The following is a 72,089-nucleotide window of genomic DNA, read 5'->3' as shown; positions in this document are numbered from 1 at the left end:
CTGTCACTCTCCATTTTATCACTATACAAGGTACATCTCTCCCACAGTGTCAGTTTCCCAACTGCCCCCCACAACTGCAGGACACTGCTGCCCACAGGTGGGACAGAAGGAAAGTCACAAAAAACATGACTCCCACGAAAATTGGGACAGTTGGAAGCTATGGTGAAACGACTACAGCCACTGCCCCCTCCGATTCCCAAATGGTTTCAGACTTTCTGGGGGAAATTTACTAAGATGGGAACAAGACTTCACATGTGATGCTGCTATGGGATCAGATCCTGTCCACTATATTCTAGAGGTTGCTAAATAAATACGAAGTAGATACTTATTGGTTCACATGTGAAGTCCTATTCCCATCTTAGTAAAATTCCCCCTCAATCTCTTGACATTTGCAACTGTAGTACATCGGGCTATGCAGGTTCTGTATGGCACACGAGCAAAGAACCAAACATATCATTGTTCTGATGAAAATATTATCTTACATTGGCGCAGATGTATTAAACCTGGCACAGAGATAAAGTGGAGATACAGTAAAGTGAAAGGATACAATGCACCAGCCAATCAACTGTGTTTGAAAAATTACAGTTGGGAATTGATTACCTGGTGCGTTATCACCTTCCACTTTGGGGGTTATTCTGATTAACTCGGAAATGCAGTTATTATTATTATTATTAATATTATTATTATTATCATTGTTTATTTATATGGTGCCTCAAGGATTCTGCAGCACCTGCCATAGATGAGCAAAGAACCAAAATAGAAAGACTGTGATTTACAGTACAAATACAAATTAGGACAAGTACATGGTAAATAAAAGACAGTTGCAGCAGCGGATACATTATAACAGTGGCAGAGATATATTCTAAGCACAAGAGGAGAGAGGGCCCTGCTCGCTAGAGCTTACATTCTGTGACAAAGCTGGGATAGAAGCAAACATAAACATAGGGTTAGAATAAGAGATGGTTGAATTTAATGAAGAAGTGGGACTTGAGTGCCCGCTTAAAGTTTTGTAGGGAGGTGGCAAGTCTAATAGGGAGGGGTAGAGAATTCCAGGGAATACGGAGCACAACAGCCAAAGTCCTGGAGGCGGGAATGGGAGGAAGTAACCTGTTAGAAGGAGAGGCGGCGTGCATTTGTGGAGCGGAGAGGGCGGGTGGGAGTGTTAAGAGAGAGACAAGGTCAGATATGTAGGAGGGAGAAGAATGGGTGATGGCAGGGTGAGGAGCTTGAATTGTATTCTGAAGGGAAAAGGGAGCCAGTGCAGGGCTTGTAAGAGAGGGGAGGTGGACATAGTACGTTTGAGGAGGAAGATGAGACCTGAAGCAGCATTGAGGATAGATTGGATTGGAGAGAGGTTTCAAAAGGGAGGCCAGAAAGTAGTATATTACAGTAGTCCAATCTGGATATAACTAGTGAGTGGATGAGGGTCTTTGTAGGGTCTGATCCTGGAAATATTTTTGAGGTGGAAACGACAGGACTGTGAGAGATGCTGAATGTGTGGTTTAAAGGAGAGAGAGAAATCAAGAGTGATGCCAAGGCAGCGTACTTGGTGGCTAAATCGTTGTTCCATCAATAGATAGTGAAATTGTGGAAGGTGAGGTAATGTGGAAGGGCGGGAAGATGATCAACTCAGTCTTAGACATGTTTAGTTTAAGAAAGCGCTGGGACATCGAAGAAGAGATAACGGAGAGACAGTCAGAAATACGAGTGAGGAGATCAGGAGAGAGGGCAGGAGAGGAGAGATAGATTTGAGTATCATCAGCATAAAGGTGATATTGGAAGTCGAATGAGTGAATGAGCTCACATAGCGATGACGTATAGAGAGAGAAAAGGAGAGGACCAAAAACAGAGCCTTGGGGGACACCTACTGACAGTGGAAGTGCAGTGGATGTGGAGTCATGACAAAAGACAGAGAAGGAGAGGTAGAAAGATAGCCAAGAGAGAGCATTACCACGCAGACCAAGGGAGTGAAGGATTTGGAGAAGGAGAGGGTGGTCAACAGTGTCAAAAAGCAGCAGAAAGGTCAATAAGAATAAGTAGAGAGTAGTGGCCTTTAGATTTGGCAGCATGAAGATCATTGCAGACTTTAGTCAGAGCAGTTTCAATGGAGTGGAGTGGATGGAACCCAGGCTGGAACGGATCAAGCAGGGAGTGGGAGGAAAGAAAGGCAGTAAGGCGGTTGTAGACAATACGCTCAAGGAGTTTGGAGACAAAAGGGAGGAGAGAAATGTGTCGGTAGTTAGCAAGAGAATAAGGATCAAGGGTAGGTTTTTTAAGGATAAGAGCATGCTTGAAGGCCAAGGGGACAATACCAGATGAAAGGGATAGATTGAAGAGGTGGGCAAGATGGGAACAGGCAGAAGGAGAGAGGAAGGGGAGGAGGCGGGAGGGAATAGGGTCAGATGGGGAGGCGGTGAGGGGAGAGGAACGGATGAGGCCCATGACTTCCTCACCAGATACATGGGAGAAGGATGTCAGAGTTGGTAAGGGGGGGGGGGATAGTGAAGGTGAGGATGTGGTAGGTTGCTGGTGGCCTGGTTGGATGTGATGTCCTGATGTATGGAGTCAATTTTGGATGTAAAGTAAGTGGCACAGTCAAGAGCAGAGAGTGAGGAGGGGACGGGAGGAGGAGGTGGGCAGCAGAGGATGGGTTTGACAGTGGCAAAGAGGCTCCAGGGGTTTTTAGATTGGGAGGAGATGAGGTTCTTGAAGTAAGACTGTTTAGCAAGGGATATCACTCTCTAATGGACAAAACCATGTGCACTGCAGGTGGGGCTGATGTAACATGTGCAGAGAGAGAGAGAGAGAGAGAGAGAGAGAGATAGATTTGGGTGGGGTGTGTACTTCAAACTGATATCTATATTGCAGTGTAAACATAAAGCAGCCAGTATTAACCCTGCACAGAAGCAATAAAACACCCAAATCTAACTCTCTCTGCACGTTACATCAGCCCCACTTGCAGTGAAGCATGGTTTTGTCCATTAGGGTGATTGTGCCTTTCCGAGTGAATCAGAATAACCCCCTTTATCACTGCTTTATCTCTTCACTAGGCTTAATATATCTGCCCCATTATGTTTTCACTAGCATCGGGGAAGGAAGTAAATGTGTGGAGATTTCTGCTGACTTTCCAAGGTCGTTTAACACAATAGTAGTCCCAGCACTCAACACCTTACTTGTGTAGATGTACTGTACTGTGATATATTGAACGGAATAAATTTTATTCCAATTCCTTTATGGTTGCTGCAAATGGTTTACGCTATATCTCTCCTCTCAATAGATCCAAGGATCGAAGTTTCATAAGTTCCATGTTTAAACTGAAGCAAGCAAATACAGTGCTCTAGGGGATGCGAAGTCAACTTGATATACAGTGTGCTTGAATGTACTGGAAATTGACATGGAATTTGCACCAATAAGTGCTGTATAGACGTTACAGCATATAAATTGTTGTATGCAGGACAAATGTTCTCAGTTCCTTACATCCGTTTTCAGTTGTAGTGATAGCAAGCAAATGAGCCCATCACTCAGATAAGTGCAGAACCACAGAGACTGTGTGGCTGAAACCAGCGGCTTAACCCTTTGAGTTCCAAGTGGATTTGTCCTAATAGATGTAAAAATTGGCAAGCAAACATTGTTATTCATCATAGTGACCTGAATTATATACCTTATATAGAAAATATGATCGTTTTTTACACAACATTTTTTATTTGAATTTATATAACAAATGGCATTTTTAGCAGATATTTTGCACATCCCCTCCCAGAAAAGTTTCAGACCCCCCCCCCCTCCCCAATCCCAGCCTTGATGTCAGGCCACAGCTGCCGCTACCACATGTCCTGCTTGTTGTCACAAGGGTTTAGCTCATTAACAGGCCACTGTCTAGTCTGTCGTTAAAAATTGCCATTTTGGGAGGGACAATTTCAAAGGGGCAAGCACAACAAGACTACGGACATGTATCTGCAGGCAGGGAAATTAGAGAGCCTGGTCAGGCCTCTTTATTTCTCTAGGGGCGTGGTCTAATCATGGGAGTCATGGCCATGCACCCTTAACATAAAATACAGAAAAAAATTGTACTTTAAGCACCTCCCTGGCCGCTCTGCACCCCAGCAGGCAGAGGTGAGTGAGGACTAAGACCCCCACTGGGCCCCTCCATCAGACCTGGGCCTGGGTAATTAGTACTCCCTCCCCCACCTCTTGGTGGCTCTGTCTGCAGGTCCTGCAAAACTTTAACCTTTCAGGCACCCCCAGCGCTTACAAGCCCTCCAGCGCCTCCAGTTTTTATAATATTTTTGTCTCCTATTTTAGTGAACCCGGCAAAAAATCTAAAAAGTTCCGGACACTTCCATAAGTTCCATAATTACAAATTGCAGAAAGTGTTCAATCAAAATTGGAGCTAATTAAACTGATACTGAAGTGTCCACAATAATCTTTAACATGCGAGATGTATAATTAGAATAAGTGCCTTAATTAAAATGTAACTCCACTCAAAATTGATATTGCTTAATTAAAGCAATTATGCTGGGTACTACATATATTTCTGGAATAACTCCTAATACTTGATATAGAACTTGGACCTGTAATTGCTCTTTGAAAACCCAGAAAACATTGTTTCAGCTATTTGACAAATGAAGTAATCCCTGTAAACTCTGTTACATGAAAAATAAGGCACCATAATGTATTGAAAGTATCCATTTAAGAGGTTGACTAGTTTTGGGGAACGTTTGTTAATTATAGGAAATTTTCAGCAGCAACGTGAAACACAATTGTAACTAAGATTCCCAAGTTTCTAAAGTATATATAATACAGGTTGTTTGTTTTTGGAAGGGGGGGGGGGGGGGGGGGTCTGTCTATTATATTTATTGTGAGAGCAGAGCTTCTGTGATTGTTATTTACACAGTGATGTTAAAACGCCACTGCAGGCCAAGCTGTGGCAATGGAGATGGAACCGAGGCGCTGGCTCTCTGCAGATGCCATGCAAATGGCATAAAGGGGGGCTGTACTAACATCCGCCACCCCACTTCGTCGGCTACCGCATCGATAATAATTGGATATGCACTAACATGGCGATGTGTCAATGGGTCCCCGGTGGCTCTTCTCCTGTGGCCGCTGTGCCGGATGCTTGCTGCAGGGACTCCACTGGCTCCTCCTCCCTGCTCCAGGAAGGGGAAGTGCAGGGCCAGTGAGGAGGAGGTCATTGGTCCAGGCAGCACAGCAGGAGGCTGCCCAGACACATGTGATGAGCATGTATCCCACTGACAACGAGCAAGAAACCCCCTGGCATCGAGCAAGTAACTCCTGGCAATGAACATGTAATCCCAGGCAACAAGCTAAAAAACCCAGGCAACAAGCAAGTAACTCCTGTCAACGAGCATGTAGGTATCGAAAATTATAATGAATGTAGGGGGAAGGGGGTGTAGTTATGCCACTGTGGTCACATACCACTCAGTCATATTGGAGTGGTGTTTTCTTAGTTGTTTGATACAGATGGGGCAGGCCTCTTCCTTGCTGGCGAATCGCCAGAACGTCACCGCTGGCGATCCGCCAGCAGCCTGGCCTGCCATCTGACTGAGACGCGCGTGCGTCGCACGCGCGTCTCAATCTCCGTCGGCGGGGCGACGGGAACCCTGTCCGTCTCCACCTCAGGGAGACGGACAAGGTTAGGGGGGGTGCGGGCAGGCGGCGGGGACCCCGGGTTACCGCTGACAAGCCGGCGGTGACCCGGGGGAGCGGCTGGAAGCGTCGTCGGAAGGGGACGCGCGTGCCCCCTTCTCACTATAGATATGGCGCTGGCGGGGGATGGTGGCTGGCGTCGCCATCGCCATCCCCTGCCAAGATGTGACCTGCCCCATCTGTAGCTGATATAATTTTTTGGGAAGTGTTATCTTTAAAATCCAGTGCACAGGTGAGCTCCAAACCAGGGAGCATGTCTGTTTAACACTCATAGGAAAGCAATAGCAATGCCTCTATATCTTAACTATAGAGTAGGACTGACCAGATGGAGCAGACTTTAGTGCAGTTTGCCAGCTTAGCAAATCTTGCAACCACTGTAGCTAACCATTCCTGTTTATAAAGCATAGATAATACAGTTTGGGGTGCCTATAAGAACGCAGGAGCGTCGAAGCCTGCACGGGACAGGCACCTGACTACTCAGGCACTCGCCCTGTATTCAGTCAACTCCGAGGCAAATCTCAGTCCAGACTGACTTTTATTTGTGAAGGGGGGAAAAAAAATTTGGTGGTCAGTGACCATCAAATGATTTGATGCCCGTACGCCCACAATGCGAATGGCTGTGTCAGCGTACATCCATTCACCTGTAGGTGCGGACATTCAGTTGGCGGGGGCGTACAAACCCCCAGGCAGTTGCCGTGTACCTGCTCGCTAAGCGGCAAGAAAATCGCTGCTTAGCAAGCGGGTCTGAATCAGGCCCTTTATGTATATGACGTAAACGAAAATCTCTGCTATGGTAATGCATTCGGGGGATCTGATTGGCTACAAGTTGTTGTAGCCCCACCCACTTCAAAACTGCAGACAGAAGAAAAAGCAAGAGTTCTATCGGCAGCGCAGGCATACAGCGCCGCAGCTACGCTGTGTCACAGGGTAACGTTGCACACATACAAATCAATAGGCAAATAGAACAGTTTACTGCCCAAAATAATGGACGTCTTGTTGCTCTGCTGCATGTCATTATAATCACACAGAAAAGCTGACGATCACTTTTCAACATCTGTCTTAAGCTTGGAGATTTTTCAGTCTATTGATTGGCTGATATCACATATTATTCCAATGTCCACAACTGTCACATACAATGGAACCTTGCTATTCCGGAGCCAGTGAAGCCCGAGAAAGGAACAGAGCTTCAGATATTCCGCTGTTATAGACAATGACGGCCGAAGATTTAGACAAACGTACTTTCCACTGTTTGATGCGTCTCAGCTGTATCAAATTGGAAACAGACCAGAATTCCATTCATTTGGAAAGTAGGAAATGCTTCATTTGAAGTGTAGTTCCTTAACTGCCAATTATTATTTAAATACTTTAAGCTTTGCCTTAGCATTGTCAAAGAAACAACACAAAGACACCGCTGTGAACCGACACATATCAGACCGAAGCTTATTGGGCCTGATTCAGGGGTCGGTTTGAGCAGTAGCGGAGCTTTTGGTTGGTAAGCCCAGGTACAAAAATATAATTTGTGTCTACCTTCTCCACCCCAATCCAAGTTCACAATATGCAAGATGGCAATGGGTGACAGAGAGAGGCAGAGGGTGACAGGGGGAGGCAAGGGAGGCAGAGTGTGACAGGGGCAAACAGTGGGTGACAGGGGCAGCAGTTGTAGTTCTGCACCAATTGTAGTTCTGCCTCTGGGTTGGAGGTATCATAGCTGCTTCTTCCTTGGAAGCCGCATTGATGTAAACAGGTGATAATGTAGCAGGCGGCATTTAGACACCTCCTGCATGCATGTGCAGGACGTCTTAATAGCATTGTATGCCCTCTGCAAAATAATGCATTTGGGGCCCCTATACACCCATTAACGGAAAAAATGTAAATAAAATAAATAACAACACGCCCCTCCTGTGGTCCAGTTCCATGTGGTCCAGTTCCATCTCTCCTCTTGCTTCAATACAGTGAATGGCTGTCAGCACTCCGATTGGCTCCAGCCATCCACCAATCATTATCCTGACAACCATTTACTGTCTGTCTGCAGGCTGGTAGGCAGGAAGAGAATGTTGGATTGTGAGTGGTGGTCCATCCACCAGTCAGCATGCTGAAAGGGGTCTGGTATGAGGGCCCAAAAGTCTGGATTGTGATGGTCAGTAAACCGACATCGGAAACCCAACCGCCTGTACTCCGAGAGGGGAGAGAGTGTGAAAAAGCCCTGTGCAGGCTAAATGGCTAGCTGCGCTCGCCACAAATGCTATGCTCCCTCTACAGGGGTCCTGGACCCCCACGAGGTTCAATAGCCTGTTAGTTAGGATCCTGACCGGGATATTATGATCTAGCACTGTGGTTCTAAAACTGTGGGTCCTGACCCCAAAGTGGGTCCCGACCTTCTCAGGATGGGGTCACGACTCCATGTTGCTGACCATCAGGCTGATGACTTTTCTAATCTCAGTCAGTGATTCAAGGAGTCTGAATAGTCTGTTTAATTGTCAGTTATATTAGTCTCCTCCCATCACTCTGTGCCTCCACAATGCTGCCATGTATGTGCTGTCTGCCGACTACACATGTGATGTGATGGGTTATGGTATATTAGTCTCCTCCCATCACTCTGTGCCTCCATTATGCTGCCATGTATGTGCTGTCTGCTGACTACACGTGTGATGTGATGGGTTATGGTATATCAGACTCCTCCCATCACTCTGTGCCTCCACAATGCTGCCATGTATGTGCTGTCTGCTGACTGCACAGGTGATGGGTTATGGTATATTAGACTCCTTCCATCACTCTGTGCCTCCACAATGCTGCCATGTATGTGCTGTCTGATGACTACACATGTGATGGATTATGGTATATTAGACTCCTTCCATCACTCTGTGCCTCCACAATGCTGCCATGTATGTGCTGTCTGCTGACTACACATGTGATGTGATGTGATGGGTTATGGTATATTAGACTCCTCCCATCACTCTGTGCCTCCACAATGCTGCCAGTATGTGCTGTCTGATGACTACACAGGTGATGGGTTATGGTATATTAGACTCCTCCCATCACTCTGTGCCTCCGCAATGCTGCCATGTATGTGCTGTCTGCTGACTACACATGTGATGGGTTATGGTATATTAGACTCCTCCCATCACTCTGTGCCCCACAATGCTGCCATATATGTGATGTCTGCTGACTAAACATGTGATGGGTTATGGTATATTAGACTCCTCCCATCACTCTGTGCCTCCAAAATGCTGCCATGTATGTGCTGCCTGCTGACTACACATGTGATGTGATGGGTTATGGTATATTAGACTCCTCCCATCACTCTGTGCCCCCACAATGCTGCCATGTATGTGCTGCCTGCTGACTACACATGTGATGTGATGGGTTATGGTATATCAGACTTCTCCCATCACTCTGTGCCTCCACAATGCTGCCATGTATGTGCTGCCTGCTGACTACACATGTGACGTGATGGGTTATGGTATATTAGACTCCTCCCATCACTATGTGCCTCCACAATGCTGCCATGTATGTGCTGTCTGCTGACTACACATGTGATGTGATGTGATGGGTTATGGTATATTAGACTCCTCCCATCACTCTGTGCCTCCACAATGCTGCCATGTATGTGCTGTCTGATGACTACACAGGTGATGGGTTATGGTATATTTGACTCCTCCCATCACTCTGTGCCTCCGCAATGCTGCCATGTATGTGCTGTCTGCTGACTACACATGTGATGGGTTATGGTATATTAGACTCCTCCCATCACTCTGTGCCCCACAATGCTGCCATATATGTGATGTCTGCTGACTAAACATGTGATGGGTTATGGTATATTAGACTCCTTTCATCACTCTGTGCCTCCAAAATGCTGCCATGTATGTGCTGCCTGCTGACTACACATGTGATGTGATGGGTTATGGTATATTAGACTCCTCCCATCACTCTGTGCCCCCACAATGCTGCCATGTATGTGCTGCCTGCTGACTACACATGTGATGTGATGGGTTATGGTATATCAGACTTCTCCCATCACTCTGTGCCTCCACAATGCTGCCATGTATGTGCTGCCTGCTGACTACACATGTGACGTGATGGGTTATGGTATATTAGACTCCTCCCATCACTATGTGCCTCCACAATGCTGCCATGTATGTGCTGTCTGCTGACTACACATGTGATGTGATCACCTTCTGCTGTAACTTGCTGTGGTCCTGTAACTATTTTTAATTGTCTGATGGGGTCCCAGAGCAAAATAGTTTGAGGATCCCTTATATAACAGGAGGACACCCAACATAGAGTCCAAATGTTATACTATAAAAATAACCCTAAACTAGTCATTTTTGGAATTTCCTGCACTCCTGATTGCAGTGGGTGCTGTGTTAATTGTGTAAAAAATAGAAATGAACCCCTTCAGTGGTATGCCCAGAAATCTTCTCTGCTGGTGCTGGGTACTCCAGAAGATTTCCGTGCATGCCACTGTTTCCAATACCGCCCCTGATGCTACACCCTGTCGCTTGCCCCAATCAGACCGCCGAAAGGTATGCCAGGCCCCCCGTAAAATTATGGAGGGTGACCTTATCACGGGAGGTGTGGCAACCTCCTGTGATTAGGCCACGCCCAAAATGTTTAGAGGTGGGTGAAAAACACTCTAAAGTCGAGGGGGGGGGGGGTGTTATTGTCCCCCCCTCAGCAGCAGCAGCACACACCTACAGCATGTGCTGTTCTGACACTAGGCTCAGCATGAGCTCTCGCACTGTCAGTGAGTCGCTCATGCTGAGCCTGCTGTCAGCACAGCACATGCTGTAGTTGTGTGCTGCTGCTGCTGCCCAGGAGGGACAGAGGTGGAAGGAGGGGTCAGACCAGGGCCCCCCGCCGGACTCCACCATGAAGCAAATAATCAGTACCTGCTCCCCCCCCTCCTCGAGGCCCTGGCCCCAATGATCGTCCCATCGCTTCCACCCCATGCCAATTGCCCAGGCATCCAAATGGACGAGTGCCTGAACTCGCCTGAGCACTCCTGAGTGTCCAAACGCCCAACAGCAGCAGCAGGGCAGCAAAAGAGAAACAACAGGGGGGCAGTGGCAGCCACACAGTGGTATTTCTGGGGTAAATAAAACCCCCACACCCTGGGTGGTGTGCCATGCCCCAGACAATTGCCACCACTGATGGGGTTAATATTGATTTTTACAGTGGGACTACAGGTAACAGCAAACCTACTCCTGCATGGCAGCAATTGTGGGACAAGTACTAGCACGCTTGGTAATTAATGAAAACTTCAGTCCCACTGAAAAAAAACCATTAAAAGGATGACAGTCCGTGGACATTGGCATCCTCAGCTAGTCAGCACTACTCCCATTCATTCCTATGAGAGAGACAGACATAGGCGAGCGCACATAGAGTGTTAGGGGTGCACAGGCACCCCCTAATGCTGGGCCCACCATTATATACCTTATGCTTTTTAGAACTGGTACTCCATTAAAGCAAGCGCTCATCAATCAAGTATGTGTGTTTTGCATTGTTAATTGTAATAGACCATTGTCATATCACTACATAGCTGCGTCATCCATATATGTTTTTGACTTTATTTGCATGTACTGTTACACAGAGTAATTAGAAGAATAAAACTGAACTAGGCCGGATATAATGGTGTGGCTGAGAGATGTTTTATATTGTAGCGAGTGCGAATAGCTGATGGTAGACACGTCTGATTGGTGGTGTTAGACGCACCCAATGGGCGTGTAAGACACCCCATAATGAAATGTGCACCCCCTAATTAAATGTGCTGCGCACGACTATGGAGACAGAGAATGACCCTCTCTATCTGTTTGAACTCGGGATGTGAATTTTTGATCTTTGAAGACCAATTGACTTGTATGTGGACTGAGGTGGATCAGATCCATGACATTTTCATAAACTGATGAGTTTGGGGATGATTTTATGGTATGGTTTTACTATAATATAGCAATATTTAATATTTATTGTAAAACAATATTGCACTAATTATAGAAGTTAACTAAACAGGAATTTAAGACCTAAACATGAATTTTTCCCTTAAACTATATTCTCTGTAATTTGTTTGCTATACTTAGTATTAACCCCTTCCTGACAGAGCTAGTTTTTGCGTTCCTGACAGAGCCATTTTTTTCAAATCTGACATGTCTCACTTAAGTGGGGATAACTTTTTTTTGCTTTTACTTATCCCAGTGATTTTGAGATTGTTTTTTCGTGACACATTGTACTTCAAATTAGTGGTAAATTTGGGTCGATACAGTCTGTGTTTTTTTGTGAAAAATACCAAAATGTCGTGAAAAAATGGAAAATTTAGCGATTTGCAAAATGTTAAATTTTCTGCTTGTGAGACAAATAATCATACCACTCAAAATAGTTAATAACTAACATAGACCATATGTCTACTTTATGTTTCCATCATTATTTCAACTTCCTTTTAATTTTTTGGGACACTAGGAGGCTTACAATATGAATAGCAAATTCTCAAATTTTCAAGAAAATTTCAAACACTGATTTTTTTAGGGACCAGTTCAGTTCTGATGTGACTTTGAGGGACTTGTATGTGAGACACCCCCATAAATGATGCCATTTCAAAAACTGCACCCCTCACAGTATTCAAAACAGCATTTTGGAAGTTTGTTAACCCTTTAGGTGTTTCACAGGAATTAAAACAAAGTGTAGGTGACATTTCAAAATTTCATTTTTTTTGCAGATTTGCAATTTTAATACATTTTTCTAAGGAACACAGTACATTTTACTAGAGAAATGTGACTAAAAATTGATTCCCCCAATTCTTTTGTTTTCAAAAATATCCTATATGTGGCCCTAGTGTGCACGTTGACCAAACCACAGGCTTCATAATAGAAGGAGCACCTACTTGATTTTGGAGCCTCCTTTTTATGAGATTATTTTTTAGGCACCATGTAGGTTTCTAGGCACCATAAGATGCTAAAATTTAGGAACCCCCCCACAAGTTACCCCATTTTGCAAACTACACCCCTCAGGGAATTCATCTAGGGGTATAGTGTACATTTCAAACCCCCAGGGGTTTCACCAATTGTGGTACAACTGGGCAGTGAAAATGAAAAATTACATTTTTTACACAAAAATGCAGTTCTGGCTCAAAATTTTTCATTTTCACAAGGAATGAAGGAGACAAAGCACCCCAAAATCTGTGCCCCAATTTCTCCCGAGTACCGCAATGCCTCACATGTGACCAAAAAATACCAGTTGGGTGCATGGCAGGACTCAGAAGGGAAGGAGTGATTTTTGGATTTTGCAGCTCAGATTCTGGTGGAATTTTGGTGGGTGCTATGTCGCATTAGCAAGACCCCCCAAGCACCAATACAGTGGAACCCCCCCACAAGTGACCCCATTTTGCAAACTACACCCCTCACGGAATTCATCTAGGGGTATAGTGTACATTTCAAACCCCCAGGGGTTTCACCAATTTTGATACAAGTGGGCAGTGAAAATGAAAAATTACATTTTTTTACACAAAAATGCAGTTCTGGCTCAAAATTTTTCATTTTCAGAAGGTATGAAGGAGAAAAAGCACCCCAAAATCTGTGCCCCAATTTCTCCCGAGTACGGCAATGCCTCACATGTGAACAAAAAATACCAGTTGGGTGCATGGCAGGACTCAGAAGGGAAGGAGTGATTTTTGGATTTTGCAGCACAGATTTTGGTGGAATGAATTGTGGGTGCTATGTTGCACCAATACAGTGGAACCCCCCCCACAAGTCACCCCATTTTGCAAACTACACCCCTCAGGGAATTCATCTAGGGGTATAGTGTACATTTCAAACCCCCAGGGGTTTCACCAATTTTGATACAAGTGGGCAGTGAACATGAAAAATTACATTTTTTTACACAAAAATGCAGTTCTGGCTCAAAATTTTTCATTTTCAGAAGGTATGAAGGAGAAAAAGCACCCCAAAATCTGTGCCCCAATTTCTCCCGAGTACGGCAATGCCTCACATGTGACCAAAAAATACCAGTTGGGTGCATGGCAGGACTCAGAAGGGAAGGAGTGATTTTTGGATTTTGCAGCTCAGATTCTGGTGGAATTTTGGTGGGTGCTATGTCGCATTAGCAAGACCCCCAAAGCACCAATACAGTGGAACCCCCCCACAAGTGACCCCATTTTGCAAACTACACCCCTCAGGGAATTCATCTAGGGGTATAGTGTACATTTCAAACCCCCAGGGGTTTCACCAATTTTGATACAATGGGCAGTGAACATGAAAAATTACATTTTTTTACACAAAAATGCAGTTCTGGCTCAAAATTTTTCATTTTCAGAAGGTATGAAGGAGAAAAAGCACCCCAAAATCTGTGCCCCAATTTCTCCCGAGTACGGCAATGCCTCACATGTGAACAAAAAATACCAGTTGGGTGCATGGCAGGACTCAGAAGGGAAGGAGTGATTTTTGGATTTTGCAGCACAGATTTTGGTGGAATGAATGGTGGGTGCTATGTTGCACCAATACAGTGGAACCCCCCCACAAGTCACCCCATTTTGCAAAGTACACCCCTCAGGGAATTCATCTAGGGGTATAGTGTACATTTCAAACCCCCAGGGGTTTCACCAATTTTGATACAAGTGGGCAGTGAACATGAAAAATTACATTTTTTTACACAAAAATGCAGTTCTGGCTCAAAATTTTTCATTTTCAGAAGGTATGAAGGAGAAAAAGCACCCCAAAATCTGTGCCCCAATTTCTCCCGAGTACGGCAATGCCTCACATGTGACAAAAAAATACCAGTTGGGTGCATGGCAGGACTCAAAAGGGAAGGAGTGATTTTTGGATTTTGCAGCTCAGATTCTGGTGGAATTTTGGTGGGTGCTATGTCGCATTAGCAAGACCCCCCAAGCACCAATACAGTGGAACCCCCCCACAAGTGACCCCATTTTGCAAACTACACCCCTCAGGGAATTCATCTAGGGGTATAGTGTACATTTCAAACCCCCAGGGGTTTCACCAATTTTGATACAAGTGGGCAGTGAACATGAAAAATTACATTTTTTTACACAAAAATGCAGTTCTGGCTCAAAATTTTTCATTTTCAGAAGGTATGAAGGAGAAAAAGCACCCCAAAATCTGTGCCCCAATTTCTCCCGAGTACGGCAATGCCTCACATGTGACCAAAAAATACCAGTTGGGTGCATGGCAGGACTCAGAAGGGAAGGAGTGATTTTTGGATTTTGCAGCTCAGATTCTGGTGGAATTTTGGTGGGTGCTATGTCGCATTAGCAAGACCCCCAAAGCACCAATACAGTGGAACCCCCCCACAAGTGACCCCATTTTGCAAACTACACCCCTCAGGGAATTCATCTAGGGGTATAGTGTACATTTCAAACCCCCAGGGGTTTCACCAATTTTGATACAAGTGGGCAGTGAACATGAAAAATTACATTTTTTTACACAAAAATGCAGTTCTGGCTCAAAATTTTTCATTTTCAGAAGGTATGAAGGAGAAAAAGCACCCCAAAATCTGTGCCCCAATTTCTCCCGAGTACGGCAATGCCTCACATGTGAACAAAAAATACCAGTTGGGTGCATGGCAGGACTCAGAAGGGAAGGAGTGATTTTTGGATTTTGCAGCACAGATTTTGGTGGAATGAATGGTGGGTGCTATGTTGCACCAATACAGTGGAACCCCCCCACAAGTCACCCCATTTTGCGAAGTACACCCCTCAGGGAATTCATCTAGGGGTATAGTGTACATTTCAAACCCCCAGGGGTTTCACCAATTTTGATACAAGTGGGCAGTGAAAATGAAAAATTACATTTTTTTACACAAAAATGCAGTTCTGGCTCAAAATTTTTCATTTTCAGAAGGAATGAAGGAGACAAAGCACCCCAAAATCTGTGCCCCAATTTCTCCCGAGTACGGCAATGCCTCACATGTGACAAAAAAATACCAGTTGGGTGCATGGCAGGACTCAGAAGGGAAGGAGTGATTTTTGGATTTTGCAGCTCAGATTCTGGTGGAATTTTGGTGGGTGCTATGTCGCATTAGCAAGACCCCCAAAGCACCAATACAGTGGAACCCCCCCACAAGTGACCCCATTTTGCAAACTACACCCCTCAGGGAATTCATCTAGGGGTATAGTGTACATTTCAAACCCCCAGGGGTTTCACCAATTTTGATACAAGTGGGCAGTGAACATGAAAAATTACATTTTTTTACACAAAAATGCAGTTCTGGCTCAAAATTTTTCATTTTCAGAAGGTATGAAGGAGAAAAAGCACCCCAAAATCTGTGCCACAATTTCTCCCGAGTACGGCAATGCCTCACATGTGACCAAAAAATACCAGTTGGGTGCATGGCAGGACTCAGAAGGGAAGGAGTGATTTTTGGATTTTGCAGCACAGATTTTGGTGGAATGAATGGTGGGTGCTATGTTGCACCAATACAGTGGAACCCCCCCCACAAGTCACCCCATTTTGCGAAGTACACCCCTCAGGGAATTCATCTAGGGGTATAGTGTACATTTCAAACCCCCAGGGGTTTCACCAATTTTGATACAAGTGGGCAGTGAAAATGAAAAATTACATTTTTTTACACAAAAATGCAGTTCTGGCTCAAAATTTTTCATTTTCAGAAGGAATGAAGGAGACAAAGCACCCCAAAATCTGTGCCCCAATTTCTCCCGAGTACGGCAATGCCTCATGTGTGACCAAAAAGTGGCAGGACTCAGAAGGGAAGGAGTGATATTTGGAGTTTGCAGCACAAATTCTGGTGGAATGATGGTGGGTGCTATGTCGCATTAGCAAGACCCCCAAAGCACCAATACAGTGGAACCCCCCCACAAGTGACCCCATTTTGCAAACTACACCCCTCAGGGAATTCATCTAGGGGTATAGTGTACATTTCAAACCCCCAGGGGTTTCACCAATTTTGATAAAACTGGGCAGTGAACATGAAAAATTACATTTTTTTACACAAAAATGCAGTTCTGGCTCAAAATTTTTCATTTTCACAAGGAATGAAGGAGAAAAAGCACCCCAAAATCTGTGCCCCAATATCTCCCAAGTACGGCAATGCCTCACATGTGACCAAAAAATACCAGTTGGGTGCATGGCAGGACTCAGAAGGGAAGGAGTGATTTTTGTATTTTGCGGCTCAGATTCTGGTGGAATGAATGGTGGGTGCTATGTGGCATTAGCAAGACCCCCGAAGCACGGTGAAATTATGAACCTAATATTCCATAGATATGTGGTATATTTTAAAACACTCCTTTATACATAGGCCGGGTTTGTCGGGGCAAGTGTCACACTGGAAAATAGTTTGCTTTTTTATTCCCTTTTTATAGCAAACTTTGCACCTTTTTTGTGTCCTGCCCTTTTTTCCAGTGGAGGGGATTTCATCAGGAAAATGCTGCCCTGGTACAATACGGGGGCCAGTACTAGAAGTACTGGGGCCCTCTGCCTGCTGGTTCCCAAATATTAGGCCCTTTATGACTTCCTCTTGAAAGTGCATAAATGTCCCCCTCTGGCCGGTAGAACGGAATAGCACGTAAGCGTTATACAGTGCCATCTGGATGATATACACGGCCACCTTCTTGTACCAGATTTTTGTTTTCCGCAGGGCACTGTACGGCTTCAGTACCTGATCTGAAAGATCCACTCCGCCCATGTACCTATTGTAATCCAGGATACAATTAGGTTTTGAGGTGTGGGTACTGGTACCTCGTACAGGGACGGAGGTGGTACTGTCTCCGTGAATTGTTGTCAGTATAAGGACATCCCTCTTGTCCTTATATTTGACCAACAACATATTTTCGTTGCATATTCCCCTGCTTTCACCCCTTCTCATTACTTGGGCAATGTGCGTTTTTGGGAGGCCTCTTTGGTTCTTGCGCACAGTACCGCAAGCTGCTGTACCTCTTGAACCAAGGGCCTTAAACAGGGGGATGCTAGTGTAAAAGTTATCCACATAGAGGTGATAACCTTTATCCAGGAAGGGGTGCACTAAATCCCAGACAATTTTCCCACTAACACCTACGAGGGAGGGGGGGCATTCTGGCGGTTCAATTCTTGAATCCTTCCCTTCATAAACCCTAAACCTGTGGGTGTACCCTGAGGTGCTTTCACACAGTTTATACATTTTTATGCCATACCTTACTGGGAAGGTACTGGCGGAATTTAACCCTTCCTTTAAAATGTATAAGGGACTCGTCGATACAAATAAATTTTTCAGGGATGTACACCTCTTCAAATTTGGCACTGAAATGATCAATGACCGGCCTGACTTTGAATAGCCGGTCAAAGGTGGGATCATCTCTGGGTGGGCACTGTGCATTATCGGTGTAATGTATAAATTTAAGAATTGTCTCAAATCGAGTCCGGGTCATGGCCATACGGTAAAATGGAGTACTGTACAGAACATCTGTACTCCAATATTGCCTAATTTCTGGCTTTTTTACTATGCCCATATGAAACACCAGACCCCAAAACGTCATCATCTCTACTGCATCTACAGGGGTCCACCTAGCAAATGATGACGTGGGGTTTTGAGCAATAAACTGCTGGGCATATAAATTAGTTTGGTCCACCATTAAATTTACAAAATCATCAGAGAAAAATAATTTGAAAAAGTCAATTTCTCTGAGACCTGTGGAATCAAATTGGATTCCTGGCATGGCCAAAAACTCAGGAACCTGGGGCTCAAAATTGTCTGGTGGTGGGGTCCATACGAGATCAATTGTTGGGGGGGGGGTCTCAGCTGCTCTACGGGGGCGTCTTTGAGGGGGTCCCTCATCATCAGAGGAGGAAGAGGAGCTTAAGGCGAATCCTTCAAATTCCCCGCTTGCATCACTGGCTGTGTCAGAGTCAGAAGCAAGCAGGGCATATGCCTCCTCCGCTGAATACATTCTTCTGGATGACTGGGATGACATTTGGGAGGACATTTGGGAGGACATTTGGGATGCCATTTTTATTTTTGTGTTACTGGTAGTGAAATGTTTCAACACGTGTATAGTGTAGGGGGGGGGTACAAACTTTATTTCAACCCGGGGGGTATGTAGTGTGTATGTAGTGCAGAAAAAAAAAAAATACTTTATACCAATAAAAAAAAAAAAAAATGAAGGGGTTAAAAATAAAAAATTGAAGGGGTTAAAAAAAAAAAAAAAAAAAAGGTCCTGCGCCAAAAATTGAGCACAGATGTTGGTCAGTAACGTCTGTCACTGAACAGCGCTCAAAGGCAACAGGAATTTGATCAAAAAAAATAAATAAAATAGATCAACCCTGTGCCGAAAAAGCTGATCAGTGATGTACGTCACTGATCAGCGCACAGTGGCCACAGGACACCCACAAAATCACAGTGTGTGTAAAAAAAAAATTAAAAAAAGACCCCACAGCACTCACAAAAAAAAAAAAAGGTGATCAGTGATGCGACACTGATTACCAGTGAGGTGCAGCAGGTGCACAACCTTTGGTGCAACTGACAGTGCAACTGACAGGTATATATAAAAAAAAAAAAACCTCTGCACCCCCAAAAAAGTTGCTGATCACCTCAGATATAGTGATCAGCACAAAAGGCGGGGGCAGCAGACACAAAATTTAGCACTCTCTGTCACTCTCTATCACTCTCTGTCACTCTCTGTCACTATCTCTCACTATCTCTCACTATCTCTCACTATCTCTCACTATCTCTCACTATCTATCACTCTAGGACACTAAAAAACCTGCACCCCCAAAAAGGGGGGGTAGCAGACACAAAATATACACTCTCTATCACTCTCTGTCACTATCTCTCTCTATCTCTCACTATCTATCACTATCTATCACTATCTATCACTCTATGACACTACAGCAGCAGCACTGACAGGTATATCTATATATAAAAAAAAACCTGCGCCCCCAAAAAGTTGCTGATCAGTTAATTTATACTGATCAGCACAAAAGGAGGGGGCAGCAGTCAGTTATATAAAAATATATAGCACAATCTGTCACTATCTCTCTCTATCTCTCTCTCTCTATCTCTCTCTATCTCTCTATAACTATCACACTGCAGCAGCACAAAATATAGCACTCTGTCACTAGGCCTCTCTATCTATCTCTCTCTCTCTATCTCTCTCTATCTCTCTATCTCTCTATCTCTCTCTCTCTATCTATAACTATATCACACTGCAGCAGCACAAAATATAGCACTCTCTGACACTATCTCTCTCTCTATCTCTCTCTATCTCTCTATCTCTCTCTATCTCTCTCTATCTATCTCTCTATCTAGCTATTACACTGCAGCAGCACAATTTCACAGCACAGGAAGGCACAGGATCCAGGAAGCATCCAGCACACTACAAGCACAGATCAAGCAGTGATCAAGCAGTGATGAAGCAGTGATCAGGTAAGTATGGAGCAAGGTTCTGGTCAGTATATGGCGGCAGGTGGGCACGGTGACCGCACTGCACGCTATTCCAGACCGGAATGGCGTCTGCAGTGCAGTCACCGTTAGTTTAAACCCCCCTCCATGGCTGTGATTGGTCCGTCGGTCCGACGGACCAATCACGGCCTTTGGGGGCGGGCGGGGTGAGGTGGGGTGACACCAGTGTCACCCTTACACCCCGCGGTGATTGGTGCTGTACTTTACAGCACCAATTACCTCCGATCCCGTGTCACCGGCGAACGTTATTCGCCGGTGACACAGGAAAACGCTGTAATTGGCTGTTCACACTGAACAGCCAATCACAGCGATCGCCGACGGGGGGGGCGGCATCGCAGCCCCCCCTGGGCATGCACGGACATGTCTGCTGTCAGGGACAGCAGACATGTTGAAACTGTCACCGCGTCTATAGACGCGGTGACAGTTTAAATCCATGACGTACATTTACGCCATGTGTCGGGAAGTGCTTCCCGACCATGACGTAAATGTACGTCAAATGTCGGGAAGGGGTTAACTTACGTACAATTATTACTGGAATCTACCAAGATAATTCATTTTTTAATACCTACCCGGGAATCCTCACTTACTGGGGTAATTTGCGAAGAATAATAAAGTCATGGTGCATTTTAAGAAAAATAGTATTAAATAAATAGATTTAACCACATGCACCAAATCCTATATTATTGGATGCAAATTAGTGTTGGTGATGTCATCATCATCAACTTTTACAGGTATCAGATCTCTTTCTACAACCAAAGAAACCACTGATCCCAGGTCAACAATTCTGTGTGTGTATCACATAGCCCAGCAAGAGGTTTTACAATCACTTAACCTTATGTCTCAAACTCCTGTTTCCCTAAAGCAGGGTATTGCCCAGTCTCGTTTCTCTACAGTTTTATTCCCCAATTTTAAAGTTCAGTGGAATATGCTGGAACATTTATGTACATAAATGTTAATAATCAATATAACAATCCACTAGTGCATGCACTGAGATGGACAAGCACAGTGGACCCCTCCTCACCTATGGCTCTCAATGAGGCAATGTAGACCAATTGCCTCATGCAGCACCCAGCTGCACATCATGTAAGAATTGTGGGGTGTGGCTGAGCTGACCCTGCATATGTTGTTGTTATATTACAAGTAATAAATAATAATCATTACGTTGACAATGAAATACAAAGCAAGCCATGTTTGAAATATATATATATTTTTAAATATTAGACTGTTCAACAGACACACACACGCACACACACGCACACACACAATACTGTATATATATATTTTTTGGTTTGTTTAAAAAAAAAAAAAGATATTTAAACAAATCATATTAAAATGAATTTAATCAACCTTAAAATTGAAAAAATACAAATTTACAAATGATTAAAAAAGTAAGATATTTCTGTTGATTTAAAAAATAATTATATATATATATAGAGAGAGAGAGAGAGAGAGAGAGAGATAGAGAGAAAGAGAGAGAGAGAGAGAGAGAGAGAGGGGAAATGGAATGGGCACTCACCAAGGTCTAGGTAATCAAAAAAGCATATTTATTTGCATTGAGTTGACATACCATCCAACGTAACGACACATTTCGGTCTACATGAGACCATCATCAGGAATAGTGCAACAATGAACAGAACATCCAGCAGATAAACAACCCGACATCCATCCCTGGATGGTATATATATTCAATTTATATTCCTATGCAAGGTTGCCAACATCTTTGTACAACTGTTAACATTAAGTTGATAAGTTATCTAAATATTGGACTAATTGACATATTTCAACAAGAATCTTTGTTCTGATAAATATCATAATCCGGTTCATACTGAATCTTGCAGGTCATTTGAAGCTGAAGATTAAAATAAAATATGCCTGATTGGATAAAATTAAAGAAATCAGGTGCAGACATCCTTTGAGAAAACATATACATATTTTATTTGCAGGTGACAACCCATATTTTTATTTTGTGAGACGTGTTCTGCTTAATGTTTTTTTTCCCTTGACTCGCAGAAGAGCAATATATTTTCTGTGCTGCATAAAATATATGAGCAGAATATTTGATTTTTATTGTGCTTCTTATTCCTTAAAAGTTCGACTTTTATTATTTGTGTTTTGTATAATTGAGCTGCAGAAGAACAAAAATAACATATTCCTCGCTTATTATCATGACTCATTTATAAGCTCTATACACAGAATGCTAGGTAATAGAAAATGTTACGTTTTCTTTTTTCTTTTATTTAGCATTTGCTTATTTTGATTTTATACTATATACAATAGCTTTTATTAATATGGTAATTTCACATGTAGAAGACAACTTTACTAAAATATGTTTTTATTGTTTTAATTAAGAACGTAAAATAAATTCTATGGGCCTGTCCCAAGCAGGGCCATATTATTGCACGGCTTTTACCATCAGGATGAGTTTGGACCAGAACGGTGATCTCCAATCTGTAGCTGGTTTGCCTAATGGGGTTTTGAATAATTCTCTTTTCTCTAAAATTTTTTATGTATTACGTACCATTAAAATTGTGTGTTAACCAATAATACTGCACAATTATGGAGTTATTTTCCTGTCCTCTTTAATTTATTATTATTTATTTACAGTTTCTTATATAGCGCAGCCTACTCCATTGCGCTTTGCAATTGGAAACAACAGTGACTAAACAAACTGGGTAGATACAAACCGACATGAAGGTAGGAGCAAGCTTGAAAGCTTGAAATTGATTGATCTTTAATCAATTCCCATGCAAACAGGGAGAGGACATATTGGTTTAAATTTACTGGGATGTGATTTTTAGTAAGGTTCTGAGATCGCACATTATTGCATTTTCCAAAATCGGAAATTAAAAAAAAAGATCGACTATTTGAAGGGATGTAAATTTGCGGGTGAAAAGTGTAATGGCCCGCATGCTAGGAGTTGTGGTTCTCCAAGTCCTAGCATGCAGTGCAGGCTTGTTTAGACTTGTACTACCACAACATAACACAATAGTGTACATTTTTTACTTTTACACTTTTTTGGGACAGAACCATGCACAGATCATACTGGTCTGTGCCTGGTTCTGTCAAACTCGTCTGCCAGAACCTGGTCTATTTGTATTGCGATTTTTGGTAACGTTTTCACAAAATCGCATCGTAATAAATTTGCAAGTTGTAGACTTCTTAATAGGAAACCATCTGGATGTGAATTGAAGTGTGTTTAAAAATCGACAGGTCAGAATGTGCGATTTTCACGCCAAAAATTGTGATTTTTACCGCAATTCGCATCCTATTCAGTTGGCAATTTCGGAAAAACATGCAAATTCAAACTTTTTTGACTAAAAATCGTAAAAGTCGAGATATCTTATCCCAATAAATGTCACCCATTATATCTTGTTATAGGTGGAGCAAACAAAACACTTATGTGTTGAAAAGTGTGGAAGATTCTACCTTTATACTCCAAGCTATTTTAATATTTCCTACAGTTGAGGGTGTTGTATTGTGTGTTTGTGCGAACATAATACTTTCCCTTTTTTATTCTACATTCCAATTTATAGTGTTTGGACATCCACTATTAGTGTCTTACAACTTCGATTTTTGCCTTTATTTCAATTACCAAATTCTCTAACCTGTCCCGGAAAAGACCAATTCCCACTCTTCCATTGACAGGAGTTGGTTGAATCTCCTGCTCCTCAGAGGTTTGGCACCGGGCTGTGACATCACAAATGAGAAGCAGGCCACCGTTCTTTTACCAGCTGGTACTCAATGTGGGAGAATTGCAGTGAAAATAATACTTCAGTAGGTTCAGAGTTGCTCAAAAGTGTATCCAGATGATAGGTCGACAATATTTAGATAGACATTCAATATGTTGACACCAAATGATCAACCATGCACAAGGTCAACCTTGACATAAGTTCGATATGCACAAGGTTTACATTGACAAAAGGTTGACGTGTGAGCTAAGTGAGCCATGTGAGGGTAGAGGCTTCACTGATTGGGGGGTCCAGATGCTCAGATGTCGACACTGACACCAAAAAAACCCCTGAAAAACTCATGTCAAACTTTCTTTTGTATCGCTCTTTTGCCAATAGGATACAGTTGTTGAACTAGAAACTAGCAATATATAACATCATGGCTGGGATGTAATAGGAGACAAGAAAAAGTTGCTCGAAGTCAGATGTTAGAATGTCCAACTTTTTACCGTAACTTGGCCAATGTGACACTGTGCATTTTTAATGGCCCGCAAATCGGATCAGAATTCTTAATGTATTTTTAAAGCAGTAAATATCCAATTTTGTTATGTCCAACCGTAGTATAACAGGTGCAGACCAGGAAGAAACGGTAGCCGCGATACCAAGTCTCACACAAAATAGCTCTATAAAGTCGGACATAATTACAGCTGTCTTTTTTGGGGGGTGAGTTGTATTTGTCAATGTTTAAATTACTTACAAGAACAAAATGAGAGTACATTTGTAACAAATAAACAGGTGTATTTTTAAAAAGGGCATGGCCACTGAATTTGTAGACAATTACATCTGGCCCATAATGGTGGGTTATTTGACATGGAGGGCAAAAGATTTGTAATAATTGGGTGGTAGAGAACCCGATCAAAGGAATTGTGTACAGTAAGTCACTATCATGGATTCTTAGGGGTAAATAGAGAAATCATAGAAAGAATATGATTTCTGAGCATCTTTGGGAAAAAAATTATCCAGCTAAAGAAGAAAATACACATGCTAAAATGTCATATAAATAATTTCATTACATCTGTATGTGTTAGACATGGGAAACCACATCTCTACCATTCTACTTTCAAGTTAGCTAAGCAATAAGTGCGTGCTTGCGATCTGACACAACTGATCTCCGAGGGGTGGGGTTGTACAGTAAAAACGTAGGTCAGCCCCACATGGTCAACTTGCAAAAGATCTACTGAGGAAAAAGGTCGATGGGGAAGAGATAGATAGCAGAAAATGTATGTTCCACCTTATCTGAGTAGAATTAGTGTAAATATATATATGTTTACGCATGTGCGGAGGCGTATCTGCGCATGTGCGAATGCCTCGTACGAACATGGCGTGAGATCTGTGCAGAAAATAATCATATGGAACCATCCGAGCAGGGCGTGGAGAGGGGCATGAAGGGCTTCTTAGGCTGATTAGGCTGATTAACATATGCGTACGCCACACGTTTCATGGGTGTTCTCATGAAAATGCTGGGCATACGTATGGTAATGCGGCTGTGACGCACGTGTGGGGGGCGGACAGCTGACATAGCCGGATGCCAGCTGCCTGCCCATATCCCTGCTTTCATTTGGAAAAATGTCCAAGTGGTCTGGAGCACTCGGAGCTGGCTGACCACTCGGTCCATTATTCGATGGTCGTCGACCATCGGAGGATGGGGGAGGTTCCTACAGATGGATGAGGTGTTCACATGAAACATCCAATCGCGGTCCGTTCGGACGGTGTCTTACCGCATTCGGACTGTGTGAGCGATCCGTACAGTAGGAACACTCGGTTCATGTCCAAAACGCATCCGTCCGATTCAACTAGAATAAGGGCCAGAGTCAACCTAATGACTGCCTTTTTACTGTAGCTCTATCAACTGGATACCTCTCAAAGGGCGAGATGTACTAAAGGGAAAATGCGGTAAAACCCCCGTTTTACCGCATTTTCCTATGTACTAAAACCCGTTCGCCACGTCACCGCAGGGCAGGGTATCGCCACCTTTGGGTGGCGATACCCTATAGAAGCCTATGGGCTTCTTTTCGCCGCCCGCCGCGTCGCCGCAACCCCGCCGCCTCGCCGACCCCCCCTTTCCCCCCTCCCTTGGGCTTACCTTCTTGCAGGTCCTCCTGGACCCCGGAAGGTAAGCCCTTCCTCCCCCTAGCAACGCAGCCGGACGTCCTTCCGGCTGCAGGGGGAGGAGGAAGCGCCGGGGACAGCTTGCTTAGCTGTCCCCGGTGTGAGAAAGCTGCAGAAGCCGGCTGGGAGGTGACGGAGACCCCCCGCAGACCACAGTACAGGTATCGCGGGGGGCCTCCGTCACCGCATCGCGATGCCAGCCGCATATGTTAGTACATATGCGGCGGCATCGCGGCGGGGGGGCGCGAAGGGCGGCGATGTATTTTAATACATCCCGCCCAAAGAATAATACACTTAGGTCCAGATGTACTAAGCCTTGAAAAGTGATAAATGTACAGTGATAAACCGCCAGCCAATCAGCTCCCAAATATCATTTTTCAAACCCAGTCTGTAACATGGCAGTTATGAGCTGATTGGCTGGTGGGTTATCACTCTCCACTTTATCACTTATCAATGCTTGATACATCTGTGCTGCGGTGAGCTTTGCAATTAACCGATTGGGTGAAAATGTTCTGCCTCCGGACACTACACAAACTTTGGTTGTGGTAACATGAAACTGAGGAATAATAACAAAAATGGGCTCTGAACTTAATGCAACCATTTTCCCTGTGCCCTGAATTATTTTAGTAACTAAATGAAACTAGACAGAAGCTTCCAAAAATGAGGATTATTCTAAATATATGCTATGAAATGGAACGTTTCTAGTCGCTTCATTTGAATTAGCAATTTATAGGATGACATTTCTGTCAGCTCTATGCTCCTTCCTATAGCTAAATGTACTGTAGAGTCATAATGATAAGTGTTACCACCAGATTACCTTGCATTCCGAAACTTTATAACTTGTCAGCCCTGCCAAACTGTGTTCTTTGAAGATGCAGATATGCACCAAAAGTAAAAAAAAGAAAACACAGATTTTTTCCACAAATTAATTCTCCAGATGTCTGTTTGCAGTACTGGGAATTGCAGTCTATTGTGTCATAATATTTGTATGCAATAAAGTTATTTATTTGCAAAACCTTTATTTAAACTTTGTTGAATATTTATCCCATTTTGTGTCTATGTCGACATAGATCGACATGGACACTGTATAAGTGTACCAGGTCCCTGACAAAATCATGTTGACCTTTTTTATGTCAACTTTTTGCTTGTGTCAACCTTCTGACTGTCGACCAATAGAGGTCAACCTAGACACTGCCAACCTGATAATTGCATACCCAAGATAGCGGCCGAATCATTACCATATTTTTGTAAGTTCACTGTGAATGAAATCGCAGCAACTGTTTGCAATTCTGAATCAGGCCCATTGTTATCTTTCAGTTTCAAATAAAGCACATAAGTGTGTTGTGTACTGTATGGAATGTCCATATAGAATCTGGGCCTGATTCAGACTTGTCAGCTAGGCAACGTATATTTACTGCCTATTGAGCGGGTAATTACGCCCCCGCTTCTAGCATGCGAGGGGATGTACGCAAACACTCCTCATCTCATGCAGCTGGAGGAAAGAAATCGTGCGATGGTCACCGACCATCGAATATTTTTTTTCCCCATTCGGAAATAAAAGTCGGTGGGGTCTGAATCGGCCCCATTGTCTCTAAAAAGTATAAACCCCATAGGCGAATGAACTGCAGTATTCAGAGGTCCCTTATATTGAATGCAAATCCGATATGCATCAAACTACATTCAACTATTTATGATATTTATACGATGGACGATAACAATGGGTCTCCACTTGTATTGTACTATAAAATACATTGCTGCGAACGCTGACCTTCTATTCATAATGTTTTGCATTTCCATTTGTGTTTCTATACTATTTAATCCTTTGCAGGAAATGCGATGCGTAGTGTAATTTTTCTCCACCTTTAAAGATCATATAATTTTAGAATCCCACAGACTTTTATGACATTGATAACTTTATAATGTTATAACTTTGTGACATTTACATCCAATTATTGTTATGACATTTTCTAAAGAATCCGACATAAGACGGTTCATTACGGTTCTGAGTAGAGAGTCTTGATCTTTAAGTGAAATAGGAAAGATTTGTATTTCTGTCGATTATGCAATATACGGTCTTACTCATTGAAACTAATTATATATTAGGGATGACTGTAAAGTCTTTGTTTCAATTTCAGGATATCAGAACACACGCGCGAAACGCCATTCAGTTTTTCAAGCTTTAGAGGCACTTACTCCTAACTCTTATAGGTTTCTGTTGCAACTGGTAGACATACAGTAGCACTTTTACAACTCACAGCTTATTATGGATATGGGTTTCTGTGGGGCATGGTCTGCTCGCTAATAATGCATTTCAATTGGATAATTTTTGTAAAAATGGGTGCCTACCTGTCTCTACTGCTCATCTACTTGAATTTTTTTTACTTGTATTGATTAGAAGTTAAATGTCACAGATTTCTCCACTAGAGCCTCAGTTTTGCTTGTCCTTCGATGATGTTGGCAGAATGAGCCAATTTCACAAGAGGTGAAACGCGCAGGTTTGTAGTATAAATGTCTCAGTGTCCGAATGTCTGTTGTTACCATAGCGCTGGGTATTATTTACTACTTGTTTTGATGTATTATGCTTATCCCTGACTGCTGAAGTCTTAGATCCTGAGGAAATCATCTACTGTAAGCAGAAAGGACATGATGATCATTTGAAAGTCATTTGAGGATACATTCAAACCACAATAACCCATGCATAAATACTCAACTTCTTCTTATACTTATACTCAAAATGGTCAGGACATAGGCACGTACAGTAAATGTGTCATTGCAGCCCGGCCCCTGCGGTGCAATGCCCAAATTACCGTCATTGCGAAGTATGGGAGGGGCAATGATGATGTGATTTAGTACAATTAGCATCATTGCCCCACCCACTTTTCATATGTGAGCAGGGACCAGCCTGTGAGGAATGACAGGGGGAGGGTGACTAGGGGTGCGGCAGGCCACAAGAGACATGCCTCACTTTTTCAGTGGGCCAGGCATGTCATACAATTTGTGGGAGCCTCCTGACCATTTCGAAGGGGTAGGGAAGTATGATCTACAGATGGAACCGTCATTATCTATAGCACCGGCACCCTTGAGTGACTTGTGAGACCCGCAGGCACCCTGATTCGGCGCACAAGTCGCTCAGGGGTGCCGGTGCTATAGATAATGGCGGTTCCATCTGTAGATCATACTTCCCTACCCCTTCGAAATGGTCAGGACGCGAGGCTCCCATAAATTGTATGACATGCCTGGTGCGCCCAGAGATTATAGATAAAAATGGCTCCATCTGTAAGTCAAGCTTAGGATATCAAGGACCAGATCTATTAAGCCTGATGAAGTGATAAAGTAGATGGTGATAACGCACCAGTCAATCAGCTCCTAACAGCCAAGTTAAAGACTGGGTTTTACAATGACAGTTAGGGGCTGACTGTCTTTCTTGCGTTACCACCTTTACTTTATGACCACTTTATCAAATCACCAGGCAACTCGCTGTGGCCATTCACAGTTGGGGTTTGCACTTGTGCAGAAATCGGCATGCGCAAACCTTGTCCATCGAGGCAAGCGCCAAATTTGGTTCACTACATGTGAACCAGAATCTGCTCCATTATACAGAGTTTAAAGACTATCATTATGGTGTGATCCTTAATATTGATATTGATGTTGCTAAATTTCGTTCGTAATAAAAGATCCACAAATGTTACAGGAAAAGCTGTTAGATAAATCTTACATGGAGAATTTGCTTCTATCATCCAAACAGATTCTAAAATGTCATATTATAGACTTTGCTTTGGGCAACTACTTTATCTCTCTCCCAGGTTGGCTACAGCTCTTCAACAATCTATAAATGACAGGTTCCACTTACAGAAAATGAACAAATAAAACGGATATAATATACATCAGCTGTACACTAAGCTTCAAAAGTGATAACCAACCAATCAGCTCCTACCTGCCATGTCACAGGCTGCGTTTGAAAAATGTCAGACAGGAGCTGATTGGTTGGTTTCTTTATCACTCTCCATTTTATCACTTTTGAAGCTTAGTGCATCTGACGTCTAGTCAGGCTCAACAGCCCTAGCGCTAGTAGCAGGATGCTGTCACTTTCCCAGCGGTCAAAATCCTGACGCCGGAATCCCGTCCGCCGAAATCTCAGCACTTTGTCCCTCTGTGTGTGTGTCCATATAAATAAATTAGTGTGCCGAGCGCAGCGAGGCACCGGATCCGCTTTGGGGCGAGCGCAGCGAGCCCACAAGGGGGGGGGGTGGTGGGATCCACATACCCCCCATGTCAGGATTTCGGCGGTCGGGATTTTGACCACCGGGATTCCGACCACCGGGATTCCGACCGCCGGGATTCCATACCAATCCCCTAGTAGCAGATCCAATGGTGAGCCACTTCAAGATAAGAACATTAACATCATTCAACATTCAATGTAGACCAATTTTTGAATGAAAAAAAAAATTACAATTCATTTCAACATTCAAACCAGACTGTTTGAATTGCAAAAAAAAACTGGACTGCAAAGGGTTAACTAAAAATGGAACTATTTTATTATTTAGTCATGGGGGAACCGAAGATGGTCGCTACAGTAGGTCAACCTTTTCCATGTTGAACTATTGCTTGTGTCATCCTTTGGACCATGTTGACCTAATGCATGTTGACGTTTTTCACTTCTCAACCATTTGACTGTCGACCAATAGTGGTCGACCTTTTGACTGTCAACCTAATTACTGTCAACCCTATGACCCATAGCTGGGGGAACATAGGAACAGAATAGTCTAGACTGACTCCGAAGGAGAGAAAAACCATTCAATGGTTGGCGACCATGGAATGACTTCTCTCCTGTTCAGCCACATGCGAGGGAATCCGTTAGGGAACACATCCTCTCACATGTTAGAGAGGGGATTCGCGTGACGGGGGTGGGGGCAGGCATTTAGCCGGGCAGCAGGTGGTGTCTGCCTAGTAAACAGTTTGGAATTAGGCTTATACTGCCAACGCAAAGGAAGTAAAACAATAAATGATGGTGTAAAAGGCTGATGAAACCAGGGAATATAATGAATGTAATGAATTAGAAATAGGAAAAATGTTGTTTGGGAGCTACTAGTAATAATAAATAGATATTAGTCTACGAGAGTATGCGGTATGAATAAAAAGGAAGCTAAGAAGTACAGTGATTAAGATAAAAATCAATAGGTGTAGTACAAACGAAATAAGGAAATATGCTAAATACAATTTAAAGATTTTCCTACAATGTGAATTATGAAATATATAAGGTTGATTAAAACAACCCATATCCTGTATGGAACTTGATATTAATCTGAATGAAATAATGAAAATATTTGACTTAATTTAAAAATGATTATTTAAGATAACAATTATTAAGAAAGCTTGCATTGGAAAAAAAGTCAGAACCAAGTAATCAGACAAATCGGCACTATTAAAAAAAAAAACAAGTAGGCACAAAAATACAAAAATCACCTAGGGCAGTGGTTCCCAAACTGTGTGCCGTGGCTCCCTGGGGTGCCTCAGGACACTTGCAGGGGTGCCCCAGTTTGGTTGTCCAGGACCAATTCAAATTATTTATGGTTCATTTTTTATAGGCAAAACCAGTGTTGGTGGCTGCCAATCATGAAATATGTGTACAGATGCAAATCCTGGCCTTTACCACATAACTGACCCTAAGAATCGCATATAAACCCAATCTAATTAATTTTTTGGGGGCCCAGGGGTGCCTTGAAAAAATTCCAATACTCTAGGGTGCCGTGATTCAAAAAAGATTGGGAACCCCTGACCTAGGGATAAAATTACTAAAGGTTCTAAAAAAAATGACAAAAGCTGCTGTTGCTCATAGCAACCAATCAGAATCTGTCATTTTTTGGGATGCAATAGAGAAATGATAGACAAACTGTTGCTATGGGCAATATACTGTATATACGCGAGTATAAGCTGACTTTTTCAGTACATTTTTTATGCTGAAAAAGCCCCCCTTGGCTTATATTTGAGTGTATGTGGTAACTGTAGTTTGAGATTGCTGTGGAGGGGACCGGCGTCACCACAAGAGACACAGCGATGCGGGAAGAGGTGACCCAGTGAGGCGGAAGCTACCTCTCTTCTCCCCCATCCCCATCCACAAATAAAGCTGCGGCTCCTCTCCCTCTGGCCACCAGAGACACTGCACACCGGAGATGCAGCGCTCCCCCCTGTGTGCTGGAGACTTCCCCCCTGCCTGCCGGAGACATAGCACTCATCCAGGGGCACCACAGGGCAGAGTAGCAGGTACTGTTCCAGTTCAGAGGGAGGAGGGGGGTGTCAGGGCTCTGGTCTCTGTGTGTCAGTGTGTCTTTACAATAAGTGTGTGTGTCAGTGTGCCCCTATACCCTGTAAAGTGTGTGTGCGTGTCAGTGTGCACCTATGCCCTGTACATTGTTTCTCAGCATGCCTCTAGACCATGTGCATTTCCCACCGTAGGCTTATACTCGAGTCAACAAGTTTTCCCAGTTTTTTTGTGGTAAAATTAGGTGCCTCTCCTTATATTCGTGTCGACTTATACTCGAGTATATACTGTAACGTCTTTTCAATTTTAGAATCTTTAGTAAATTCTAAACCCTTACTACCTTGTTCTTATATACGTGTGTAGTTATTTGCCAAAATGTGCAGGTTTCAATGTTGATAGTGCATTTGCCGTCATGGCAATAAAGAGAGTGCCTATCAAATTTTGTAAGCATCTTGAATGCCTGAATTCAATGACTCACTAAGGCTATCAGTCCCTAACCTAGTATATATACTCAGCACACTAATACATTACAGTTAAATGTACTCTTGCCTAGTGCCCACCTGCCCCAGTTTTTTAAGTAGGGTGTCTGACAGTTTGTTATATTATCCCCTGACATATTTATACACGTGAAGCATGTCCCCCCTTAAACATCTCTTTTCCAGCATAAACATTCCTAATTCGGCATATCTGTCCTCATAGCTTAATGACTCCAGTCCTTTTATTAGTTTGGGTGCCCTTCTCTGGACTTTTTCCAGTTCTATAATGTCCTTTTTGTAGAGTCCAGAATGAACTCTAACGGCCGTCTCTCCCCCCCCCCCCCCTGCACCCCACACCCCGCCACCCCCCTGCGGTTGCTCACCTCGGATCAGGCATCGGCAAGTGTGTATGCAACTTACCAATGCCTTCCCCCCTGCTGGGTTCCCGATTCCACCAATATCGGCTGCGGGGGATTTAAGACCCCTAAATCTCTATTCTAATATGCAGTAAATATATTTTACATATCTTACCCAATTAAATAGTAATTTGATCACACAAAAGGAATATTTAACACGTAGAGGGCAGTACGTGTTGCGGATTCAAGATAGATAGAAATATCTCAAATTTTCTTACCAAAACCATATGTATCAGAAATTTTCCAACTTTCCAATTTGTTCCGTATGTATTCCATTACATTCCTGGTTTAGGGTTATTGCCTTCTGTGTACAAAATGAAAGGGTCAATTGCATACTATGTGTTGAATCAAATACAGAGCAACTGAACAAGGAAATTGTCTTTTTGCATTAAAAAAAAGTAGAATAATAAGTGAAATGTATTTCAAAGCCACAGTTTGCTATACAGAAGCTTGACCTTGGTTCTCTGAGAATCAGATGCATTTTTCCAGTCTTGTTGTTCTGCCAAATACTGTATAACATAAGTGCTATACACATATAGTTGTATTTTCTCATAAAACATCATCACAATTAATGTGCTGGTTTATTTTAAGGCATGTTCTTGGTTTGCTGTATGACATATATCAGTAATGTATTAAGGATAGTCAACTCTGCATTAAAAATACAGAGTAGAGCTTTCGGAGTGGCCTAGGGTCACGATGTAAGATTGCTCTACGATGAAGTCACCTACTGTATACATTGGATTTAATAAAATAAACTCTGATTATTTATATGGCAACCACTGTAATTTGAACGATTGATCTTGTTTGTTTACATTTAAATAAGGGCATATGTCTCAGTTGTATTCGTATTTGGTATACTGTTATCGGCGGAGTATGTCATTTACACATTCGGATTCTGGAGCATAATTAACAAAGGTGTGGTATTTTTGAGATTCGTATTTTTCGATGTCGTATGGATTCGTAATTTTTTCGAAAATTTTTATACAACTTGTACTAGAATACGCCTACTACACACATGTTAAAAGTATGGTTTTGTGAAATACACCTGCAAATGAAGGAGTATTTTTTTGGCAGTATTTTTTTACAACTTGTACTAGAATACACCAAGTATACTGTACGTTCGTATTTTGAAATACAACGTGATAGTAAATTTCAAAATGACATTGTAAAATTCAAGACGTGTTCTTTCGATGGCGTATTAATTAGTATTTTTATAAAAATACGAATACGACAGGTTGTTACGGTTGTAAAATACAAAATACTAACGTTATTTCACATTAGTAAATTACAAAAATACAAATACGTGCCCGAATATGTATACGACTGAATCCGAATACGCCAACAAGCATTATATAAACAAATGGATACTTAAAAAACGGATTTTAGTATAGTTAGCTTTATTGTGAAAAAAATGTATTCGCTGAATGAAAAAATATGAAAATATTATTTTTTTTAAATAATCCAATATTGAAAATATGTTATAGTGTTATAGTTATTTTAGAGGTATGCGTAATACTATGTTTATGACCATGTAATTAAAATCTACGGTCAAGGGAAAATATGATTTGCAAAACTGTCATTTTGTATTAAAATTAATTCACACTTAACATTTATTTTAAATTCTTAAAATGTTTGGATGCCCTTTTTCCTCATTGAATGCTCATCAATATTCATTTCCACATAATTATCTTAATGTGATGGATAATGACTTCAGCTTCCAACTGTTTGACTGATGGGTTTTATGTCTCGTCTTCGAAGGAATTGATACAGAAAATGACACAGTTCATGCATGATATTCTCAGTTTGTTTTAATTACTGGTTTACTAAGGAGGCATGAAGTATACACTACAATTCATGGACTTGTTTATCACAAGCAATTCCTTATTGCTTGGACTGTATACGACTTTTTCTTCAAATTGTACCCTAATGTATCATTCAGCGCTCATTGCTTTGATTCTGTATTTCACACTAGGTTAGCCCTGCTATTCTAACAATAAAAAAAATGATCTACAAGTCGCACGGGTGTGAAGTTACCTGGTCATAAAAATATATGTTCAAGTGTAACTTATTAATATTAAGTGAGTTACGAATGTGACATTATACAGATGGAGCCCCCGCCACCCTTGGCCGGGGCTCGCCAGACCCTCCCCACTGGCGAGCGCTGGTGGCAGGTGCTTCACTGAACTGGGACGCGCGTGCATCTCACACGCACACACGTCCCAGTCTCGTGCGCACCCCCTGGCGGGGCTGGCGTGATGGCGGGGCTGGCGTTAAAAACACCAGCCCTGCAAAGATGAAGCCAGCCCCATCTGTAGAAGAACAATTGTAAGATATTTTGTATGTGATAAACGTAAAGGACATTTTGATTTTCTTCAATTGTTATTTAAAAATTCTTGTGATGATGGTTTTGTTTGTGCAAGTTGTGCTCTAGCATCACAAGAGGTCCATCACAAGAGGTCCATCACAAGAGGTTCATAACAAGAGGTCCATCACAAGAGGTCCATCACAAGAGGTCCATAACAAGAGGTGTGCTGTTGACCAAGAGTTCACGAGCAAGGAGGCGGCATGTTACGTTTCATTACAGTACCTTATTGGAGACTGCAAGCTCTCTAGAGAGGCACCTCACTACTTAGAAACGTGTAGAATATGTCCATTGGACTTGTTTGCCATTGATAATCCTGCTTTCCTGACACTGTTCGGTAACATCATGATGTCACGTGCAACTGGGTGAGGTGTGCAGGGTAGGGCACCCTTGCAGAATAATATGGATTTGCATTAGAACAGGTGAAATCAGTAAGGTACACTGAGCTACTTGGTTTCTGCTAGTCAATGTACATATATATTCCAGCATGGTGTTGTACAACACAAGAGTTCTTCATGTCCCCGCAAACGAGCTGATCGGCTGTTAGCTGAGGTAACTGTATTGTTCATACCTATAAACCACTGATAGCTAGTGAAGCAAAGCGCCTTCGTGATAACAAGGATGGTGGATTTGCTATAAAAGTAAAAAACTAATTCAACAACAAAAAACATGTATTTGGAAACATATGCACAAACTGCACCTGATGAAGTACAGTAACTTAAATCCATTAAAAATAGGTTTCAACTTCCAGGTCCTGCATTAATGGAGTCAGTTCCACTGCCCGTCCTCCATTACCCTACGCAAATCCACTTGCAGCTTCCACTCTGTAATCCTACTCTCTCCTATCATCATAGGGCAATCTTCCAGCTCTGTAAGGAGAAATTTATCCCCACCATCATGTCAGCTAAGATAAAGCTCTCCAAGGCTGGGGGGTTACTATTCCTAACTCTCTTTCCTACAAAGACATGGTGAAAGCAGTGAGTAAGACTGCACAGCCATTATTAAATGAACAAGCTAAAGCTCATTCTGCAGGCAAGCTGTTGCTGATATTAAAAGCCAGTGTACAGTAGCTAAACAAATGCTCAGTATGGAGCACAGAGTAGGGGAATACATTCAGAACATTACTACTTGAGGATCTTACTTCAACCCTCCAGAATGCAGATACACAGTATCACACAGAGGGTTGAGCAATAATTGATGACCTGGATAATAGATAGAAAGAATCATTGGCTTCTCTGATGTCAGAAATTGCGGTGCACATCCGCATCTGTGACCGGCCCTTATTCTGATCGGTGCGGCCGGAGCCGATTATGCGGCCAGGACCGTGCGTGCGAAACCCCGCCTTCCATACGGATCGCCAACTCCGTCCGTATGCGGTAAGAAGCTGTCCGAACGGACCGCACGTGTATTTTTCACGGAATACGCCTCCTCCATCTAAGGGAACCTCCCCCATCATTCGATGGTCGCAGACCATCGAATGCAGGACCGAGTGCTCCACCAGCACCCGCAACCTCAGACCACACGGACATTTTTCCGTGCAAAAGCAGGGATCTGGGCGGGCAGCTGACATCCGGCGATGTCATATATCTGCCCCCTACACGTGCGTCACGGCCGCATTACCATACGTACGCCCAGCGTTTTCATGGGAACGCCCATGAAACGCGGGGCGTATGCATATGGTAATGAGCCCAAATAGCCCTTCACGCCCCTCTCCACCCCCTGTTCGGAGTGTTCACATATCATGCGGGATTTGGCCGTACGCCCCGCTCGCACATGCGCAGAGACGCCTCTGCACATGCGCAGACACAAAACATCGGCGGGCCGAACGCACGCGGATATATCCGCACCGATCAGAATAAGGGCCCGTGTCCGCATCCCTTACCCGCATGCTGGTGCATCCTGAGACGTCCCTGTTCAGCGCTGTCCCCGGTCATTCTCCATGGCATGATGTGCATGGCATTTGCCTGGAGCCTAGTCAGCGTCCCACGCTAATCCCAAGCTGGTTCCACGCTGCATGGGCAACACCATGACATTTGCAGTCACATGACTAGATTCCTCCATTGATTTTCCTGTAACCTTGATACTCTGATCTGTGCACTTGATCATGTGATCAAGGTGTGCACAGGTACTTCCTGGGGTTAATTGATGCTGTGACTTGCAGCTAATCACAGACAGGCAGGGGGGATATTGGTCAGGCCTCTGGCCCTTCCTCCTTGCCTGATGTCTGATCCCTGAGTATTCCCCAGAAGTCAGCGTCCTAGGCTCAAGGTTCCCGGTTCCAGAGTCACCTGTAATATAAGCCTGCGATATGCTGCTGCAATTCAAGCTCCCTGGTTAACCCTTCATCTGCCAGGTTACTTCCCAGTTAATAACATCTATAGCTTCCAGGAGAAGAGGTCTGCGACCTGTCCACTGAATGCAAAGTCCAAACCTTCTTGCGGAGATCCCTGGTGAAAACCTTCGGTGGGGTTAGACTCCATGCATTTGTTCATAGTCACATCAACTACCCCACCTAGCTGTGTCCTCAGTGCCCAGTGCTCTATGAACTGTTCTTATCTTTAATCCTTTGTCCCTGATCCTTCCACTGTCTCACTGCTGCCACAGCCAGGAACACCAGATACCCGGGCCCTGACACCTGAATCTTTGAAGGGATCAGCACTATATAATTTTCTGAGACAGACCCTGCTGGAATTGCTTAACATACAATATTCTTGTATGAATATGGTATTTTAAAGATCTCACTTGTCTGGTCCATATATACCTTTTATTTATTTCAGATGTCACATGGTATTACTAGGTGCCTTAACTACCTACACAAGGAGGCTATTTGGTCCACTCCCTGATGACAGAAATACCTTTCAAGATTATTCTTAAGAACTGACAAGAGCCTTTAAGGTGTTTTATTCAACTTGTTCCCAATTGGTTCAATCTGGACAGAAGTTTACTATGTTATAACTTGGTCACTTTAAACTTTATGAAGTCAATACTTTCAAGGACATCACTACAGAATGTCATGGAAGCCTACCTGGCTGGAGAATCTCAAGCTGATGCTTGATCTGTTCAGGATCACCTCCTGGCTGAAACATTTCTAATGAAGCTCACTGACCATTTTATTCATTTTTTTTTTGCCCTGGCTTCATGACCACAGATGTGCTTCCTTTGTTGGCTTTGGTTGATTGGTACCTCTAGTACAAGTCTATTTTTTACTGACCAGAAGCCTCTTAGTTCACATCAGATGGTGATATATTAATAATCTCTACACTCTGCATAATGTTGCTGATATATCTTGTGTCTGTTTTTGTTTCATATGGCCGATTTGTTCCTTTTCCTTATTCTCCCTTTTTATGTGTTTGCTAGTTTTATCATTATATTGCTGCTTATATATTGACTGCAGTCATCATTTGTTTAAGGACTCTTGTATAGGTTGGACTAGGAGCAGCCTTTCTTTTTTATACTTTTTACCAAGAAGTTCTTTTCCTTACATTTGCAGGGACCCCTTTGTGTTTTTTTATCTCTTATTTGTTTATTTTTTTGTTTTAATATAATACATTGCCTCTGCTTCCATTCTCTCCACAGGCCTACATCCCCGCCCCCTCCTCTCCTTTCCCAACTGTAATTTGATGCTCAAACGTATACTTATGCCTTTCTGTCCTTGGGACAAGATTGTTTTTCTGGTATTTATTTCTTAACATTTCTATTGGGACTCATATCTGGTTTAAAGGGCCATTAAATCCATAAGTAAAGCACCCTATTCTAAGTCTATTACCTTGTGTGGCAATCCTTGCGTTATACACTCCCACAGACAATAACAAACTTTTTGGATCCCAGTAGCCACTTGCTCTCGTTGAAAGAGTTGGCAGACTGACAAGGTATGAGTTACTCAGACGTTATATTTATATCTAAATTAGTAATTTTGTTCAATCCATACCAGAGCCTCTTCACCCATTCCTTGATGTGGACCCCTAACCTCCCTTATCAGTCTAGATTTTTTTAGTAGAGTGGGCCGACACCGCACACCATGCACCCATTTTTTTAATACCCACAGCTCCAGGGTCCCTTGTCTATGGCAGAACTTCTCCACAAATCACTGCCATCATTTCCTGATGATTCTTGGTGGCCATTTACCTGATTTTTTTTGCACATAGTCAATAAAGAAATCATGGAAGAAAGTAGCCAAGATACTATTGGCTGGAGTTCTGGAGTTCTGCTTGTGTACAATAAAGTCTGAGCCCCTAGTGTTAAGACTTTACTGAATGGCAGGCAAAATAGAAAGGGGTCTGAATGGAGGAGGCTGCACTTGGGCCTCTTTCTCTGTTCATACACTCCTGGTTGCTGGGGCAGAAGTGTCAGAGAAGTCAAGCAAGGTTTATTTTACTGAAAATTTTTAAATCTGGGCTGACCAAACCGGTCCTCAGGATCTACCAACAGTTCATATATTCCAGACAACCCAGATCTGGATTAATGGGGCCCTCTGGCCAAAGCAGTTGTGTCTTGGGTCAGTTAAGGGTATCAACCCTGTCCAGCCTCTGGCAGCAGAGGAGTGGGGGTATAAGCCCTGTCAACCCTGCCAGCATACGGCAGCATTCCTAGCAGCAGTATAGCAAAGGCTATAGACTAGTGTCTGAATCAGTCCCAGTGTGAGAGGACAATGGCACTGGCAGGGGGAGAGGAAAGAATGCTTCATTCTAGTGGAGGGGGGAGGTTGCTGGTGGGCAAGAGGGCCCGCCTTTCTAGGGGCCCTCCCCCCCCCCCTTACCAAAGGCTTAATACTGCTGCACAGATGTAGTTATTACTCTATGTCCATTTTCACACATGTGCTCTATTCATTACTAACCGACACAATGTACCGATCGACCGGTGGCCTGGGCAACATGACCTGTTGGTGAATCTCGAGGACCAATTTGGCCAGCCTTGTCTTAGGTCATTGATTTCCAAACTGTGTGCCATGACACTATGGGGTGCCTCAGGACACTTGCAGGGGTGCCCTGAGTTGGTGGACCAGGACCAATTCAAATTATTTATGATCAATATAACAGGCGAAACCAGTGCTGTCAATGATAACATGTGGACAAACAGTAGCAAATCTTGTCCATTACCATATAACTGGCCCTAATGATGACATATAAACACAATTTATGTAATGTAATATATTTTTTCTGAATTTATCAATCATTAACATTTCGACTAGGGATGTCGTGAAATTGTGGTTGATGCTTAAGGGCGCCGTGATTCGAAAACGTTTGGGAATCACTGTCTTAGTTGATTAGGTTAAAGATTGTAACAAATAGTTTTTATTTTCCTAAGTGCACAAGTAGAGGGATGCCACAGTGGCTGAAAGATATTTGCATTAACAAACATATTGCACGCTTCCCCTAGGATTTTTTTATGTATAAAACAAATGCGCTTATTTATTTGTCTCAGCATATTGGCTATAAGTATCCTGAAAGACATAAGTTTTGAAATAAAGAGTTTTTAAACACTTAATTAAACTGACTAGCGAAACAATAAAGGATATAATTGCTTGCCAGCTGTCTTGACTGGTTTTTGGTTTTCAAATAGCAGAGATTACATTTAGGGGGTATAAACACAATAGGTATAAGTCAAGAAAGCACAGTAGAAGTACATATAAAATTACAGACTGTGTGATTTGAATCACTTGAGCTGTTAGCGAATCTTAGTAAAAACCTCTAATTTTATTGTAAATAGCTATTATTCCCAAGAATACTTGATTGAAAAATAAAGGTCAGGAAAAAAGTTGCACAAAAGTTTACGATTCAAAGAACAGATCCAAAGAAAAAGGAAAAAAAATATATTTTCTCTAAGTAATTTCAGCTCATCTAAATTGACAAAATAGCTGGGAATCAGAAATCCTAAATTCGCTTGTTTAAGATAACAGTACAAAACCTTATTAATATCTTCACTCACAGCAAGCACAAAGCGCTAATTGGCCTAAAAACACAGTAGCACACGGAGAAAACAATTTATAATGACTGTGCTAGTTGGTAATTAGCAGAGAAAAATATTGTAATATAAATTATACACCTGCTCACAAATACAACAGCACAATTGTTTTATCTTATTATAAATAATGTAATAAACAAAACATAGTATTAAAAAAAAGACGTATACAGAATGAGTGTTCCTGTTGTAATAACAAGGCAATTAAAATACACAGCACAATGTACTGAGCATGTAAATTCATGGGCACCTTAACGCATGGGCATACTGGGCAGCTGCCCTAGGGCCCCACAATTCTAGGGGCCTTCTAGCAAGGGTTTGCTGGTGCCTCCTTGGGGGGGGGGGGGGTTACTTGTGAGGCAAGAAGAGATTGCTGCCCGGCTGCTTTGGTTGTGAATTACACAAAATCAGAGTTGCTGGGAAACATTCTCTACTGGCCTGCAGCCAGTTACTGGCTATAAGTTAATGCTAATTGCTTGCTGGCTGAGTAGGTGGAGAGACCTTGTAGGAAGTTCGGATTTTTGTTTTACTTAAGTAGGGGGCCCCAGTACATTGCTTTGCCTAGGGCCCACAATGCCGTTAAGATGGCCCTGTGCAAATTGTCCAAATAGAGGTATACATTTGTAGAATGCTCTGGTAAATGTAATCAAATGCTGTATCCCCCCCCCAAGGTAGATTTTGTGATCAGTTAGGCAGTGACCATAATCATAATGAAGGTACAGATGGCTGTAATAAATATGCTTAATACCAAGTGGTTAGGGACATGTGGCTTGTATAATGGTGTAATACAACAGCTACATCTCCCTAACAATGGGAAAGTGCTGCAAATCATGGGGCTGTGAGGAGGTGGGGGGTTAAAATATGCAAATGTGCGGCATTTGGCTCCACCTCCTAAAAATGGAGCCCCAATTTCCAGTGTTTTCTCCCTAGTCCTGCTCACTTGACTAGGAAGCAGGTGGCATGTGGGAGATCCAGCCGCTCCCCTGGGGATGTGGGGGACTAACTGAAAATTTGGGAGTCTCCTGCAACTTCCTGGAGAGTATAGAATGATGGTGTTAACCAGGCCTAGAGACCTGCTCCTTTTGCCTTGCTAGCAACTCAAGATCAGCTACCAAACCCGCCTTGCGAATAGTGGCCTGGCTGCCAACCATTCGCAGCGTGTGTTTGCATGAACTGGCTGTGATTTGATGTTTTACATAAAACATCTATTTGCAGCCTGCGGGGGAACACCCACAGCATTCGATGAGCATCGACCATCGAATAATATGGAAGGCTCACGAACATCTAAGGTTGCTCAGAGCAACCATAGATGTGCATGTACACTCTGAAGGAAGTGGGTGCACAGCTGACATCCGGTGATGTCAGCTGTCCGCCCACAGTGTGTGCATAACCGCACAAAAGCTGCGCTACGAATATGAATTATGAATTTACCTGAGGTTAATAATATCATAGGAATAAAAACAGGCCAAAATTCTGTGATTTTAGTGTTTTCATGACTTAAAAAGAAAAAAAATAGAACTAAAACAAAAAACAAATCCAAGATTTTTTTTTTTTGTTATTATTTATTTCATGTATTCTGGTACCAAAATCACAAACATATGGTTTTTCTAGTTTTTTTCATTACCAGTACCTTGCAACAGAGTGCGGTAATAATAAAAACAGTCCATACTTATGCTAATGAATTATCAGCAAGAGCATGAAACAACATTCAGCAAGGATTTTCTGACTGGGCAAGCCACCTGGTCCTGTCATTTATTACAAATGGGCTTATAAAGAAGCATATCAAACAGGCATACCTTAGCACGCACAAATCAATCTTTATGATATTTCCCCATAACTCCCTCATCAAAAGACATGGGTATAACAGTATGGGAGAACCAAATATAATTGAACATACAAATAATTTTTGATTTTTATAAATATATACGATGACAGTTTGAAAAATCAATAGTTTATTATCGTGATTAATGGATGGCAAAGTTTTAAAGCTTCTCAACAGTCAATTAACTAAATGTTTTTGGGGGGAAAAAGGAAAAAGAAGTGTAAAATATATTTCTTATATAAAAGTCTAGTATCAAATTGGCCATGAAATAAAACCAGTGTATAGGACACATCACTGTTGCTACTTTCAACATACAGTACATGACACATCCTAAAACGTGATGGTTGTTGTGCCGCCCTCGTTGTGATTGACACGCTCCTCTTTGTATACTCACAGGGGAGTGGTTTTTCGTGACTGCCCACCAGCGGATGTTGGCTGCACGCCCACTTGCTACACAGGGCACGGCATATCTGAGAAACCACATAGGGGGAATGTGGCCTATGAAAAGGGAGCTTGGCTTCGCAGGATGATGCGGCCGCAGGCCACGCCCCCATTTTTTGCCCCTCTGCAATGCTGGATAGACGCACTAGCGGCCCCGGGCGGGGGGGGGGACGGACAGTCCCAAAAGAACAGGATGGTCACTCGAAAAGGGACATTTGGGAGGTATGTCCATACCTCCCAACATGACCCATTCCAGGAGGGACAGAATCTTCTCTACCTGGACTTCCCTTTTCATTTATGATTGTTAGTACCTGCAGGGCCATCTTAACAGCAGTGTGGGCCCCTGGGCAAAGCAATGCACTGGGGCCCTTACCCATTCTCCCCTATTAGGGGTGGGGGGTGCTATCAGCAGCAGCTTTGATGTCTTACGGGTGGTAGGGGGTGCTCTAACTTTCATTCAACATGTAGGACCTGGAGTAGTAACTTCTGCTAATTACTCCTTTACTGCACAGGTGTTGGGAGGGTGAACAATAATGTGTGGAAGGGGGCACTATGCTGAATGAAGGGTCCCTTGTAAATGACTTCCAGGGAGGTAGGGGGTACGCAGGGGAGGGTTGGATAATGGAGTGGGCTTAATATTCTTAATTTTCCAGTAGAAGGGCAGCTTGTTTGACTGCAGATATCGCCATTATCTGGAAATAGATTTCTTAGCCTTCAATAGTATAAAAAGTGTCCAAACTTTCAGGAGGTGCTGGGAACTTGGGGATCAGAGATCAGGAGCCAGAGCAATCCATTGACAAAAATATAAAACTGTAGACCAGACGTTTGGAGCTGGAGCAGGGACCGGCTGCTGGAAGGCTGATATCTCTGGTTCTGGGCATGATATAGACAAGCGCTAGTGTTCTCAGAAAGGGTAGAATCCCAGATTTTGGAATATACTCTCAGAAAAACTTTAAGTCAGGGAGAACCTGAGAAATCTGACTGGGAATTAAAGGGGAGAGTCCCATCTTTTAGGAGGTGCTGGGGACTTGGGGATCAGAGATCAGGACTGAGCCAGAGCAATCCATTGACAAAAATATAAAACTGTACACCAGACGTTTGGAGCTGGAGCAGGGACCGGCTGCTGGAAGGTTGGTATCTCTAGTTCTGGGTATGATAGAGACAAGCCTCTAGTGTTCTCAGAAAGGGTAGAATCCCAGATTTTGGAATATACTCTCAGAAAAACTTTGTCAGGGAGAACCTGAGAAATCTGACTGGGAATTAACAGGTCAGATGTGGACTGCTGCTTTGAGGTTGGATATCTCCAGTTCCCCAGGGCCGATTTACTAATTTCTAGTATGCCTGGAAAAAGGGGATCCCCAGCTATCAGAATAGGATGCTTATACATCCGGGGCCCCTGGGCAAGTGCCCATTAAGCCCATACAAAATGACAGCCCTGCGTGCATTATATCTATGATATACCAGATGAATATATTGTATGTGAAGTCTTTGGCCCTAGATAGATTTTATAGAGAACAAGTACAGATTGTGTAGAATTGTGTGTTTATGCTGCATGCTGTTTTTTTAATACTTTATGTTCTTCAGTTCTGAGGGTATGCAAGGAGAGAATTAAACACCCAAGCCAGCGAGTGTCTGACTCTGGGCATGAAGTACGAGCTCCAGCTACACTGTGTAACAATGACTGGTGTGTTAGGCTCAGACTCAGCCGTTTGCAACATGCAGAATCAACGGTCACTGGTAGGTCCCATCTCACTATCTAGCAGCAGCGATGGGAGGATTGTCTGTTGCTGCAGCACTGGCTGTGCCGCACCAGGCAGGAACCATCCTATCCTGTACTGCAGGTGTGCGCAGGGCTCCTGGGACAGAGCCAATTAACTCTCTAGCATCAACAGGTGCACCAGACAGTGCAGGCCACATAAAAATAAGTCAGTGGAGCCTGACTTATATTTGCGGCCATTCCGCCGAAGACAGGGCGGGCGGCTGATGTCATGTGATTTCAGCCCCCTGCCCCAGCACACCTCCTCCCACCCACATTCCCTTTGCAAGTTGCCGCTTCCTTCACCAACAGAGCCTGCACATGCGCAGAAACAAAACTACGCTTCTCCATGCAAACGCATGGGGAAGCAAATCAACTCGAATGACCTCCTATATGCAGTGATCATCTCATGAAATAAATTTAATGGAATTTAATTTTAAGAATTAACAAAGAACAAGAATTAAACAAGATTCAGAAGAAATATCCTAAATACTGAAGTACCGTGTATGCTTTTAACATCATCCAACCAATTTTAAAAGCACAAGGTTCCATTTCTACTCCACTCTCTACAGTACCTGGTACGTTCGATATTTCTCTTATTTTTCATTGAGCAGAACCTATTAATAACTTTTAATGAGGCATAAGAAATAAATTGCATAAAATGTTATAACAGATCAATTATCTTGCGCTGCACAGCTAAGAGGTAACGCTGGGTTTTCTCTTTCATGTCTCTGACCTTTAAAAGTAGTCAGCTGTAGAACTATCGAGTGTTCCGATCAGAATTAAAAAGAACCTTTTAGTAAATACGTATGAGTGAATAAAAGACCTTGGAATTTATCTGTAATGAGTGGATGATTGAATACTTGAGAAACATATGTTGCAGACATGGGGGGGGGGGGGTTTCAGAGCTGGATGCTGTTATGCAATGGATTATTGAAGGACTGCGTATGGATCGTAACGCACATGCGCAAGGCCAAACAGCGACAAAATTCAGTGTTTTTTTTCATTACAATCCCTTCGCAACTTAACTGATAGGGAGGCGGCATCTGGGATTGGTAACCAGCCGTTTACTGGGAGCGTGTGACATCAGCTCCTCCCTCCTGTGTCTGATGCAGAGTTGGAGAAGGGTAATTTGCACAAGCCGGAGAAATCATTGAATGGGGAGTGGTTTGGAAACGGAGTTGCAGCCGGCAGATGATCAGCGGTCAATTTGCAAGTGATTTGCAGACTTGCACAGGGCGGGTTTTCACTCTGGGGCCAAATCGACCCCATTCCCCGATGTTCCAGTTTGCACATGCGCGATTATGCACGTGCCCAACCCCCGGGAATGAACAGCTTCAGCGAGTTTCACACTCGCCGTGGGTACGCTCAAGGAGGAGGCAGAATGGGGGCAGACAGGGGGCGGCAGCAAGGAAATGCACAGTGTTTTACGGGTGACCCCATACAAATGCTGGCCATTCCCCTGAGAATGCAGACATGGTGAAGTGCTGGCGTAACTTGACACCCCCCAAATCGGTGATCTGTGGGCATCTGAAAAAGTCAGTTACTTTTCGAAGCGAAGCCTGAAGAAATCATTCGATGGTCAGTGACTGGGCTGGGTGTCATTTATCTGTTCGCTAGGCTGCGATTACATGCAGTTTAGCGAACAGGTCTGAATCATGCCCACTGGCGGCGACTATCTGATGGCAGGGCTCTGCAAAATCGCAGAGCAGCGATCACGTCTGAATCAGGCTCATAATACTGTATATACTGAAATTGTAACATGTAATATGTAAACTGTCTGTCCATCAGTACCCTTTCCTGAATATACATTTGTTCAAAGTTCCACGGATGAGTTATTCCACGAGATCTTGCAACGCATCCGGTGGTCGCAAAGGTCTCCAGTTTTGCATCCTGGTCTAGACCGTTGAATTAGATTAAATGTACTGATTGTTAATCAGTATATTTGTGACACCCTGCAGTTCTAACTTTTCTGACACCTCCTGCTTAAAACCCAAAAAATCAGAAGGATTGTGAGGCCTCTCTGACTGCTCCAACTGTCACTCCTCCAACTGATCATATTATTAATTTAGGATGACACTGGCATCAACCTCTTTTCAAAATGGCAACTGCGGGGTGCAGCAGAGAGATGCAGCAGAGAGATGGAGCAGAACAGCAAGCACCTTAGACTTAAGTGGAGACTAATGTAGTCATAGTGCCTGAGTTTGACCCAGTGCCCAGGACACGGTGTAGATGTCAGTGAGGTATATACATGAGCAGCCTAACCCTAGCTCTCCTGCCTACAGCCTAACCCTAGCTCTCCTGCCTGCAGCCTAACCCTAGCTCTCATACCTGCAGCCTAACCCTAGTCTCCTCCCTGCATCCTAACCCTAGCTCTCAGGCCTGCAGCCTAACCCTAGATCACCTGCCTGCAGCCTAACCCTAGCTCTCCTCCCTGCAGCCTAACCCTAGCTCACCTGCCTGCAGCCTAACCCTAGCTCACCAGCCTGCATCCTAACCCTAGCTATCCTACCTGCACCCTAACCTTAGTCTCCTCCCTAGCTCTCCTGCCTACAGCCTAACCCTAGCTCTTCTGCCTGCAGCATAACCCTAGTCTCCTCCCTGCATCATAACCCCTAGCTCCCCTACCTGCAGCCTAACCCTAGTCTCCTCCCTGCATCCTAACCCTAGTCTCCTCCCTGCATCCTAACCTTAGCTCTCCCACCTGCAGACTAACCCTAGCTCCCTTGCCTACAGCCTAACCCTAGCTATCCTGCCTGCAGCCTAACCCTAGCTCTCCTGCCTGCAGCCTCACCCTAGCTCTCCTGCTAGCAGCCTAAGCCTAGTCTCCTCCCTGCAGCCTAACCCTAGCTCTCCTGCCTGCAGCCTAACCCCAGTGTCCTTCCTGCATCCTAACCCTAGCTCTCCTGCCTGCAGCCTAACCCTAGCTCTCCTGCCTGTGGCCTAACCCTAGCTCTCCTCCCTGCACCCTTACCCTAGCTCCCCTGCCTGCAGCCTAATCCTAGCTACCCTGCCTGCAGACTAACCCTAGCTCTATCCCCTGCAGCCTATCCCTAGCTCTCCCACCTGCAGCCTAACCCTAGCTCCCCTGCCTGTAGCCTAACCCTAGATCTCACCTGGCAGCCTAGCCCTAATTCTCCTCCCTGCAGCCTAACCCTAGCTCTCCCACCTACTGCCTCACCCTAGCTCTCCTGCCTGCAGCCTAACCCTAACTCCCCTGCCTGCAGCCTAACCCTAGCTCCCCTAGTCTCCTCCCTGCATCCTAACCCTCGTCTCCTCCCTGCATCCTAACCCTAGCTCTCCTGCCTGCAGCCTAACCCTAGCTCTCCTGCCTGCAGCCTAACCCTAGCTCTCCTCCCTGCATCCTAACCCTAGCTCTCCTGCCTGCAGCCTAACCCTAGCTCCCTTGCCTGCAGCCTAACACTAGCTCTCACCTGGCAGCCTAACCCTAATTCTCCTCCCTGCAGCCTAACCCTAGCTCTCCCACCTACTGCCCCCCTAGCTCTCCTGCCTGCAGCCTAACCCTAACTCCCCTGCCTGCAGCCTACCCCTAGCTCTCCCACCTGCAGCCTAATCCTAGTTCCCCCGCCTTGAGCCTAACCCTAGCTATTACCTGGCAGCCTAACCCTAGTCCTCCTCCCTGCACCCTAACCCTAGCTCTCCCACCTACACGTTTGAGAAAAAGGGACTGTTTCGATCGCACAGGAAGTTTAGGTATGGGTGATAGTACCTTTCAATCACCATATAGTGTTTATCACTGTTTGTGTGTAAGGTGTGCTACCGCCAAGCACTAAAGGGGATACATATGAGAAACAACAGAGTGCCTTGGTTGCGGTGCACTGAGAAGAAAGGAGAGGAAATTAAATTTAACTTTTAATAAGTATAATAAAATGTATTGCGAACATAAAACATACATATAATACACAAGACAAAATTGGATAAAAAGGAATCGGACTTCCTGACGTGGTGGGGGTTGGAAAGAAGTGGGGTTATCTATTTTATTGGTGTGACATTGTGGTGCAGCCAAAAGTGTTTGGAAGGCAGTGGGTATTCATATACTAATCCACTAAAACTAATCCACTCTCTCACCTACAGCCTCACCCTAGCTCTCCTGCCTGCAGCCTAACCCTAACTCTCCTGCTTGCAGCCTAACCCTAGCTCTCCTCCCTGCATCCTAATCCTAGCTTTCTTGCCTGCAGCCTAACCCTAGCTCTCCCACCTGCAGCCTAATCCTAACTCTCCTGCCTGCAGCCTAACCCTAGCTCTCCTCCCTGCATCCTAATCCTAGCTTTCCTACCTGCAGCCTAACCCAAGCTCTCCCACCTGCAGCCTAACCCTAAATTTCACCTGACAGCCTAACCCTAGCTCTCCTGCCTGCAGCCTAAACCTAGCTCTCCCATCTGCAGCCTAACCCTAGCTATCCTTCCTGCAGCCTAATCCTAGTTCTCCCCCTGCAGCCTAACCCTAGTTCACCTGTCTGTAGCCTATCCCTAGCTCTCCTGCCTACAGCCTAACCCTAGCTCTCCCACCTACAGCCTAATCCTAGCTCTCCTGCCTGCAGCCTAACCCTAGCTCTCCTAAATGCAGCCTAACCCTAGCTCTCCGGCTTGCAACCTAACCCTAGCTCTCCTATCTGCAGCCTCACCCTAGCTATCCTGCCTGCGGCCTAACCCTAGCTCTCCTGTCTGCATCCTAACCCTAGCTCTCCCACCTGCAGCCTAACCCTAGCTTTCCTGCCTGCAGCCTAACCCTAGCTCTCCCGCCTGCAGCCTAACCCTAGCTTTCCCACCTGCAGCCTAACCCTAGCTTTCCCGCCTGCAGCCTAACCCTAGCTCTCCCGCCTGCAGCCTAACCCTAGCTCTCCCGCCTGCAGCCTAACCCTAGCTCTCCCGCCTGCATCCTAATCCTAGCTCTCCCACCTGCAGCCTAACCCTAAATTTCACCTGACAGCCTAACCCTAGCTCTCCTGCCTGCAGCCTAACCCTAGCTCTCCTGCCTGCAGACTAACCCTAAATTTCACCTGACAGCCTAACCCTAGCTCTCCTGCCTGCAGCCTAAACCTAGCTCTCCCATCTGCAGCCTAACCCTAGCTATCCTCCCTGCAGCCTAATCCTAGTTCTCCCCCTGCAGCCTAACCCTAGTTCACCTGTCTGTAGCCTATCCCTAGCTCTCCTGCCTACAGCCTAACCCTAGCTCTCCCACCTACAGCCTAATCCTAGCTCTCCTGCCTGCAGCCTAACCCCAGTGTCCTTCCTGCATCCTAACCCTAGCTCTCCTGCCTGCAGCCTAACCCTAGCTCTCCTGCCTGCGGCCTAACCCTAGCTCTCCTGTCTGCAGCCTAACCCTAGCTCTCCTGCCTGCATCCTAACCCTAGCTCTCCCGCCTGCAGCCTAACCCTAGCTCTCCCACCTGCAGCCTAACCCTAGCTTTCCCGCCTGCAGCCTAACCCTAGCTCTCCCACCTGCAGCCTAACCCTAGCTTTCCCGCCTGCAGCCTAACCCTAGCTCTCCCGCCTGCAGCCTAACCCTAGCTCTCCCGCCTGCAGCCTAACCCTAGCTCTCCCGCCTGCATCCTAATCCTAGCTCTCCCTCCTGCATCCTAACCCTAGCTCTCCCACCTGCAGCCTAACCCTAAATTTCACCTGACAGCCTAACCCTAGCTCTCCTGCCTGCAGCCTAACCCTAGCTCTCCTGCCTGCAGCCTAACCCTAAATTTCACCTGACAGCCTAACCCTAGCTCTCCTGCCTGCAGCCTAAACCTAGCTCTCCCATCTGCAGCCTAACCCTAGCTCTCCTCCCTGCAGCCTAATCCTAGTTCTCCCCCTGCAGCCTAACCCTAGTTCACCTGTCTGTAGCCTATCCCTAGCTCTCCTGCCTACAGCCTAACCCTAGCTCTCCCACCTACAGCCTAATCCTAGCTCTCCTGCCTGCAGCCTAACCCTAGCTCTCCTAAATGCAGCCTAACCCTAGCTCTCCGGCTTGCAACCTAACCCTAGTTCTCCCATCTGCAGCCTAACCCTAGCTCTCCTGCCTGCGGCCTAACCCTAGCTCTCCTGTCTGCAGCCTAACCCTAGCTCTCCTGCCTGCATCCTAACCCTAGCTCTCCCGCCTGCAGCCTAACCCTAGCTCTCCCACCTGTAGCCTAACCCTAGCTTTCCCGCCTGCAGCCTAACCCTAGCTCTCCCGCCTGCAGCCTAACCCTAGCTCTCCCACCTGCAGCCTAACCCTAGCTTTCCCGCCTGCAGCCTAACCCTAGCTCTCCCATCTGCAGCCTAACCCTAGCTCTCCCATCTGCAGCCTAACCCTAGCTCTCCCGCCTGCAGCCTAACCCTAGCTCTCCCACCTGCATCCTAACCCTAGCTCTCCCTCCTGCATCCTAACCCTAGCTCTCCCACCTGCAGCCTAACCCTAGCTCTCCTGCCTGCAACCTAACCCTAGCTCTCTGGCCTGCAACCTAATCCTAGCTCTCACATCAGGAACTTATCACTAATGTTGATATTCTGACAATATCAACATTTCACTTGTCAACGTTCTGAGAATTGTGATGTCAACATTATAAATATCAACACTGTTACTAACGACATTGACAACATTTTGACTATATCCCCTTAAAGATGCATGAACCACAGGATAAAAAATCTGATTTAAATCTCAATAAGAGTATAGAGGGGGAGGGGGGGGGGAGAGCGAGAGAGAGAGAGAGAGAAGGACTAGAAGAGGCCATGCCCTGCAAAGGAAAAATACTGCGGCGATGTTAGATAATAGTCATTCATTGAAAGGTTAGTGGATTCTTAAAAAAAAAAAAAATCACTTTCTAAAAGTTACTTGATTATCTCAGAATCCTCAACACCTTTTTTGTTCTTTTTAATTAATCGTAATAAAATGCCAAATACCTTTTGCAGTTCGCTAAATAAAACAAAGACATTGTTAGGAATAGATGGCAAACTTAGAACAAAAATATATGGAAAGGCTTTTTAGACATTGCAGTCAATTCATTTGGAGAACAAAAGGATTATTTTTTTTTTTGTCAACTTTAAACCAGATTTTCATTTCCTCTCTTTGCAAAAAAAATTTATGTTGATTTGCTCATCTAAGAAGAGGGAAAAAACGAACGGCGCAGAATAGAAGGGCACGGAGGCAGAAATAAATAATAACCAGTACAGAGAGCCTGAATAGGGTTCCTGACTGGCGGGTTACTAAAACAAAGCCGGAACGGCAAAACAGTGGATGATTGACACACCCGGCCCTCCTCGTGTCACCACCTGAGGTCCGAATAATACCTTACAGCAGGTATGCTATTATTAAGTCCTGAGCGAGAGATACACTAATCTGACATGCACTAGTCCACTGAGACATATTGTGAGATCAAAATAGATATGTTAGTGAGAATGCACTGGGAACACAGCGGGCGTCTTTAAGATACAAGGTCAGTGTTGAGCTTGTGACAGCCGAGAGTAAAAGACGAAGAAATATATTTTTATTAAAAATAAACCCTGTCACCATCTCCAAATTTTTAATGGATGAGTGCAATTTCCGACAGTGTTCCTGCTGGATGTTGGTAGACATCTCTACCTTCCAATTGTGTCTTCTTCTGTCACTCAAGACATTTAATTTATTCCTCCAACAGATGAAACCGTGGGAACCGGGAGAGGCGTAATATATTTTTAACAGTTTGCGCAAAAATAAGGCTATGAATCAGCTTGTTTATTACTTAACAGCTATTTACAAAGCATGTTACAATGCGATTTTCAGAGGGTATTTCATCGCTGACCGCGGACCCTGCCCACAGAGGAGCTTGCAATCCATATTGCTAACCCGCACACACTGGGGTTAATTTCATCCCTTTAACCCGGCAGCATGTCTTTGGGGAGCGGGAAGAAAATGGAGTGGAAGGAAGAAATTCATGCAAATGGGAGAGAAACATACAAACTCAACACAGAGAGGGCAATGGCGGTAAGTGAACAGCAGTTCTGCAAGGCAGCAATCTTAAGGAACGTGAAACCATGCTATCTCAGTAGTGTAGTCAGGGCAGTAGAGAGCCTAGCTGGGCCCAGGTACTTTTCAGGAGGTGTGTCCTAATCATAGAGACAGGCTACAAACCCTTCGAATAAAATGCAGAAAAAATAGCACTTTAAGCACCTCCCTGGCCAAAATGCAGCAAAGCACACAGCAGCAGCAGCATGTGCTGGGTTGAGAAGAGCTGCTGCTGCTAGATAATATGCCCCACTGGGACCCTCCATCAAACCAGGGCCATTAGTACCCCCCATCACTCTCTCTCTGAATGTAGTGGTGTGATTTTTGTGGACCTGTCACATTTCTTGGAAGTTGACTGTCAGAAATTGGTAGTGGTCCTTCATAAATGTGCGAATTATATTGATATGAGAGGGTCACTGATTCTGCTTTTTATAATATGCGGGTCGTATTAACAGTTACCGGCCTGTGTACAGTGCCCCCACACTGGTGACCTGCGCTGTCTCTTCGATTGGGCATTAGAAACCCAAGACTGCCAGAAGCAGTTCCAACCTGTGTACGTGCCCCAGCACCTCCATCTCTGTCCTCTATGTGTGCCCCAGCACCTCCATCTCTGTCCTCTATGTGTGCCCCAGCACCTCCATCTCTGTCCTCTATGTGTGCCCCAGCACCTCTATCTCTGTCCTCTATGTGTGCCTCAGCACCTCCATCTCTGTCCTCTATGTGTGCCCCAGCACCTCCATCTCTGTCCTCTATGTGTGCCCCAGCACCTCCATCTCTGTCCTCTATGTGTGCCCCAGCACCTCTATCTCTGTCCTCTATGTGTGCCCCAGCACCTCCATCTCTGTCCTCTATGTGTGCCCCAGCACCTCCATCTCTGTCCTCTATGTGTGCCCCAGCACCTCTATCTCTGTCCTCTATGTGTGCCCCAGTACCTCTATCTCTGTCCTCTATGTGTGCCTCAGCACCTCCATCTCTGTCCTCTATGTGTGCCCCAGCACCTCTATCTCTGTCCCCTATGTGTGCCCCAGTACCTCTATCTCTGTCCTCTATGTGTGCCCCAGCACCTCCATCTCTGTCCTCTATGTGTGCACCAGCACCTCCATCTCTGTCCTCTATGTGTGCCCCAGCACCTCTATCTATGTCCTCTATGTGTGCCTCAGCACCTCCATCTCTGTCCTCTATGTGTGCCCCAGCACCTCTATCTCTGTCCCCTATGTGTGCCCCAGCACCTCTATCTCTGTCCCCTATGTGTGCCCCAGCACCTCCATCTCTGTCCTCTATGTGTGCCCCAGCACCTCCATCTCTGTCCTCTATGTGTGCCCCAGCACCTCTATCTCTGTCCCCTATGTGTGCCCCAGCACCTCTATCTCTGTCCCCTATGTGTGCCCCAGCACCTCCATCTCTGTCCTCTATGTGTGCCCCAGCACCTCTATCTCTGTCCCCTATGTGTGCCCCAGCACCTCTATCTCTGTCCTCTATGTGTGCCCCAGCACCTCCATCTCTGTCCTCTATGTGTGCCCCAGCACCTCTATCTCTGTCCCCTATGTGTGCCCCAGCACCTCTATCTCTGTCCTCTATGTGTGCCCCAGCACCTCCATCTCTGTCCTCTATGTGTGCCCCAGTACCTCTATCTCTGTCCTCTATGTGTGCCCCAGCACCTCCATCTCTGTCCTCTATGTGTGCCCCACCACCTCCATCTCTGTCCTCTATGTGTGCCCCAGCACCTCCATCTCTGTCCTCAATGTGTGCCCCAGCATCTACAGCTCCATCTGGGGCAGTGGCAGCCAGCATTGCTGGAAAATAATGTGTTTGTTTCACTACCATTTTCCAGAAGAGGCACGGCCAAGGCTACACTGTAAGGCACAGTTTCCTTGGCCTCGCAGGCCAAGCTATAACAGGCAGCCTGAGGAATCACACATTCAGACAGAAGCTGGTATGCAAGTAGGAGGTGGAATGCAGGCAGGAAGTGGTTTGCAGAAATGAGGTGGTATGCAGGCAGGTTGTGGTATGCAGGCATGGGGTGGTATGCAGGTAGGAGGTGGTATGTAAACAGGTGGTGGTATACAGGCAAGAGGTGATATGCACGCAGGGGGTGGTATGCAGGCAACGGGTGGTATGCAGGTAGTAGGTGGTATGCAGGCAACGGGTGGTATATATGCAGAAGGTGATATGCAGGCAGGAGGTGGTATGCAGGTAGGAAGTGGTATGCAGGCAGTGGGTGGTATGCAGGTAGTCGGTAGTATGCAGGCAGGCAGTGATTGCTGACAGAGGTTGTAGCAGGCAGGGGGTGGTTGCAGACAGGTTGTGGTATCTAAACAGGTTGTATTATGCAGGCAGGGGTGGTATGCAGGCAGGGGGTGGTATGCAGGTAGTAGGTGGTATGCAGGCAGGGGGTGGTATGCAGGCAGGGGGTGGTATGCAGGCAGTGGGTGGTATGCAGGTAGTAGGTGGTATGCAGGCAGGGGGTGGTATGCAGGCAGTGGGTGGTATGCAGGTAGGAAGTGGTATGCAGGCAGGGGTGGTATGCCGGTAGTAGGTGGTATGCAGGCAGTGGGTGGTATGCAGGTAGGAAGTGGTATGCAGGCAGGGGATGGTTGCAGGCAGGTTGTGGTATGTAAACAGGTTGTGTTATGCAGGCAGGGAGTGGTATGCAGGCAGGTGGTGGTTGCAAGCAGATTGTGGTATGCAAGCAGGGGGTGGTATGCAAGCAGGGGTGGTATGCAGGCAGGGGGTGGTATGCAGGCAGTGGGTGGTATGCAGGTAGGGAGTGGTATGACGGCAGGTGGTGGGTGGTTGCAAGCAGATTGTGGTATGCTAGCAGGGGGTGGTATGCAAGCAGGGGTGGTATGCAAGCAGGGGTGGTATGCAGGCAGGGGGTGGTATGCAGGCAGTGGGTGGTATGCAGGTAGGGGGTGGTATGCACCTTCACTTGCACTGGCATGGCTATGGATCACATACATTATGCCAAGCTCTGCAAGCAGCTTAGCATACGCAACCACTACTGAATCAGGCCTTTAGTCTGTTTAATGCTTTTTATTTTCTGAGCACTCATAATTCCTCAATTAAAAGAAAAGAGAAAGTCAGGCTTCCTGTGAAACATTCCCTGACCACTGACTCTTAGATCTTGTGCAAGCCATTTAATTATTACTCAAGGAATCATTTTGGAGGGAGGGGGAATTCACACAGCACCCGTTTTCTCTTGTCCTGTCAAGTGCTTTCTTAAGTACGCCACTTGCAGCTGAGATATTATTATGAATATCTATTTTACATTCAGATGATTGTCTCCAGGGAATTTTAATTTAAACCAATTCATGCATATTCAAAGTAAATTACAGCAAAATGGTGATGATACCTTTTCATTGGCTTGAATCTGCAGAAAATAAAGCATTTCAACTTCTATCGCCCGTGTTTTTTTCTTTCAACATAATTAATTAGTCATTATTGCAAATTGCAATCAGACACATAAAGTGCTTAGACAATAATACTGTATAATCATTCCTCTGAAAAGATGCTTTTGGAAAGTAAAATATGTCTTCGTTCTAACTGTGAACACATAAGTAACACATCATCTTCCTTCAGGGTCTGTAAATCTTTGTTCCTGTCCTTTCTGTGATATACAATCATACTTGCCTACTCTCCCGGTTGCGCCAGAAGGGTAGACAACTCTCCTGAAAATACCTGCACAACCAGACCCGGCTTCTTCCCACTTCGTGGGTAAAGTGGTCTTTCATGGCAGCCAATGAAGTGATTCTTGCTGAATCGCGTCATGTGAGCCACGCCCCCTTCTGTATAATGCCAGTGATCTTGGCATTATACAGCGTGAGTGTAGCTACAATGATGTTTCATGGAAATCACACAACCATACCACCCTTGTACTGCTTACCATCCCCTTGCCTCTACCCTGCTCACTGCGACATGTCACTGCACCTCTCCCTAACTGAGCTGTCCTGACGCTCTCTGCCAGAAAAATCAGCTAGGAGGTATGAAAGTACAATACATTTACAGTTCATCTGCTGCAGTCAATGCTGCTCAAATTAACCTCAAATAAATAACAAGATATGAGGTGTGGAAAGCAACAACTAGATCTTGTTCAATAGTCAAAGTAAGAGAAACGCTGAGTCCACAGATACTTTTTTGAACAGTTTATGCAATACCCCTGGCTCTAATAAGAGTCGATGTGCATTGTAATATGGGAGAGTACCACTAGGTGGATCTGCAAAGTGCCTACAAAAGCACAAGCTGTCTGATTACACATGTGGAGTTTAGATATAGATATGACCAAAAGCTGATCTGAAGAGCAGGGTGAGGTACCACAGGACTCAGGATCAAGACTGGGCAAGCAACTTATAGTGAGGTGGTGCCAATGGCCACTGAAAACACACTGATAGTGTGTTGGGGACTGCAGTAGAATTAACAGCGGAATGCCTGAGAGGTCAATGGTAACTGTGTGGGTTAAACTGATTAAAAGAGGTCCCTGCTGAAAGAGTGCTGCACTTTTCAGTAACAGTATGGTATAAGAGTCGACTAAAAGTTTTCTTCGGGACTGAGCCACTAATACTATTAAGTGCTGAAGACAACTGTGCTACTAAAATTGTGTGGCATCCCATAATCTACTGATCAGCTTCAGCTGAGCTGCAGGTCCTGCAGGGGGTTAACAGATGCTGAAAGCTTTTAAGAACCCCTCAGCCTTATCAGAGAGTGGGGGAAATTCTAGCCTGTACTAGTTCTTCCAGATAATTCTTCTTCATGTATGGTGGAGGACAGGAAGTGATGGGGACTAAAAAAAAAGGACATGTAGTTAGGCAGTGTGAGCTGAACTAGATGGAGGGCACCAGGTGTGCCCAGAGAGAGAATCCAGTCCTGGGACCACGGACAGGCGAAGGAGTTTTCCAGGGTCCCCTGCCTTATGGAGGAGAGCAGCCTGTGTGTGTTGCTTTGAAGAGAGGACGAACCCATTCCTGCAGTGTAACAAGGGAGCCAGCAACTTCAGCAAGACATAGAGACTGCCGTTTGAGGGCAGCTGTGCTGCTCTCGTGTAGCCGGGGCTGCTTGGCGCTGTGGCGGCCCTGCCAGTTCTCAACAGTGTTAACCAGAGCATTTATCACTCCATATGCCCCGGGGGATTTACCCTCACCCCCTGCGGGCACTGGCACCTTACACATAGCCTATTCCTAAAGGCGGACCTGCTTTGACTATACAGCTGAGCAGCGCACCACTCTCTCTGCCCAGCTGTGTCATTGCTTTAAATTGTGTGCAGCTGTCGGAATCACTTCCCCTTGGCAACGAGCAAATCACTCCCTCTTGGCAACAAGCATGTATTACCTCTTGGCAATGAGCATTAAGCATCCCTCTTGACATCGAGCATGAATCCCCTAGCAATGAGCATGTAGGTAAGTGGCACTTATGTGTAAAATATGTAATGGGCATTACGGTTTGTTATATAGTATGTAATGGCATCATAATGTGTGGCACAATGTGTAATTGGCATTACGACATGTGGCTTTATGTGTAATGGGTATTAAGGTGTGTTGTATAATGTGTAATACCATGCCCCTTTTGTGATGCCACACCTCCTTTCCATTAGACCATGCCCCCTTTCCACCGTGCGGCATTGCCACGCAATGGTCCCGCCAGCTAACTGATAGACTTACTATAACCACCCATTACCATATTTCTAGATTCACCTATGCCTGTGGATCTATAGTAGGAATGAATGCAGCATGTTTGAAAATGTGACAGTTAGTAATGACTACAGCTGTGCACCAGCTAAGTGGTCTGGGGAATGTGACAGTTAGTAATGACTACATCTGTTCACCAGCTAGGTGATCTGGGAAATGTGACAGTTAGTAATGACTACAGCTGTGCACCATATAGTTGATTTATAAATGTGGACCAATGGTAGATCTTGAGGACTGATTTGGCCACCCCTACTGTACAACATTATTTTGGTGGAGGTAATAGCAGGGTATTTGAGATATGATCAGGGTCTGTGATACTAGATAGTAATTTGGGTAAGAGATTAAATTGTAATGGGAACATTGATTAGTAATGGAGTCACCATACAGAGCTTAATGACCTTCCTCCCTTAAGACATTATCTGTTCCCTGATCTGAGCATCTCCCTACATTAACATACCACTCTGTTGAAGCAAGGACACAATAGGCATACTGATTTTCTATACACTGTACATACGCTTGTCCAAGTATTTTACTATATATCGAAAATCCACAAAAACAATAAAAAATTCACGCTTAAAAGACACAATGCACATATTATAGCTGCTCACGTGGTCTAATTAACTATGGTTAATCACAAGTCATTATCATAGACCACAAACAAGACATTAGCTTTGCTCAGAAAGAGATCTGTAATGCTAACACAATTTTATTCAACCCAGCCAAACAAAAATTCATACTAGATAGAAGGGGATCCAGTCTGAAACACAACTATGGTTTGTGAATAAAAATTACTCTACCTACAGAAGAATAGGACAGTAATGGGGGACCAGATTCACAATGGTCTATGCCAATATGTGTATGAGTAGGAGAACCGCATATGGGGCCTTATTTTAGTTCACTCTTTCTGACAAAATCCTTCTTAGATGGGCAAAACCATGTGCACTGCAGGTGGGGCAGATGTAACTTGTGCAGATATAATTAGATTTGGGTGGGGTTTTACTTCAAAGTGAGATCTATATTGCAGTGTAAAAATAAAGCAGCCAGTATTTTCCCTTCACAGAAACAAAATAACTCACCCAAATCTAATTCTCTCTGCACATTTTACATCTGCCCCCCTGCAGTGCACATGGTTTTGTCCATCTAAGAAGGATTTTGTCAGAAAGAGTGAACCAAAATAAGGCCCATGGACAGGACATGGTGTCAGGATGAACTTGGTCATTAGAGGCATTAATAACACCTAGAGATTTGCATGAACTCATTTGTTTTGGTTTTGGTTCAAATCCATTGTTGTGTTTTGTTTTTGGCAAAACCACCTTCAATTGTTTTGGTATGGATTCACATTTCAATTTGGCTTAAAATCGATTTAGAAAAATTCATAAAAATTGATAAAAAAGTAAAAAAAATGGCTAAAATTCTAGCGTTTTTTTCAACCCATAAACCGAAATTCAGATTTAGAAAAACAATTCTAATACATGGGAAGATTCAAACTCAGTTTGGATCTGATCTCATTTAAGGATCCAGTCCGGTTTTGGTTCAGTTCGGATGTACAAAATTTGTGTGAATTCGGATTTCTGGAGAATTGAACCTCACATCTCTAATAACAGAACAGGCAATTTCAAGCCGACAAATTACTACAGCCACACAAAAGTTTGTATTTCTAGGTCTATAGATACTGTATATATGAGAACCAACAGCATAGAAATAAAAGGATTTCACAGAGCAGTTAATGTCCACAGCTATACACACTCAAAACGTGGACTCAACCAAATCTGCATAATATAGAACAAAGACAATTCAAATCACAATGAAAAAACTGCTCGGGAATCACTATCACATAGGAATACCTAAAAAACATAACAGAAGACAATAAAACAATACAGTAACATGTAGAAATTGTAATATATATACAAAAAAACAACAAACTACAGTAAAACAAGGTGACCAATGAAACCCAATACAGTCTGCAGAAATGCCCCAGACTTGCAAAAGACACTATAAACCCACCAACACCAATCAAACCACCAAAGACCAAATTAAGGGGAAAATGAGTATTCCTAATCACCGCCAACATAACAAAAACAACACAGTTAAACAAATAATAATATGCAACAAGTGTGCCTCTCTGGTTTGAAATACTTAGGTCACACCCTCAAACCACTCAGCACCTTTATAATTCAGCATCCACATCCCGGAAAATATCAGAAATATACAATTAGGTTATGTCAAGTGTTTCAAAAATTTCAACCAATTTGAAAATATTTCAAGAAAAGCATGAACAAAATCAGGGGCTGAATGTAGGTAAGAATGGGGCAGATGTTTTAAGCCTGGAGATAAAATGGAGATAAACTGGAAGGTGATAACGCACCATCCAATCAATTCCTAACTGTCATTTTTTAAACATAGCTGATTGGCTGATGTGTTATCACTTTCTACTTTATCCCCACTTTATCTTAAAACATCTGCCCCAATGTGTGGTCTTTGATCTATCATATCTAACAAGTACTGTAAAAATTAACAATTAGCAACAAATATACACCCAGTACAGAAACATGAACCATCACCCAGCCTCAAGATTATACACAGATAAAGAACTGTAACAAAATACACAAAGATCATACATTAAGATGCTAAAGGCTCCATTTAAAGCATTAAAATACATTGGGAGTATTTAATCCCCGCCGCTATTTCTGACGGGGGGAAATAGTGGTGGGTGACTATTCGATGCTCTCTTTCCCGTCCGCATTGAATAGGTATCTCGGCAGAATGGACCCGTTTTTCAGAGAACGGCCATATCTCACCAATCCACGGCCATTTATGCATCCACGCCCCCTTTTCGCCGATTGGCAGGTGGGACAGTGAATCCCGTCTGCTGGCCGAGCATGGGCCGAGAATGGGCCAGTGTCACGACTGTTGGGACGTCCCGACAGTCGTGACCCGGGATTGAACACCCCCCTAAAGGATTTATTTCAATTGTACACATCCATTCGTAAGCGAGGCAGGGGACAGATATAGGACCTGTTAGCACGGCGGCCAAATAGGTCCCTGTGCAAAGAGGTCTGAATCGGGCCCTATGTGCCAACTGGCAGCGTAATGGAAGCAAACATTGTAGCTAAATTGTGGCATTTTTATATAATGGAATATATTGTATGATTAGTATCCACCATGACTCCTCCAAGACCTTCTTTAAAACTTGAGAGCCATGCCCCTTGTGTCCCTTTCCACAACTTCCATGCCATGGGTCAAGCACATTTAAAGTAGAGATATGCAGGCTCTGATTTACTCTGATTTCAAAGCAGGATCTTATTGGCTATCAACTGTCAACAACTGTCATGTGATTTGGGATAGCCAATAATATCCTGCTTTGAAATCAGAGCAAATCAGAACCTGCACATCTCTAACTTAAAGTCACATGACTGAACATCTAATACCCTATTGGTCTCTCAGGAGGATCTGGATAAGCTGCTTCCCCCTTTATTCTCCCCCTTTCCTTGTTTATTTACCTCTAGTGGGTAGCCACTGCACTGTGGGGGTTATTCAGACCTGATCGTTTGGCTGATAAATTGCATACCATTGCAATTAGGTATACCCCCCCCCCCCCCCACCAAGGTGGAATCCCGCCCCGTTCAAATCTGCAAACTGCTTAACAGGCCTTGCAAATCTGGATCGAATGATGGTACCCAGGACTTACTAGTTGGCTGCGATAGAAGGAGCTGTATGAGGGCCGGTGCTGATGTCACATGACTTCCCCTCTAATGCCTGGGCACCCCTACATTTTCCATGATACTCCCAGAAAACGGAGTTACCACCCTCAAACACCGGCTTTCTGTCAATCAACTTGCGTACGGCTAGCAATAAAAAAAAGGAACTGGATTTTATCGAAGGATGGCCTTGCGCATGAGCCCCACGATCCATTCGCATTCTATCGATAATTGCCCAGACTACGAATTTGCAGCAGTGTGAGTACTGTAGGTCTGAATAACCGCTGTGTTCTTTCACTTTTTTTTTGGATTCTTCAAATTTTCCGCTATCCCATCAACTTTTAACCCTGAACTTGCACAGTAGACAGTGTTACATGTATTGGCTTTCCTTTAGACGGTGAGCGATGCCTGCTGTTTCGAGGATCTTACAGTTTTATTAGTGTATTGTACAAACACTATTTAATGTGCCTCCACATTTGTATCGGGTGCCTGTTTGTTTTATGCCGGAATATTGATTTTCTTATCCGCCTCTTGTGTATAGTCCTATAAATAAAAATGTTCTAAAAGAAAAAAAAAAAAGAAAAAGCTGTGAAAATCCCTTTATCAGTGATAAAGAGCTTTCTCGCTGCTTTAGACTATTCATGTTGTGGGTTACAGTAGGAAAATCTACACAAGGACGCAGTAAAGCAACTTGCCAACTATCCAATATAAAACAGGTTCTCAACTTTGGTCCTCAGGACTAGGGATGCCAATCCCGGGGCATTTTTTCAATCCCGGATTTCAGGATTGAAAAATGTTAAATCCTGGGATTGGCCCCCTAATTAAAAAAAAACCCTCCCCACTACACACACACACACACATAATACACACACACAAACAGGCCACCCCGCACATACTCACATGGTGCAGGGTTGCGGACTGTGGGAGAGGCGGTTGTGGAGCGGCATCCGATCAGTGCGCCAGAGAGAGGGTGTTCATCAGTGTGGGCCCGGAGTTGCTCCCTAAAGCAGGAAGCAGGGACTGAGGTGCGGGCCCGTCGGGTGCAGTAGTTATGCCGGAAGGGGGTCAGACGGAAATGGCATGGCTTCGCAGTGTGACCTCTGTCTCGCTGTGCAGAGCCGCACAGCAATGGATCAGGAACAGCGGGGCAGCATTTAAGCGGATGCTCAGATGCTGCCCGGCATTAGACTGCACATGCGCAGTCTAATCCCGAAATCCCGGGATTGGAGACTCCAATCCCGGGATTGAATTCCCAGCTATTTTGGGGCCAAATCTTGGGATTCCAACGATCCTTGGGATTTGCCACCCTACTCAGGACCCTACACAGGTCATGTATTAAAGTTCACCTGTGGATTTTTAAAATGTGACAGTTGGTGATCCACAGTGCTCCTGCTGGGTGACCTGGAAAACATGGACTGTGTGGCATTCTGAGGACCGAGTTTGAGAACCACTGCAATATAGCTATTCTTAGCATATTTTTAGAATGAGAACTTAGCGCCATTTTAGGATGCTGTGCTGACCTATTCGCGATCCTGTGCAAAACCGGCGCACAGGAGTTATTTCCATTTCACATTGGGAATGCGTGACTTATTGGCTCACATGGGGGACAAGTATCTCAGCTGAAGTCATCGTCCAGGACCTGCAAGAAGTCCTATCCAGAGGCTTTCCAGAAGTTCACCATGGGACAATGGCAACACATTGGAAGACCGCAATACATGTTCCAATTTAAATTACTAGAAAAATGTTTCGATATTTGCCAAAAAGTCATATGATGCCTACCGCTACCTACGGAGAAATATTTATAAATAGACCCCAAGTGCTTAATACAAATACTCCTCAAGGCAGATATATCCTGGATTATGCATTTAATATTCCCATGGGTGCCAGTAACACACAGCTGGAGCTTGAAACATAATACAGACCGCTCCGAATGATCGCACAATTCACACACATGCCAGACTAAGGACAAACACTAGTTATATTTATCAGATAATCCTCACTCCTTTAACACGGCGGCTGCTCCTAACTGTCAAGTCAAAGGAAGTGTTTGAAAAGTTACTGTTTGTAGCTGGTTGGATGCTACTTTATCTCTCTCCCATTTATCACTTTCACTTTAAGCAACATCCAATCTCCATTTATAAATAGTCAGTTCTGTCATGGCTGCATCAGTCAGTACACCACCAAAAACACGGTATGCTGCCAACACAGACTCCAGAATCTAAACAGAAAAGATGCCCAGTAGCTCTTTCAATCAGCCCTGTGTGATGATTCCACAGCACCAGTGGTTGCTAGGGAGAACTTCTACACTTTGGGGTCTATGATGAACTACGGCTGGACTAGAGATATTGTGGACTAGTAGCAGCCAGTGGCAAATCCAGGGGAAGGGCACTCAAGTCCCCTCTCCCCTGTTGTTTCTGGCATTTTTTCTTTAACTGAGGGAAGCGGCACTGCTGCTGTCTCTGTACGATTTCAGTCAGCGGGCACTAGAACCAGGACCTCTACCAACTGTGCAGACTGCATGTTTGGGGAGCAAGGCCATCCATAACTGGGGTGTTGTTGCTGATGCCAGGTGCTTACTGTTATACATATTAGTTGGAGTAGTGTAGTGTGGGAATTATGTGTAGGTTGCACTACTACTACTACTCTACTACTACTACTACTACTACTACTACTACTACTCTGTGGCTTAATGTGCAAGAGGCATTACTACTACTCTGTGGCATAATGAGTAAAGAGCACTACAACTGCATTGGCATAATATGTAAGGGGAACTACTACTGTGTGGTCTACCGCACAAGGTGCACTACCACTGTGTGGCATAATGTTTAACAGGCACTACTTCTACAGGTGTGGCTGACAAGGATGACATACTGTACCTGGTGATGTCACATGAAGAAAGGCAACGCCACCTATTCTTGTGAATGCCTATCACCACTAACCACCTCCCTTTCACTATCATGGTGCCTCCTCCTGTCATTTCCTTCTGAATTTAGCACTGGCACTAACCAATCTGCTCCTAACTTCCACAGAGCACACTGTGTTTTAAATAACAGTTAGGGGTTGGCCAGTTAGTACTTTATTTGGTACTTGTTTCCTAGAACGGCCACACCGATGTTGATCGGGTCGGTCGCATCGATCGCATCGCATGCGACCAAATCGCATGCAATGCGACCACGCGATGGTCCCGATTTTTACATTGATTGAAATGTGAATAGGGTCCCTGGGACCCTATTTTACATTGGATTCAATGTAAAAGTCTCCCCCAGACCCCAATTTTAACCCCCTCAACGGCCCCCCACGATTGACGCCAACCCAAAGCGTGGCGAGCATAGCGAGCCCGCGAGGGGCGGCGGTATGCATCCTCCGACCTTTTCATACCCCTACTATCCACGTCGGCGTGGAGATGAGAATATAAAGTGTGGCGAGCGCAGCGAGCCCCGCGAGGGGACGCGTATAACTTCACAGTTATACGCGTCCGCTCGCCACGCTTCGGGCTCAGTGGCTCGCCACACTTTATATTCTCAACTCCACGCCGACGTGGATAGTAGGGGTATGAAAAGGTCGGAGGACGCGTACCACTACGCTCGCCACGCTTCGGGTTGGCGTCAATAGTGGGGTGACGTTCACAATGGGGGGGGCATATACAATAAGAAATGGGCCATATTGGCCCATTTCCCATTTTTTTCCCGATTACAATGTTAAAAATATTTTAACATTGAACCCTATGGCAAAATCGGGTGCATCGCGTCGGTCGCGTCGTGTGCCATATTAATGCACCCGACCGACGCGATAGACCCGATTTTGCCTTTGCCGGCAAAATGGACCTGATTTCAAAGGAAATCGGTCCATCGGGGTAATCGTGTACCTTAAGGTAAGGTACACGATTACCCCCGATTGTGGCCGTTCTAGGAAACAAATACCCTTTATTTCTTTCCTAGACCCCTTTTAATCTCTCAAAGCTTTGAGTCATCTCTCCTCTAGAGTGGCAGAAAAATGATTTCAAGCTCCTACGTCCACAGCACTTACCTACTGGCGCGGTTTAACAAAACAAAGCACGTGTGCCAACTGGGCCTGACTTAATAGATTTCTGCTATGAAAACACTATTGCCTATTACACTTCTAGTACATTGTTCTTTAATGAAACAGTTTTTATCAGAATGTTGCAGAGTTGAATCTCCATAAAACAAAGTATTGCATATATTTCATTATAGCACAGTCCGTCCATGACATTAAAGACCGTTATTTATGAAAAATACAATCATGTTTCCGCTACAGTAGTAATCACGCAGCACTAAACACGGCGAGGGGCTGTGCTTAACTACATTTATAGCGGCCAATCAAACGCGACGTCCCAGCTGTGTCTAGCTTTGTTATGGATGTATATAAAAAAGAGTAATTAGTATCCACATAAATAATGGAAGCAAAGTAATTTTCTACTCATTGTGCACAAATTATAGATTTGCCGAAATATCAGATTTTTCTATTTTAAACTAAAATTGCATGTTCTCAGCAAACCCCCTGCCAGGAAAGTACAAGAAAGTCTTTCTTTAAGTTGTCTATGAGGCTCAGCTACGTGGCGTTATATTGGCATCAATTACGTGACATCTACTTTTATTTTATTGTCTCGAGGGTAATATGTGTCACAGTGTGCATTGTTTTAATGTCTTCAACGCACATTTAGAACTGAACGTGTTTACTGTAAATTCTGTGTTCTGATTCAGGCCTGTTCGCTAGTTTCCATGTAATCGCAGTCTAGCGAACTGGTAAATGCAGCCCGCTCACCAGCCGGTCCCCCTCCCACCGCCACCATATCCCCTCACTAGCATTTGAGGCAGTGGTTCTCAACTTCGGTCCTCAGGACCCCCAACAGTGAACGTTTTCCAAGTCTCCACACAGAATCACAGGTGAAATAATCAGCCTGGGCTGAGCGGTAGTGCGTCATCAGGGGCTGGGGAGAAGGCAGCGCTTGGAGCTGATAGCACTGCCTCCTCTATACTGTTCACATGGCACCTGACCCGGGTCAGAGCCGTCTTCAACGCTAGTTGTGACCAGGGTTTAACTCCCGGGTTTCTCGACCTGGGGTGGTCCTTTCACACAGCACCTCAACCCTGGTTGATGACGTACCGACCCGGCAATACTCCGGTTTAAGAGTGAAGTCTGAAAGAGGTATAAGTGTCATTGATCTGGAACCTCTCACAAGGGTACATTTACTAAGATGGGAGTTCTTTTGAAGATGGGATCAGATCAGATCAGATTCTGCTTCTTAACACCTTCTAGAAGATAGATGGAATCTGATTGGTTGCTATGGGCAACATCCCATCTTCAGTAGAACTCCCATCTTAGTTAATTTAACCCCCAACCCAAGGGTTGTACTTGTCCAGATGTGGAACAGTGATTCCCCGGTTGGCCCTGGAATTTTTGCACTGCCCACGTTTTGAGATGGGCGGGGTCTGGCTGAAACTTGGTCACCTGGTCCCCTGCTGGGTGAGTGGAGCACACATGCTGAGCTGGGAGCGGCCACAGGCACCTGGCTGGGAGACTGAGCGGGGGAGCGGCAGTTAAACCGGAGTGAGGGAGCCGGGGAGAAGGCAGAATTAGAGTGAGGGGATTGCTGGGAGCGGGGGGAGAAGAGCCCCCCACGGGTTGTACAGGACGGACTGACTGACATCATGACATCACACATCGGACCCACCCCTGCATCATGACATCACGTGTCGGACACCACCCGGTGGGCCCTTACCCTCCCAGTCTGACACTGCCCCACATTGTCTTATATATATCTTTGCTGTTTCACTTGGCAGTTCAGTTTTATAAATACAGTACATGGCATACACACTGGCATAACCACAATAACCATATGAATATACACATTCATGTAAAAAAAAAGTAGATCCACTTTCCTAAACCATAGAAAAGGAAACAACCCTATACTTTAAAAAATGTCCAGGTGCTTTTAAATATTTTCTGTATTTAGTAATTAAATGCCTATTACAACCAAATACAGGTTTGCAATGCTACCATATTGTCTATAAATTGGGATCTAAATTAAAACCCAAAAATAAAATGTTTGAAGTTTATTTAAACAAAATGTAACATCTTACTTTTTGAGTTTTTTTTTTTATTGCAATATGATATTTAAAGCCGCCTGCAAAGAATGAAGGCTAGGATCAGCAGGTAAGTTGGTCTTTAAGTTCAGATCATTTCCCAGGATGCTTTTTTTCTTAACGCTTTAATCAGGAGTGTCAATGGAAAACGGAGTCATGACCTTTGAAATAAAGCGCAGCAGGGCGTCAGCAGAAGCTGTGAATACTTTAAGCACTACTGGAAAGTTTCCGCGGCTCCACTGTAACAAAGAACCTTGATAATTCAATGAGTGGGAGCTGCAGTTTTGTGAGCATCATTTGGAAATTCTATATTAGAACTTGTTTGAACTGCATTGTGCTGACAAAAGTTAGAAATGAAATGTCACTCCTGCTGCTCTGGAATTAAACACTCTCTCACACAATATGCAGTCTGGAACCCCTGCCGTCATGGACTTTTATTCTTCAAGCATACCGCATGGGACTGTTTATTTAACAATAGCCATACTGAAAACGACTTATTGACTAATCTCAAGTGATCTTTCAAACCCATCAACAGCTGTATTATTTGGCTTATACGTCATGTTTAAAGCACATTTAAAGGACCACTAAATATTACTCTCTGCAGAAGTTATTCCCTGGCATATTTGTTGTGATAATCGAACTCATCCGAAAGGTCTAGAACAGGGGTGGCCAAACCTGTCCTCAAGATCTACCAACAGTTCTTGTTTTTCAAGCAACCTGTGGATCTATAGTAGGAATGAACGCAGCATGTTTGAAAAGGTGACAGTTAGTAATGACTACAGCTGTGCACCAGGTAGGTGATCTGGAAAATGTAGACCGTTGGTAGATCTCGAGGACCGGTTCGGCCACCCCTGGTCTAGAAAAACAAAATCATAACTGTAGTATAGAGTTGGCCATCAATCATTGATGGTTGTAAACCATGGATGGTTAACACCAATGCTAGATGGGTCTGCCAACTATCAAATGGTTCTCCAACATCAATGCTACTGAGCCCCCTTATTCCTCCGCCCCTTATTGGTGCAGGACATGAAGCCTAGCTCCATTCCTGACATGAGCCATGAAGCCCTTCCCCGCCTCTGATTAGCCCACAGGCCAATGAATAAAAGGCTGGGATGAGCAACGGTTTCCACAATTGCATAGTTTAATATCATCAAAAGGGCAAAATTGTGAATGGTTTCTCTTTTTTTTACTCAGAAAACTACCTCTCTTTGAAGCACATGAGTGATATGACTAAAATGATTGAGCATCTGCCAGTATACCGTAATATGTAATATGAGAGGCAATAGCTAGCATTAGAAGAAGGTTCTGGTCATGACATGCCACTTGGAGCAAGAAACATAGAAAGATAGAAATTGACGACAGATAAGAACCACTTGGCCCATCTGCCCCATTTTTAAACATGTTACTTCAAACCATATTTGATCCTTATTTCTTTGTAAGGATATCACTATGCCTATCCCAAGCATGTTTAAATTGTACTACTGTATTTTCCTCTACCACCTCTGATGGGAGGCTATTTCACTTATCTACTACTCTTTCTGTGAAGTAATTCTTCCTCAAATTTCCCCTGAATCTTCCTCTCTCTATATCATTATGGAGTTGCTCGAAGGTAGGCAGCTCTTAGTTTAGACAATAAGAAAACAAGAAGGAGAGCAGCGCTACAACTACAATGAATGAATGGACTCCTGTTGATAAAAGTATATTCTTTTATATATAAAAACTGAAAATTACATATAATTCACATACAAACACAGAAAAATAACAATTATTAATTAATAAAAAGGAGGGTATCTCACTTTCATAAGGATTATTGGATCCAAGAATGATGTTGATTTTTGGTGGTATGTCCCTTTAAGGTAAGTGCACTTATTTTTCCAATAATTAATGCCACTGTATAGATGATATGTCCAATTGGTTTACAGGTCCTCACTATTGTATGCGGGGTCTGGAGTTCTACCGCTGGAGGAATCTGTAGAATTTTCAGGAAAGTCTATTGTGTTGCTGAACCCAATCTCCTCTCCTGTGCCAACGGGACCCCAATGGCAACTGGAGGGTGGTGTGGGTAGGCAGAGATGGGTTGGACCCCTTGGGGCAACTTGAGTCCTAGGGCTCACTTGGATGGTACTGGTGGGATATCCCAATACTGGGTGAAGTCCTGCTAGGTCCTCTAGGAGTGCCCCAGGGTTCTAGGTCCTCTGACAGGTGGCTGAATGGAGTAAGCTCACCTGGAGGTAATAGTTGGATGGTATTCCAGGTGGATGACCACAGTGGATCTTATATGGCAAAAAAGTGGCGATGGAGGGTAGGCAACAATGTTGAATGGTTCTTGGTCCAATCCTTGAAGTTAAAAACATACCAAACGCGTTTCACCAGTGGCTGTGGCTTTTTCAAAGGTCCTTAACTTCAAGGATTGGACCAAGAACCATTCAACATTGTTGCCTACCCTCCATCGCCACTTGTTTGCCATATAAGATCCACTGTGACAGTCGCTGGAATTTCCCAAACTGTGGTGGTGCCATAAATGGGAAAAATGTGCACATCACCAAACCCACCAACAGCTGGTCGAAGTATTTTAATTACTTCTACTTTAGCGTTGTTCTCATGGCAGTGGCCAACGCAAACTATGAGTTTATTTTCCTGGATGTTGGGAAAAATGGCAAATGCTCAGATGGTGGGTCATTAAGGAATACCCGTTTCTAGGATAGACTCACCACCAACTCCATTCATCTGGTTCAGGATCCACCGACCCATCCACCGACCCATCAACATAAGGCTGGACAAAATTAACTTTGCAGTAATAGCATTCTGTATATAGCACAAAATGCTCCGACGCAAGGCCACCAGCAGAATGCCTTTACACTCAGCAGGACCAGAAGACCCGGACCAGCCAATGGAGTTAGTACAGATTTCCTCGCTGACAGCTCCTGCAGTAACCTTATGCTGCATGGCAAGGGCCAAACAGATCCTGGAAAGCTACAATGCCTTTTTCAATGGGAAGGGAGCTTTGGCATGGCAGGAGGAAGCCATCAGATAATAAACATTTTTAAAGCAACTTACCCCATTGTCTTCCTTCAAATCCTGATTTCCCTCCTCAGGCTCTACCCTCACCACTAGGGACTCCTTAGGTGACCGTTTCTCCAGGAGGAAGTTTAGTTCCTTAAAATAACACAGCTGCGGCATGTAGACCTTGTCTCCATCGGCCCCCGACCTCTTGGACTCCTCAATCTCTTTTAATAACGCTGTCCGTATCTTGG

This window comes from Crinia signifera, chromosome 3, assembly GCF_055691185.1.
Source record: "Crinia signifera chromosome 3, ASM5569118v1, whole genome shotgun sequence".
In the NCBI taxonomy this organism is placed as follows: domain Eukaryota; kingdom Metazoa; phylum Chordata; class Amphibia; order Anura; family Myobatrachidae; genus Crinia; species Crinia signifera.
This window is presented reverse-complemented; position numbering follows the sequence as displayed.